This window comes from Panthera tigris, chromosome E2 (genome assembly GCF_018350195.1).
Source record: "Panthera tigris isolate Pti1 chromosome E2, P.tigris_Pti1_mat1.1, whole genome shotgun sequence".
Taxonomy (NCBI): Eukaryota; Metazoa; Chordata; class Mammalia; order Carnivora; family Felidae; genus Panthera; species Panthera tigris.
Genome location: NC_056674.1, coordinates 33,517,701 through 33,578,648, shown reverse-complemented (window position 1 = coordinate 33,578,648; position 60,948 = coordinate 33,517,701). Strand labels below are relative to the sequence as shown.

Genomic DNA, 60,948 nt, shown 5'->3' with positions numbered 1-60,948 from the left:
GTAATGACCACTGTTTATTAAGCCCTAGCTGGGAGCCGGGAGCCTATCATTTAATCCCACATAGAGACCGAATCTCCTTTCCATGGGGAAATCGAGGCTCAGTAAGGTTGAGCAGCTTGCCCAGGTCATTCCACCTGTGACAAAGGAGGCTGTGAACCCAGACTGCCTGACAGCAAAGCCCATGCTCTGGGCACGGGCTGGCTTCATAAATCCCCTTTTCACACCAGGCACCCACAGGCAAGCATGGTCCTGATTCAGGGCCACATGACTCACTTTCTCTTTGATTGAACATCAAGTAGCAACTCCCTCCACAAAGAGCCCCGGGGGACTAACCGTTGGCACTAATTACAAGTCACTCAAGGCCTCTCTCCTGCCTAATAAACACCGCAGACTTCCAAACTGCAGGACTGGCCATCACCCTGCACAGACAGACATGAAGTACTTCATCTGGAACCAGTTCTTGGATGGCCTCCCTCTTGTGGGGAAATGGCTGGGCAATTGTCTCCAATTCCCTAGTGACTTTGTTGGTTTCAAGTTGCCAAGGGCAGATTTTGTAGGGGCGGATCCCAGCCTGACCTGGGGAGGAACTTCCAAAGACTCAGAGCCAAGTCACAACAGGGAGCTCTCAGGGGTACTGGGTGTCCTGTCAGTGGCACAGTGGCAGGGAGCAAGCCAAGTTCTCTGTGGGGAAGCACATCCAGGACATAGCTACTCAGGTGTGTGTGGTCGACAGCACTGGGGAATTTGTGAATTGTTTCTAGTGCTCAGTGAACACCTTCAGTGAACATACATATGCGCAGTGTTTTAAAATCTCTAATTTTGTTCTTCATGTATTTATTGAAACTATGTGTGTCCAACCTAAATACATGAGCATCATATTGTTCTTTTATGGCCTTTTTGTAAAATTAATATATTTTTACCAAGGTTTAGTCTGTGATGCATAGAAAGTAAAAACTACTCCTTCACCACAGGGGTTTGAGAACCCCATGTAGGATTCAAACAGGTGAGAAGTTGTTTTCCAATTCCCTTTAGTCACTTTTCAAGCCTAAAATCTGGTGAGGATCTGAGGTTGGGCAGAGAAACCATGGAGCATGAGAAATTCTGGATTGACAGGGCACCTGGCTGGCTCAGTCCCTAGAGCATGTGACTCTTGATCTCAGGTAGGAGGTTTGAGCCCCGTCTTGGGCTTAGAGATTACTTATAATTAAAGAAATAAATTCTGGATTGAGAAGTTTCTGTGCCATCAACGCTTGACATGATAACAGACGGACCCGATGAGTCCTCATGCCTTTATATCCTCTGGCTCTTCCATTTTACAGAAAGTTAAGCTCGGTGATGTAACCTGACTTGCCTTAAGGCACTCAGTTTATTAGGGACTAACATTTGTGGACAGAACCCAGGTTTCTGCACTTCCAGTCCAATCCGCTACCCCAGCCCTCCTGGGCACGCAAAGGAAAACAGAAGCGAGAAAAAATTTAACAACTTTTATTATAATTCACGTATTTTATAGGAAAAAAAAAGGAATGTAGCAAACGGATCAGGTTTGTACCAAAAACAAAACAAAAAATAGCAAAAAAACCCCAAAAACCAAAAAACCCTGCAGGTTTGTACACGTTGCTCTATTTACATCGGGGACGGGCTCTCCGGGACATTAGGCGCAGCAGCTGCACTTGTCCGATGCCCCTTTGCAGATGCAGCCCTGGGCACACTTGGCACAGCCCACGGGGCAGCAGGAGCAGCAGCCTGTGAAAGGGAAGAAGCCGGCAGAGATGAGCGCTGGGCACAAAGGATGAGTGATTCCGGTCCTCCCCTATGGGGCCCATCGTGGAGGCAGCACCTTTCCCGAGGAAGGGGCATCAACTATCCTGTTTTAACTCCCCTTGGAGTATGGGCTAGGGGTGGCGGTGGGTAGGGGGTGGACGAGAAAAGAAGGCACTCACTCTTCTTGCAGGAGGTGCATCTGCAGGCTTTGCATTTGCAGGAGCCGGCGCACGAGCAGGAGCCACCTGCAAGGAGAAAGGCAGCGGTGAGAACGGAACCGTCCCTGGGGAGGACTCGAACGCGGGAATGGGTGCTGGCAGCCCGGGGATTGAGTCTCAGTTCCACAACCTGCCCGTGGGGACCCGGACAGGCCATGAAGTCCGACCCCTCGTCGGTAGGAGCGGGGCTCGACTAGCCTAGAGAGAGGTACACCGAGAGGCTCTGGGGAGGGGCAGTTAGCACCCCGAAAGTGAGTGATCAAGAAGAGAAGGGGACGTCAGAGATTGCTTCTCTGGCTCTACAACCGACGCGCGGCCCCGAACCCGAGCTTACCGGTGGCGCAGGAGCAGTCGGGATCCATGGCGAGAAGAAGCGGTAGCTGGAGTCCGGAGACGGTTGCAGAGAGGTGGCTGGCCGCTCAGAAGAGGCGTGGTGGAGCGCAGCGCGGCGGGCCGCCTTTATAGCGGGAAGGAGCCGGGGCGAGTGCAAAAGCCCGCCCCGTGCGGCCGCCGCCTGCACACGCCCCGCGCTGAATCACCGGCGGCCGCGCGGCGCACGGGGCTGTGCGCACGGCCGCCGGCCCCGGTTCCCAGAAACCGCCTCCGTACGCCGCGGGCCACCACGTGCGGGAGGGCCGGGTGCAGAGCCGGGACACCGCGTCCCGGGCCGCTGGGCCCTGCGCCCGGCACCCTGCCCCCTGGCCTGTGCTTGAACTCGAGATATTTGGGGGGCGGGGGAAAGCTGGGGTAGAGGGGTGCGGAGCGGGTCTTGGGGCCCCCTCCTGGACAGAAAAATCTGTTGGAAGACCAGATTACAAAAACCTCTTTGTACCTGTCAAGACTTAATAATCGTGTCACAGCATGGTAAGCCCATGGGATGGTTATGGACAACCTATCTAGGCAATGTATATAGAGTGCTTTATTGTGTGCTACGGAGTGTAGTGAGCTAGTGAGCGTGTTCTGTGCGGGCTCTCATTTAACCCCATTAACAACTGCTAAAAAGAAAACTACTGACCCCAAATGGTGTCCCTTAGGCCACGTCACCAAACGGGGGCTAAATACCTAACCTAAACTGCAGTTTTAACCTTCCGCAGAAGTGTAAGTCTTAAGGGTCAATGAGGACTTTTCTGATCAGCGCCAATGAGGCAATCTGTCACAGGGGCCCTCTCTATTTCCCAAAGGAGGATGAACTAATCCACCCTGCCCTTCCACCTAAGGAAGGTGACCTTGCCTAAAACAATCCTTTCTTTTCCTTTGCTCATGACTTTCTTGCCCCGCTTTCTTTCCTATAAAAACTTTCCATTTTGTACAACTCCTCCGAACTCCCCCTTACTTGCAAGATGGGATACTGATTCATGAATCACTTAATAAAGCCAATTAGATCTTCAAATTAACCCAGTTGAATTTTGTTTTTTAACAACCCTACGAGGTAAGTAGGATAGGGAAAGATAGGATAAAATGGGCAGAGAGACGGAAAGATTAGGACCTGAAGTCACTGGGTGGGGAAAAAAACTTATTTTGGAACAATGCTGAAGTGTCTGACCGCAGCAAACCCTTCGGGCGAAAGGTTCCTCCTAAGAATGTAGCAGACACAGGGGTGCCTGGGTGGCTCAGTCAGTGAAGTGTCCGACTTCAGCTCAGGTCATGATCTTGCTGTTCAGAGTTCAAGCCCTGTATTGGGCTCTGTGCTGACATCTCAGACCTTGGAGCCTGTTTCAAATTCTGTGTCTCCCTCTCTCTCTCTCTGCCCCCTCCCCCACTCATGGTCTCTCTCTCTCTCTCTCTCTCTCTCTCTCTCAAAAATAAATAAACATCAAAAAAATCTTTTTTTAAGGAATGTAACAGACACCACCTACTCCCCCTCAGGTTTCCCAGGAATTTGACAAAAGATCTGACTAAAAATGAGTAGGCCGTAAAACCTATGACCCACAAGGAACAGTATGACCATAGACCACCCCTCATACCATGGAATTGAGCCAATCAGGAATGGACAACACAGCACCTAGAGCTATCAAACCAATAAAGGTAGAACCTGAGAAGGAACAAGAGGGAAGTGGGGGGCAACCAGAACCTTACAAAACAAGGACCCTTACCTATAGTCATGGGTATTCACCCTCAAATGCCTCCTCTCTGTAAAGAGAGCTTTCCTGCTATTTTTCCTTTCTGATCTTATACTCTAATACATTTTGCTGCTCATTTTGTGTGTGTGTTTTTAAAATTTTTTAAATGTTTATTTATTTTTGAGACAGAGGGAGACAGAGCGTGAGCAGGGGAGGGGAAGAAAGAGAGAGGGAGACACAGAATCCCAAGCAGGCTCCGAGCTGTCGGCACAGAACCCAATGCGGGGCTTGAACCCATGAACCGCAAGATCAGGACCTGAGCCGAAGTCAGACGCTTAACTGACTGAGCCACCCAGGCGTCCCTTTTGCTGCTCATTTTGTGTGCATCTCTTCATACTTCAGAGTGGGGAGACAATGAACCCCAGGTATTGAGGTAAAAAGTTCTGCAACATAAGGACTATCTCTTGGTCCTATTTTATTTTTTAATGTTTATTTTTGAGAGACAGAGAGAGAGAGAGCAAGCAGGAGAGGGATTGGGGTGCGGGGGTGGGGAACAAAATCCAAAGCAGGCTCTGCGCTGACAGCAGCAAGCCTGACGTGGGGCTCGAACTCACGAACTGCGAGATCACGACCTGAGCAAAGTTGACCACTCGGCTGACTGAGCCACCCAGGCGCCCCAACCCCCTTAGTCTTATGTTAAAGAGGAGGAAATGGTGGCCCAGAGAGGTTAAGTAACTTGCCCAATGTCACAGAGCTAGTGCATAGCACAGCCTAGTGATTCGAATCAAAACATCCAGCAGCTGCTAAGGGTAGATCATTGAAAGGTAGACATCAACAAGGGAAAGTAAGGATCAAGAAACTACAAGCCTGGTGCTCAGGAAACTCATAGTCATGGGAGCGGCCCCGTGAGTGCATAGGGAAAAGTGACACCAGGGTCATGGCTAGGACGGAGGTTCATTCAGGGCCAGGGGGAACAGAGAAGAAGAAAGTCAGTCCAGTCTGGGAGGAGGTAGGTAAGGAAGGCCGGAAGGTCTTTGCCAGGCAGGGGAGGGGAAGGAGTTGTACTCCAGCCTGCAGAAGAAGCAGCCAGTTGGAAAGTTAGCATTGCCCTGGAGCATTTGGAAGGGAAAACCCCACAAGAAATTTCTTCCCCAGTGTGCTTTGAGGAGAAGAATGGAGGTGGCGGCCAAATTCCTCTCTGAGGAGGCACACCCAGCTCCCTTGCTCAAGTGTGTCTGGCTTCTGGGTAACGGACCTTAGATCATCATCCTGGGAATGCCCAGAGTGTGTCATCAGAGGAGTCAGCAACCTCTGGTCGCTGGAAGGTTCCTGGCAACTTAGGGTATGCTGGTTGCTGCAGCCGGGAGTTCAGTGAGGAGGCGGGCAAGGACAGGCTGTTCTCATAGCATTTACTCTAAGGTCCTGTGGAAACATCACTTCCTCTGGGGAACCCGTCCTGAACCCCATGCTCAGTCAGGATGCCTGTGGAACGTACTGGTAAACATCCTGTCCTCTTCCTTCCTGGCACTTTCCATGTCTGTAATATGCAGGACCTTGTGTGACTGTTGGATTGATATCTGTGTCCCTCCCCATTCCAGCCCGCCACTGAAAACAAGAACGGTCATTGCTCCCCAAAATGTGGCTCTGGCCCCAGGCACAGGGCCAAGTTTGCAGTAGGTGCTTAATCAATATTTGTCAGATGAATTAAAGGCGGTAATCCCTTGAATGTCCCCTCCCTCCCCAGCCCCCACCTTGCATTAGGACCGATTACAAAATGAAAGTAAAAAAACTTTTCCACCGCCCTGGGACCTGTGTGCTCACTCAGATGAAAACACCAAACAGGGCAGGAGAGTTGAGCCATCAGAGGGACTAAATTCTAACAGTCATTCCACTCACTTGCTGATTGACCTTCAGGCAGTTATGTGCCAGGGCCCCTCCGAGCCTCAGTTTACTCATCCTGTCAAATGGTCCAATTGTGCTAGAATTTGAAGGGCACATGCAAACTTTCTCTGATTTCAGAGCCAAGGTCTCAGAAATCTGTGTCCGGCAGCCCTGTGGACTAGAGCATTGAAGGTCTGCTCTTGGAGCAGTGGACAGACTTTGTTGTTGTTGTCATTTACATATACATGCACATTATAGGCAAAATTCCTGGTTTCTAATCAGGTGGTCACCGGCCCACTCAGGGGAAACAATCCAACACTATGAAGAGACAATAGGGCTTGTTTTTGCCCCCAGGGTCTTGAATCTAGCCTTGGGTCTGAGCCACCCCTGTTGGCAGTAAAATTTGCCTCCAGGCCTTAGCTGTCTGCCCTGAATCATTCTGATTCTGTGAGGGGAGGGATGACCAATCAGCGAAGGTGAGGGGGGCCTGGCCCTAGTCTTGCTCAGCGACACGCCCCGGGAAAGCCTCACTGTGCTTGGGACACACTAGAGAGGGAAGCCAAGAAGCATTAGATGAGGAAAAATACCCCCCCACACACACCAGCTACTCGGATTTCGTCATCAGTGTGAGCCAGTGATGTGGCCCCGGCCTGCATTAATAGAAGTATGCCATCTAGAATGAACGAGGTGAGCTTTTACTCTCCTAACTGCCGAGGGGGATGTTTATGGTTCTGCTGCACAGCCATCCATTCATCCTTCCCTTGTGGAGGTACTTTTAGTATTCCTTTGTACAATCTCCCCTCTCTCCTTTTAGTCCCTATGATTTGGATGGTGTAGACTCCATCTCTGGGATCCCAAGCCATTCCACCTCCCTGGCCACAGTGATTGGCTCTGGATCACCCAGCCATGAACCAAAAAGAATCACCAAAACTTTTGCTGGGGAAATGCTGGGGAAATGGAAGTCACTCTTTCTGTCTACACTTGAACCTGAGAGGACGTGAAGCTGAATTTCTAAAGCTTTTTGTCTCCATGAGAAGGGCCTGAAAATAAAATCATGACAAAGGAAATGGAGACTGGAACATCACTGGAACACCTGAATCCAGCCATTCCTGAAGCCATTGTGAGTCAATCATTTCCTTTTTAGTTAGATCATTCTGGATAGAGTCCTGACTGGCACTGTTGGTCAGACCACCCTGTGAGTCGTGTTATTGTTGGGCTTCCACTGTCCAGAAGACAGTTGATCACAATGGTCCTAAGACTTCAAACCCTGTCATGTGAACAACAATTGAGAGGCGTGGACAGGTTCATTCTGGAAGAAAAGCGTTACCTTCAAATATTTGGACAGTGGTTGCTCTGATTATCTATAGCTATGCCACAAATGGCCCCAAACTTAGCAGCTTAAACAACCACCATTTTATTGTCTCTCTTGGTTTTGTGCGTCAGGAATTCCAACAGCGTTCGTTTGGGTGATTCTGTTCTTTCGTGTATTACTGGCTGAGGTCACTTGGTGGCATTCAGTTGGTGAATGGGCTGGTCTGGAAGACCTAAGACAGCTTCACTCACATCATCTGGCACCCTGGAACTATTGACCAGAGCTCCCACAGGTGGCCTCTTCAGCATGGCAGCCTCAGGGCAATTAGGCTCCTTCCGTTCAGTTCAGGGCTCCAAAGGCACAAGGACCGAGGACCGAGACACAGGAACAGGAGCTGTGAGTCTCTTAAACCCTGGGCCCTGAAACTAGCACAGATCGGTTTCGCCCCATTCTGTCGGTCAGGCAGTCATAGGTCCAGATTCACGGGCAAAGGAGGAAGGCCCCATGTCTTGATGGGAGGAGTCAGTGATTCACGTGCATCTCTAATCTGCTGAAGTCGTTGTGGGGGAAAATATGAAGCACATGCTGTGCCCCAGGCCAGGTGTTAAAGACATCCTGAGTTTATTTCATTTAGGCCTCAGCGTAGCTCAAGAAGGCAGATGCTGTTATTGTCTCCATTTTATAGATGAGGCCCTGGAGTTACGCAGCCTGTTCAGGGTCACACAGCTGTAAACAGCAGCACTGGGATTTGAACCTAGACTTTCTGACTCCACACCCACGTGTTTATGCCACGCTGAAAAGAAGACATTAGACTTGTACTCTGTGGTCCTGAGGGCAGAACCTGGCCAAGGGTGGGGCTGCAGGGATAAAGGTTCTGCTCTAGATGGCAAAGACCTTCCTTGCAATGAGAGCTGACCATGACCAAAAGGGACCAACTTGGAAGATAGTTTCCTGTCACCACAGCAATAGAAATAGAGGCTGGTGATTCCAGCGTTAGATAGGGGGATAGAAAGAGGTTAGGGCCCTTCCTCCCAGGAGATCCTGTAATTCCATGGTGCCTGTCCCAGGTGCCATCTCTGTGATCTTAGCTCTTCCTTCTCTTTCCACTGACCCTGCCTTCCTTTTGGTGGTGTATTAGTTTTCTATTACTGCATAACAAACTCAGCAGCTAAGACAACACATGTGTCACCTCGTAGTTTCTGTGGGTCAGGAATGCAGGCAAGGCTTAGCTAGGCCCTCAGGCTCAGGGTCTCTCACGGGCAGCAAGCAGGGTGTCAGCCAGGGCCACAGTCATCTCAAGAGTGAACTGGGACAGGATCCGCTTCCAAGCTCCCTCATGGCGTTGTTGGCAGGATTTGGGCCCTTGGGGGCTATTGTGCCAAGGCCTTGGTTCCTTACTGTTGGCCTTTCCTGGGTCCTGGCCACGTGGGCTTCTCCATAGAGCATCTCACAACAGGACAGTGAGCAAAGCAAAAGGGCAAGAGAGAGTGCCAACAGCAAAGTGTGATCAGATGGAAGTCACAGCCACTTTTACACCGAGTGGCATCCCATCGCTTTTGCAACGTTGTATTTGTGAGAAGTCACTAGGTCCAGGCCACACTCAAGGGGAGGGGTCATTATTACAATGACGGATACTTGTGATAAAGCAGCTAATACTTCCACGCTCTAGATCCTGTGCCTGGTGCTCGGTGCTTTACATGTGCGAACTCACTTGATTCTTCTGACAGCCCCAGAAGACAGGGACTGTTACCACCCACAGTTTCCAGAGGGAGAAACAGGCTCAGAGAGGTTAAGTAACATTGCTGAGAGCCAGTGGCTAGGAAAGGGCCGAACCAGGCCATCTATCTCCAGAGCCTGTGCACTTAGGCCCCTCTACACGCAGCCTCTCCCAGCAGCTAGTGCTGTGTGTGGTTTTTTTGTTTAATCTTTGACTCCCCACTAGGCTGTGGGCTGTCTGCTGTGCCCACTGTCCTCGCTCTGGCACTTGGCGCAGTGCCCAGCTCATGGTGGGTGCTTAATAATGCAGAGGAATGGGGAAAATTGAGTCCTGCCAGCAGCCAGGAAGGAGCCTCCTTGCAGGGTGAGGCCTGCCTTGTGGAGAGGCAGCTTTGAAAGCCTGCATTCAGGGAGGTGCTAAACACCTTCTGGTACCACTCCCTTCTGGCTAATCTGGCCTCAACTTCCCTTTTCTGTCCCCAAAGCACTTCTGCCCTAGGATCAGGGCATCCCACACCCTTCTCCAAACATACATGACACTCCACGCTCCAGGTTTTTGCTCCCTCCTACTGTCCCCAAAAGCCCATTTTTAAAAAAATGTTTATTTATTTATTTTGAGAAAGAGAGAGAGAGCACAGAAGGGGAGGGGCAGAAAAAGAGAGAGAGAGAGAAAGAATATGAAGCAGGCTCTGTGCTGTCAGCACAGAGCCCAACATGGGGTTTGATTCTGCAGACTGTGAGATCATGACCTGAGTCAAAATCAAGAGTAACTAACTGAGCCACCCAGGCGCCTCCAGGCGCCCTCCAACTCGAAGAGCCCATTTCAAATGCCTCCTCCTCTAAGGAGTGTTTCCCTGATCTGCAACCTAGTGGAGTCACTCCCTTCTTAAACCCACCAGAGCTTTGGTTCGTATCTCCTCACCCTCCCTGGGCTTTACCTTCCCAAACTCTAAAATGAGGAGAACCCGGGTGCCACAGTCTGTAAGTTTCTTCCAGCTCTAGAGCATTCAGGATTCTACTCCAGAGTCTTGCGATGGCTTTACCCTCCTGAGTTCTTGAAGGGCTGAGACCATTCCTTTTTATCCATCCTCGGTGTCCACCACAGAGCATGGTGATTTCTAGGCATTCATAGATATTTTTGTGATGAAATGGTTTGGGGGGCCAAGTTGAGATGGCAGTTCAGGGGAGATGTATATCTCCTACGTTGGCTCAAAATTCCATGGAACGACGGAAAAGATCACTCATTAAAAGCTGAATGATGGAAAACTGTAAAGAATACCACCAGACGGTAGCATACTCCCTGATTTGTTTTTTAATGTTTATTTATTTATTTATTTACTTATTTAGAGAAAACAAGTGGGGGAGGGGCAGAGAGAGAGAGAGTCCGAAGTACGTTCCACTCTCATCATGGAGCCCAATGTGGGGCTCGATTTCACAACCGTGAGATCGTAACCTGAGCCAAAATCAAGAGTTGGATGCTTAACTGACCGAGCCCCCCAGGTGCCCCTCCCTGATTTCAAACTGTATTACAAAGCTATAGTAATCACAATAGTATGGTATTGGCAAAGAAACAGTCATATAGATGAAGGGAACAAGATAGAAAGCCCAGAAATAAACTCACACATGTATGGCCAATTAATTTACAGCAAAGGAGCCAAGAATAAGCAATGGGGAAAGGACAGTCTCTTCAATAAATGATGTTGGGAAAACTGGACAGCCACATGCAAAAGAATGAAACCAGACTGCTACCTTATACCATACACAAAAAATAACTTCAAATACATTAAAGATTTGAATGTAACAGCTTAAGCCATAAGACTCCTAGAAGAAAACATGAACGGAAAGCTCCTTGATGTCAGTCTTGGTGATGACTTTTTTTTTTGGATTTGACACCGAAAGCAAAAGCAACAAAAGCAAAAGTAAACAAATGGGATCCACTAAACTAAAAAGCTTTTGGACAGCAAAGGAAACCATCAACAAAATGGAAAGGCAACCTACTAAATAGGAAAAAATGTCTGCAAATCATATATCTGATAAGGAGTTAATATTCAAAATATGTAAAGAACTCATATAACCCAATAGCCAAGAACCAAACAGTCTGATTAAAAAATGGCTAGGGGATCTGAATAGATATTTTTTCAGAGAGGACATACCGGTACATGAAAAAATGCTCAACCTCCCTAATCATCAAGGAAAATGCACACCAAAACTGCAATGAAACATCACCTGACACCTGTCAGAATGGCTATTAACTAAAAGAAAAGAAATAGCGAGAGTTGGTAAGGATGTAAATTGGTACAGCTACAATGGAAAGCAGTATGGAGTTTCCTCAAAAAAAAAATTAAAAATAAAACTACCATGGGGTGCCGAGGTGGCTCAGTCGGTTAAGCGTCTGACTCTTGGTATCGGCTCAGGTCATGATCTCACACTTCATGGGTTTCAGCCCCGAGCTGGGCTCTGCGCTGACAGCACGGAGCCTGCCTGGGATTCTCTCTCATCCTCTCTCTCTGTCTCTCAAAATAAATACACTTAAAAACATAATAAAAAAAATAAAACTACCATATAATCTAGTAATTCCGCTTCCGGGTTTTTATCAGAAGAAAATGAAGACACTAACTCGAAAAGATCTATACACCCCCATGTTCATTGCATTGTTTATAAGAGCCAAAAAGTGGAAACAACCCAAATGTCTGCTGATAGACTGAATGGATAAACAAAGTGTGGTATATACATACAACAGAAAATTTATTCGGCCTTAACAAGGAGTGAAATTCTGACAAATCTTACAACGTGGATGGGCTTTCAAGGTATTATGCTAGATGAAATAAGTCACGAAAGGACAAATAAATACTGTTTGAATCCACTTATATGAGACACCTAGAGTGGTCAAATTCATAGAGAAAGTAGAATGGCAATTTCTAGGAGCTGGAAAGAGGGAAGAATGGAGAGTTATTGTTTAATGGGGACAGAATTTAGTTTGGGAAGGATGGAAAAGCTCTGGAGATGGATGGTGGTGATAGAGGCACAACCATGTGAATAGATCTAATACCAGTAAGCTATACACTTAAAAATTGTTAAAATGGTAGGTTTTACCACAATAAAACACCTTAAGATGGACAAAATATTTGAGTAGACATGTCAGCAAAGGAGATATACGAATGGCTTTTAGGCACATGAAAAGATGCTCAGCATCATTAGTATTTGGGAAATGCAAATTGAAACCACAATAAGGTACCATTTTACACTTACCAGAATGGCTCTAATAAAAAATACAGACATTTGGGGCACCTGAGTGGCTTAGTCGGTTGAGTGTCCCACTCTTGATTTCAGCTCAGGTCATGATCTCAAGGTTATTAGATAAAGTCCCCGTCAGGCTCTACACTGGACGTGGAGCCTACTTAAGATTCTGTCTCCCTCTCTCTCTCTCTGCCCCTCCCCAGCTTGCTCTCTCTCTCTCTCTCTCTCTCTCTCTCAAAAAAAAAAAAAAAATACAGGCATTTAAGAGTGCTGGTGGAGATGTGGAAAATGTGCTACTCCCACACATTGCTAGTGGAAATGTAAAATGTAGCCACTTTGGAAAGCAATTTGGCAATTTCCTCAAAAAGTAAACACAGAGTTCCCATAAGACCCAGCAATTCCACTCCCAAATATCTAACCAAGAGAAATAAAAATGTATGTTCACACAGAGACTCGTGCACAAATGTTCACAGCTGTTTATGAACACAGCTATTATTTGAAATAGCCAAAAAGTGGAAACAACTCAACCATCCATCAACTGGTGAATGGATAAATACAATGGGGTAAATCCATACAATGAAACACCATTCAGGAGTGCCTGGGTAGCTCAGTCAGTTAAGTGTGACCTGACTTTGGCTCAGGTCATGATCTCACCATTTCATGAGTTCGAGCGCCACATCGTGCTCTGCACTGACAGTGCAGAGCCTGCTTCGGATTCTCTGTCTCCCTCTCTGTCCCTCTCCTACTCTCTCTCTCTCTCTCTCTCTCTCTCTCTCTCTCTCACTCTCTCTCAAAAAGAAATAAATAAACTTTTTTTTTTTATAAAAGGAACACTATTCAGCAATAAAACAATAAATTACTAAGACATGCAACTACATGGAATGACTCCCAAAGACATTATGCTATTCCATTTGTATGAAACGTCTGGAAAGGCGAACTCATACAGAGAGAAAGCAGGTTATTGGTTGCCTAGGGTTGGTGGTGGGAGCAGGGATTAACTGCAAATGGGCACGGTAGAACTTCTGGATGATTAAAATATTTTGAAACTATACTGTGGTGATTGTGGCACAACTCTAAAAACTTGCTAATATAATTGAATTGTACACTTACAATGAGTGAATTTTACAGCATGTAAACTATATCTCGAAAAGTGGGTTAAAAAAAACAAGAGAAAAGAATTTTACCAGAAGGCCAAAAGCTTTGAGAACTTTCAGAAAAATAAAAAAGCAGATCGAAAACAAAGGATTAGTGGCCAAAATATATAAAGAGCTTCTACAAATCAACAAGAACACTACAAGCAAATGAATAGACAAATGGACAAAGGACATGAATCAGTAGTTCATAGAAAATGACAACCACTGGCCAATAAAGCATTGGAAAGGTGCTCAACCTTACTTAGATTTAAAATCTAAGATGTCATTTTTCACCCGTCAAGTTGACAAAAAAAATTCAAGGTTAATACTCAGGGTTGATGAGGGAATGGGGCATTGAAAACTCTCAGACACTGTTGGTGGAGTGCAAATAGGAACAATCCCAGCAAGAATGTTTGACAAGATCTATTAAAAGGGCTCTTTCTTGTGCTCCAGCAATTTGACACATCAGCTTACAGCTCAGAGAAACTCACTGACACATATACAAGAAGGAGCCATGCTCTGCTTATTGGAAAAAGCCACCTAAATATCCATCCATTAGTCCATTAAGAAAATTTAAAAATAAACTATGATACAATCATATCCATGGTATACTCTATAGTAGTTATTAGCTGTCTATGTCTTAACGTGGATATATCTCCAAGGCAAAGTGTTGAATTAAAAAAAAAAAAAAAACTTGTGGTATTCACTAGCACACCTAAAAATTAGCCAAACAGAAGTGAATGCAGTCTCTTTGGAAAAGGTTAATATGAATAAAGCTAAAGATTCCCTTTATTGGGAAAATCCCATGCTCCACAGAATATATACAGAATATATATATATATATATATACACACACACACACACACACATATATATAGTGCTTATATATATATATATAGTGCTTATATATATATATAGTGCTTTATATATATATATATAGTACTATATATATATTTAATTGTATGGATTATATATATATATATATATATATATATATATATATATATATATATAGTTTTTTACTTAATCATAAGTTGTGGTGGTTTTTCCAGAGCCTTCCAGAGCCTTAACATAATTCTTTTTTTTATGTTTATTTATTTATTTGAGACACAGAAAGAAAAAGAAAGCAGGGGGAGTGGCAGAGAGAGAGGAGACAGAGAATCCCAGCAGGCTTCATGCTGTCAGTGCAGAACCTGACATGGAACTTGATCTCATGAACTGAGTGAGCATGACCTGAACCGAAATCAAAAGTTTGACGCCCAACTGACTGAGCCAGCCAGGGGCCCCTTACATGATTCTTTTTATTAGGCGGTCATTATGACCATTTTTATGCTTCCCTACTAAAGGGTATTTAACTCGTTTTGAGGCTTCTGCTAATACAATGATGGTATGGTGAACATCCTGGGTTGAAGATATACACATTTTATGTTTGAGTAGCTACTGTTAAAATGCCGTCCAAAGTGGCTGTACCAATTTACATTCCCTCCAGCAGGGGATGGGGGTTCATAACCATTCCCCTACCCCCTCACTCTTAATACAAAATAGCAGTCTTTTACCCTTTTGCCAAACCGGTGGGCAAAATGTTACTTTAATTTGCATTTCCTTGATAGATATGAGATAGAATATTATTTCATTTGTTCTTTGGCCTTTCAAGTTTATTTTCCTAAGAATTGCTAATTTATATCCTTGGAAATTTTAAAATCATGTTGTCCATTTCTTATTGATTTGTATTAACTCTTTATATATTATAGATACTGGTCTCCTCCCCTCCCCATCACACACACACACACACACACACACACACACACACACACTGTATTTGTCAGCTCAGAATGCCATGACAAAATAGACTGGGTGGATTTAACAACAGAAATTTATTGTCTTGCAGTTTTGGAGGCTGGAAGTCCCAGATCAGGATGCAGCTAGGGTTCATTTCCCATGAGAGCTCTCTCCCTGGTTTGTAGGCAGACACCATCTTGCAAGAGAGCTCTCTAGTGTCTCATCTGGGGACACTAATCCTAATCCCATCATATCAAGGCCCCTCGCTCTCGTGATCTCATTCGACCTTAATTACCTCCTCACAGGCCCTGTCTCCAAACAATCATATCAGGGATTCAGACTTCAGTGTATGAATTTGAGCAGATACAATATAGTCTATAGCACACATATATAGCAACTACTTTCTATTGCCGTGTAGCTTTGGTTATTTTATTTTTAGTTGTGATAAAAGGCACAGAACATAAAATTTACCATCTTAACCACCTTTATTTTATTTTATTTTTTAAAGTTTGCTTGTTTGTTTATTTTTAGTAACCTCTACACCTAACGTGGGGCTTCAATTCATGAACCTGAGACCAAGAGTCACATGCTCTTCCAACCCAGTTTTAAATGTACAGTTCAGTAACGTTAAGTACATTTAGATCATCGTGCAACCAACCTCCAGAACTCTTTTCATCTTGCAATACTGGAATCCGTACCCTCTAAACAACTTCCCATCCTCTTCTCCTCACCCCCTGGTAAACACCATTCTACTTTCTATCTCAATGAATTTGACAACTCTAGGTACCTCATATAACTGGAATCATACGGTTTTTTCTTTTTTTTTGTGACTGGCCTACGACTCCACGTTGTAGCATAAATCAGAATTTCTTTCCTTTGAATGGTTGAATAATATCCCACCGTAAGTAAACACTATGTTTTGTTTACCCATTCATCTGGCAGTGGATACCTACCTTGCTTTTACCTTTTGGCTATTGTGAATAATGCTGCTGTGAACACGGGTCTACAAATATCTCTTTGAGGCCCTGTTTTTAATTCTTTTGGGTATATCCCCAAAGGTGGAATTGCTGGGTTATATGGTAATTCCATTTTTAATTTTTGGAAGAGCTGCCGTACTGTTTCCACAGTGGCTGCACCATTTTACATTTCTGCCTGTAGCGTACAAGGTTCCAGTTTCTCCACATCCTTGCCAACACTTATTTCGGTTTTGTAGTCATCTGCTATGGTCTGAATGTTTGTGTTTCTTGGGGTCTTTGGGAGGTGATTAATGGAGCTCTCACGAATGGGACTAGTGCCCTTATAAAAGAGACCCCACAGAGCTCCCTAGTCCCTTCTGCCATGTGAGGATACAATGAGAAGTCTTTGACCCAGAAGAGGGCCTTCATTGGACCATGCTGGCACTCTGATCTCAGACTTCTAGGCTCCAGAACTGTGAGAAATAAATTTCGGTTGTTAATGGCTACTCAGTAATATTTTGTTCTAGTAGCTTCAACAGACAAAAACATCATCCCGAGTATGAGGTGATTCAGATTTGTTTTGATGCTCTTTGTAACACAAGGCAAGCCAGAAGCAAGAAAACAAGCATGGTTAGTTGCAAGGGACTGATTTTAGTCAGTTAGCCTGGGTTCAAATCCTGACTCTACCACCTTCTAGCTATGTGATCTGTTAAAAACAAGACAACACGTCCAAAATGGGGTCACTTGTGCTAAACCCCATGTCACCAAACAGAGACTCAATTATAGTTTTGGTTCTCCTAGAAATGGCATCTTAAACCAGTTAATCAGGAACTGCCTGATCCGCACTAGTTAGGTAATATGCCTGATAGACTCCTCCCATCTCCTAAAGGAAAGTAACTTTGCAATAATCAACCTGGGTTTATTTTCTTCCTTTTTTCTCTCCTTTCTCTTCTTCCTTCCTTCCTTCCTTCCTTCCTTCCTTCCTTCCTTCCTTCCTTCTTTCCTTTTCCGATTATAACTTCATTGTTCCTGCTCCCTTCTGCCTATAAAAGTCTTTCAATTTTGTGCAGCGCCTTGGAGTTCCTTTCTATCTGCCAGATTTGTATCAAATGTTTGCTTAAATAAACACATATACCTCAGTTTATTTTTTAACCGGCCTCATGCGAATTACTCTCAGCCCTATTGCCTCCTCAGTAAAATGGGTATAATAATCACACCATTCTTCTAGAGTTTAAGGATCAAGTAAGATCATGTACTTAAAAGGGCTTAGCACAAGGTAATCTCAAATGTTCGATCTTTTAGGTCTTATTTAAAAGAATCATCTCCACCCCAGAGGAATAAACACTGTCCTATTTTCCCCTTCTAATTCTTTTATAGCTTTGTTTTTGCACTTACGTATTTAAGTCAATTGAAAAAATTTTTTTCACATGATATGCAAAAGGGTAGCCAATTGTTCACTGACTAGTGTTGCCTTTGGCCACTGACCCAATCATCTCTTACTCGAAGCTACACGGGGCCCGTTTTTGGACTCTCCTCTCTGTCCAACGGATCTATTCCTGAGCTGACACCACTTCCTAGACCTTTAGAACAAGTAATGCTAGCGGGTGAGGGCAAGCCCTGTCCGTTGTTCCTTTTCAAAACTGGCTTTTCTTGCACACTGTTTTTCTAAACTCAGCCTATTAGATCTTAAAAATAAACCCTGGTGGGCTTTTGAATGAACTATCCTGAAAAACTAACTTGGAGGAAAACTGATGTGTTTACAGGATTGTGTCCTCTCATTGGGAAACTTCTGTCTCCCAGAATTCTGTTTCTCCCTTCTTAGCCAACCCAGGTAAATCTGAGTGTTCTCTTTCACCAAGGACTGGATCATAACCACAATGGATAAAAGCTCTTATTACCCTACTTGCCTTTGGAGAAAAAGGGGCTGGAGACAAACGGCCAGATGAAGTGATTTGAAAGGAGCTGAACAATCTGTTTTGGGGAGACAGGCTATTCAGGGTGGTGACCTTGGAAACGCAGCTGACGGTTTGCCAAGACAGGCCCCTGGGCCTCCTGGACTCTCTCCTCTGATGGCTCCGACAATGGGCAGCTTTGCAGGAGCAACTAGAAAATTCCAGAAATCACAGGGCTTTGGGACTGGGGCCTGGTTTTAACTATCTCCCCCACCAACCCCATTATACAGATGAACAAAGGGAGGTTGAGAGGGGGAAGTAAGAGACAAACATATGGGTCCAGTCTCCCCTCGGTCCCCAGAACTGAGCTTGACTTAGCAGGAGGCTTGAGTGCCACCTGAAGGTGGGGGAGAACGTATTCCGCCCCCAGAGCTCCATCCCAGCCCCAAGAGAACAGTGTCCATGTCTCAGGATTTCAGTTTTCAATCGGGCAGTTCCCTCCCATTAGGCTCCCCCTTCCCCACACCTCCTTCCCCTTTAAGAAGAGACCAGTCCTTGGCTTATGCCATTCATAGGGTTTATTGTCACTTGCCAGCAGCTGGCAGAGGAAAGGGACACACAGCCAAGCCTCACCACAGAAGAGGTGGCCCTGGACCACCCAGCTCTCCCACTTGGTTCACACGGGGTGCGGGTCCTCACTGGCAGCAGCTACACTTCTCGGCCTCAGCCTCGGTGCCCTCTTCACCTTTGCACACACAGTCCTTGGCGCATTTCTCACACTCCGCCGGGCAGCAGGAGCAGCAGCCTGCAGATCAAATGGGGGATGCCCAGTGTGATGGCCTCTCCCTGCATCTGTCTCCACCAAAAGGGAAAGGGGAAGGGAGGGGTGCTAGGGGCCTAGGCGCTGCCCCCTTCCTAGTCTCACACTGCAGTTTGACTCAGCACCTATGGCATGTCAGTTGCATGCTGGGCTACCACTGGGGAGGAGTACCCAGTAGACAGCCCACAGCCCCTTGGGTGGGTGCAGGGGAGTCCCACGGATGGGGTGGGGGTTAGTGCTGGACCTTTAGGGGAAAACATCACAGGGTAAACAATGGCCTTGAAAAGGGACTTGAAGGATGAACTTGGAGGAACAGAGATGGTAGGGGCTCCAGGAGACGGTGGAAGGTTCTATGGCTAGTCTTACACACTCCCACCTCCTCCTCCCCAAGCATATTACACTGCTTCCAGGGAGACTTGGGGGAGGTCAAACTGAGGAGATCCTCGAAGGCCTGAGAGGGGCCAAGGGACCCAAACTCCAGAGCTAGCCCCCAGCTTCACCACTCCCTTCTCCAGGTACTTGAGGTTTTGAGGTGAGGGTTTGGACCAGGGTAGAAGGTCTCCATCATAGCTGTCCATCAGAATCTGGGAATATAGAAAAACATCTTGCCACAGGCATGCTGAACCAGTCACTGGGGGCAGGGCCCGAGCAACCGTATGTTAAGGCCTCCCCAGGTGGTTCTGTCCCAGTAAGAGTCAAAAGCAATGTCACAGGGGATCTAGGGGTCTCTCCATCTTGCCTAGGGAGATGCTGACTTCAGGGAGCAGGGGGCAGGGGCGGGGGGAGGGGTCCCCATACTCACTCTTCTTGCAGGAGGTGCATTTGCATCCCTCACACTTGCAGGAGCCGTTGCAGGTACAGGAACCACCTAGAAGGGCGGACGCCGCAGGAAGGGTTAAGGTGCTAAAAGTGGGGTGCGGCCAGGCATAAAGGAGGAGGTGGGGTGCCAAATCTCAGGGCCCTGTGGGATATAGCCATGTCTACTCTTCAACGACGTTAAAAATGGCAAACATGGAGGGTCCCGTCCCCCCAAGGTCCTTCAGCCCAGGCGTCGGGCATCCGTTTCCTTGCAAGTCAGGGGCGCGCTGTGTGCAGGATGGGGGCGGGGGCTCACCAGTAGGGCAAGGGCAGGTCTCGGGGTCCATGTCCACAGGAGCTGCCGCTGGAGGAGGTGAACTGGCTTCTCCCGGCAACTGGACGCACTAGTGGCAGCAGGTGGCGAGGCTTTTATAGCCCCAGGCGGGGGCGCGCATGCACAGCCGGCTCGCACACGGCGCCCCCTCTCTCCATCTGGGCACACAGGCTTAGGCGGAGGCGCGCATTGCGGCAGCCGTCCCCCCTCCCCCGCCCTGTGCCTGGCCGGGCGCTCCCCCTACCCCACCCCACCCCACCCCACCCAGCAGCCGCGTGCGTGCACTACCGGGTGCGCGCGGCGCTCCTGAACTCCCGGCCGGGGCCGCTTTCCGCCGCGTGGCCGGGGGGGGGTGGGGAACACTTCCCGTTCGTCCGTGTGCGTGCCGCCGTGTGCACCGCTGGGGACGGGTCCGCCGCTGCAGCCGGCCAGGACAGAGAGTGCGCACTTCTCTCCTCAAACGGCGGCATGGCATGTTTCCCGGCCCTTCCCTGCCTCTCTTCTTATTCTAGGATTCTGGGGCGCCAGGTTAGTCAAAATGGGGTGCTGAGCACCCTGCTGCGCTGGGACCCCATTCCCTCATCTCTTATCAAATAGGAAAATAATCCTAACACCAGTGGAAGGGCCTTGCAAATTGGTTTTGGGAGGGGCTGGATGCCCAACCTACTGAGCCCCTGGGAAGCCTAAAGGACAGCGCTGGGGTGACTGATGGGAGGGGTGGGGGGAAGAGGGGGTGGCACTAGGTGGCTGCATCCCAGCTTCACAGGGAAGCAGCTTTCGTTTTATCTCTTCCTTCTGTGGAGTCCCTTGTGCCGGTGGCAGGCTGAAAAAGTGGTCCCCAAAAGATATCCATGTCAAATCCCAGAACCTGTGAGTGTTACCTTATTTGGAAAAAGGGGCTCTGTAGATGTCATTGAATTAAGGATCTTGAGATGTGATCATCCTGGATTGGGCCCTAAATCCAATGACAAGTGTTCTTATAAGACACACGGAGAATAGGCAGATGAGGAGACAGTGTGACCAACCACAGGAGACAGAGATTGTAGTGATGTGGCCCGCAGCCACCACAAGCCAGACCCAGAACAGTTCACATCCTTCCTGTGAGCCTCACCGTCCTTGCTCAGCAAATGAAGACACTCAATCCCCAGGACACAGAGGAGCAAAGGAAAGCACTAGACAACTGGTCAAAGGCTATAGAAGGAGAAGAAACGATGCTCATGGTGGCATTTCAGACAGTCAGTCACATGGTGACCCCCATGGAGAGGCCTCACTCTACCTGCTTGTGGTGCAAACACCTTTCGCAAAGTTGCATCAGGTTTCATAGGGACAAGGCTTATCTAGAGACAGAGTTTAAAAAAGAGAGAATAATAGAAAGGAAGGAAGGAAAGAAAGAAAAAAAAGAAAAGAGAAGAAGGAAGGAAGGAGGAAGGAACAAAAGTTATCTCAGGATCACTGCAGTTAAGTGTTTGAAAGGTGGAGGCTGGAGGGGAGCACCTGTGGCCTGCCCAAAAGTGGAGGTTCCTCTGCAAGCCCTCCAAAGAGCTCTTATCACTTCTCCCACCCTAGCTTCCACTTCTTTAAAAAAAATTTTTTTTAATGTTTATTTATTTTTGAAAGACAGAGCATGAATGGGGGAGGAGCAGAAAGAGAGAGAGAGAGAGAGAGAGAGAGAGAGAGAGAATCCAAAGCAGACTCCAGGCTCCGAGCTGTCAGCACAGAGCCCAACGTGGGGCTCGAACCCACAAACCTTGAGATCATGACCTGAGCCGAAGCTGGATGCCCAACCTACTGAGCCCCTCTACTTCTTTTAAGGAGACACCCCCTTAGCACCTGCATCCCTCCCCCTTTAGAGGTGATCCCTTGGCTGCCCCCCAAGGAAGGCAAGTCTGGTGAGCCTTCAGACTGGTTTTGCTGAGGGGGGAGACTGAGACTCAGAGACTGAGCACTGCTCCAAATGTCACCCCGAGCAGAGTGAGCCTCTGTTCTAAATCAGAGCTGGACAAGCATTTTCAAAAGTCGGTTGGAAACCCACCCCCCTCCAAGATATGAGCTGCCCCAGAGGCCCCCACGTGGCCTCATCTGAGGAGTTGAGCTAGCTGGTTTCCCTGGCTTTGCAGGTCTCGCATGTGTTGGTCTGTGAGTGGAAGCTTCAGTAATGGTGGAACAGGAGAAAACCAGAAGAGGAGAACCAAGAGTCCCAGGAGACGCTATCATGTGAAACCTCAAGGTATTATGTGAAGTCCAGGTTGGTTCTCAACATGGGCTTCATGCAATTTCAGGTCACGGAGTGTCACCAACCCTAGCATTACGGTTTACCCTGCTTGTTTGTTTTCATGTTGCCTAAGGGTACTCTGGCCCCTGCGGCTGGAATTGCCTATAGTCCTCAAGGCTTCAATATCTAGGACTTTCAGTGCAAGCGAATTATCCATGCCAACACATTCAGCCAGAGCTGCCCCCGCCCTTTCCCCTCAGGCCTCTCAGACTTCCTTGGGATTGAGGTTTCAGATGTGGGAGAGCAGTCTACCCCCCCCACCTCCCTGGGATGGTGATTTTGTGTGTGAACTCGGCCGGGCTAAGGGATGCCCAGAGAGCTGTAAAACATTATTTCTGAGTGTGTCTGTGAGAATGTTTCCCGAAGAGATTAGCATTTGAATTGGTAGACTGAATAAAGAAGATCGCCCTCACCAGAGTGGGTGGGCATCATTGGGTCTGTTCCGGGCACCAATAGGACGAGAGGGCAAATTTGCTCTTTGCCTGAGCGGAGACATCCATCTTCTCCCGCCCTCAGACATTGGTGTTCCTGGGTCTCAGGCTTCCAGACTGAGGCCGAATTATACCACAATTTTCCTGGTTTTCCAGTTTTCAGAGGACAGATTGTGGGACTTCTCAGCTTCCATAATTGTGTGAGCCAATTCTTATAATAAATATGTGAACATAAGTGCTTATTATATACATAATATATATATATCATATCAAGATCCACCAGGCGCCTGGGTGGCTCAGTTGGTTAAGCCTCTGACTCTTGGTTTCGGCTCAGGTCATGATCTCATGGCGGGCTCCTCACTGTCATCTTGGGATTCTCTCTCTCCCTCTCTCTGTGGCCCTCACCTGCTTGCCTGCTCTCTCAAAATAGACCAACTTAAAAAGATTTTTAAAAAAGGCAGATCCATGTATATGTGGTTGTGTTCTGTATCTATACACGTGTATGTGTATATGCACGTATGTACTGACTCGTGTACCCAGCACATCCAAGGGTTGCCAGGATATGGAAGGGTCTGAAAACCACAACATCCTTCTGAAACACATTACCTAGCCCCGATTCTTCACATGGCTGGCCCTCCTCCCTCAGTTCTCAGCTTCTCTGAGCTCCAAAGAACATTTTGGATACGTGTGTCCCTCCAGCGAGTCCCCCTCATGCCCACCTTTATTCCCCTCTGTCCTCTCATTAATTCTCACAGCCTAAAATGATTTGTCTGTGCTCCTGCCCGTGCTGCGCCTCCCCCCGGGGTATCCACAGGGCTCCCTCTTTTCTTTCTTTGCTTCTAAGTCTCTGCTCAAATCTTACTGTCTCCAGGAAGCCCACCGTGATCACCCTACTTAAAATTGCAACACATACCCCAAACCGCCAGGACTCCTGATCCCTCATACCTTGCTCTATCTTTTCTTTTTTCACAGCATTTAACACCGTCTGACAAACAAAAATAATTGACTTGCTTGTGAAGTTTATGCACAGCCGACTGTGCATAAACCTCTACCTCTGCTAGAATGTACCATCTACCTCTGCTAGAATGTAAGCAACACAAGCCTATAAGGGATCATTGCTTTTGTTCACTGACAGGTCCGAAGTGCCTAGAACAGTGTCCTGTATATGGGAGACATTCAAGACACATTTACTGAATGAATAAATGAATGAATGGCTCTCAAGTCAAGCTGGCTGGCTTCACAGTCTGCCCCTGCCATCTACTAGCAATGTGGTAAGTTATTAACATGTTACTTAATATTTCTGTGCCTTGGGTTGCTCAAGGGCTCCCATTTATGATCCCTAAATGGGGATAATAGTAATTCCTACCTCATAGGTTTGTCTGAGGCTTAGATTGGATGACACTTGGAAGACTTTCTGGGCAGGGCCCTAACCTTGCTGGCTCTTCCCATTTAAGAGTGAGTGTGAGCCTGGGGAGGTCGGGTGAGGATGCTGCAGGGAGCCTGGGATCCCTATGTCTCCTTCAGGACACCCAGCTCCATTGTCCGCCTCAGCTCTGTGCTCCCTGAGTTGCTGCTGCCTCCATCAGACACAGGATTCCAGGTGTCAGCCAGAACCAGCTAAATCCCAGCCATTCGTCCTCCTGTTGGGCCCCCACACCCAACCCCAGGGCTTCCTGGGAGAAGGGAGTGCACGAAGACGGTTTTCTTTCCAATTAGACTGGGGCCAGGAGGCGAGAACAGGTAGGCTGAGGGGTGGAGATCAGGCAGGGTGATCCACTAATGGGCAGAAAATCCCCATTTGATCTCAGAAAAAGGCGAGGAGTCCAGCAGTTCCCACCCCTGGCTGAAATGGATCCTGGCAAGCATTAGACTCTTGCATTGCCCTCAAAGGGTCTCCTAATTGACTATCCTGGGACTGAACAATTGACCAGGAGTTCGGGAGCCTGGGGAGACGGTGGTATACCGAGAGAGTTTGCAAATACGCTAATCTGCAAATAAAGTCGTTTCTTGGGGAGATCTGGCTTTATTAGTAGAAGGAATGTTAAGCGAGCAGTTTTATCCACAGGGGCAGCTGAAACAGAAGGGGCCCTGGTCACAGAGAGGGTAAGGAGTCAGGGGAGGGGTGGGGGAAGGAGCCTCAGCAGGCCATAGAACAACTTACCTAGAAATGTAATAACCCTCTGTCTCCATGGTTACCTTCTGTTTATGGCAAGTGATTCAGTCTCTCCTCCTTAGTAGTGACACAAGATGTCCTTTTAACATAAATTTAAGTGTAATAATAGACCAGGTGATAGGTGGTTATGCCCAAAATCGTGTAGGTGGCTCTCGAAGGACAGAAGTCAGGGAAATGTTGCCCTATACCAGGCTGGTCCCCTGAGTGCTCACGTCCAACTTGGCTGCTGGTTCTGTCTCCCCTGCCCTCCTGCGCCCTTCCTAGCCAGGCATTGGCTGCTTTTGTGTGGGTTTTAAAGGCCACGAGGAGATTCTGTTCTCTCTGATCACACGGGTGGGATGGGAAGCGTTGGGAGGCGGAGGCAGGGAAAGGCAGCCTCCAAGCTTCCAGGTTTCAGAAGGTGGCCAGGTTGACCCCAGCAACTGTGCCAATACCCTGATTCCTGGGGTTTACTCCTACCTCTAAGAGTTTTCCCCAAGGGGCTCCTCAGTAGAATAGGAACAGAGGTGGTCTGCCGTCCCCTCTCAGTGAGGGCCCTAGGGAAGGAGGCATTAAACCCTGAGGGAGTCGGGGCTCAAGCTGAGCTGAGCTGGGCATTGGTGGGTTGGAGTTCAAGGGCCACCGATTGTGGAAGTTCTTGTGCGTGTTGGGGGCAGAAGCTCTGTGGCTCGGGGCGGAAGATGGGTTATGACGAGGGAAGGGTCCGTTATAGCTGGGGCAGGAGAAAGCCCTCCCAAACTGCAGGAGACACTCTGGGGGTCTGCTGGGCAACCACAGCAGGGCGACAGGGGTCCTGCACTGCTCACAAAACCCACACCACCCTGACATTACTGCCAGAATCTTCTTCCTACATGCAGTGAGTGAAGACTGAAGTCCTTCAGAGTGACTGGCTTTGGTGTCAGACAGACCTGATTCTGAATCTCCTGTTTCCCTCAGCGATTCATTGGGGTTAATCATGCTCCTTACCGCTTGGGTTACAGTGAACGTTCAGTGAGATTCTTCATGCAGATTGCTTAACATGTCATAGGCGCTCAACAAACAGTGCTCAATGAACACTTCTGTGTTCAGCAATCTTCTGGGAGCTGGAACTAGTAAATGATGGACTCCAGTTCCCCTTGGCCTACTTTTCCATGCAGAGTCTGGCCCTCACCTACACTGGCAACTAAATGTAATCCACGCTATTCCCAAAATATCCCCCTAAGCTTTCCTGCTTTCATGCTTCTGTGCATACTGTTACCCCTTCTTGAAATGTCCTGCCCACAATTTTTTCCTGCTTAAAATCCTACATATCCTTCGAGGCCCTGCTTTAATGCTGCCTCCTTCGGGAAGTCTTCAGTCCTGCCTGCAGCCAGACATAACCACCCTTCTGGGAACTTCTATGGGGTTTTGCCTAGATATTTTCTCCCCTGTAGGAGAGGAGAGTGGGTAGTCCTACAGTCTCCCTGACAGACTCAGAGGTCCCTAAAGGCAGAGGCTGACAGAGGAGTTTCATTCCTCTCCTCCCTTCTGTGCTTAGCAAGCTCCCTGCACACCTGAAATGTCTTTGAAGGCTGAGTGAATGAATCAGCGTGAGAACTGACCTTGGGGTCACCCCTTTTTATGAGACCCCTTGAAGGCCAGGTCATGAAGAGTCAGGTTAGATTCTATATGTACTAATGAAGTTGCCCTGTGGCCCCCACCATCCTGCTTTGTGAAATGAGTGTTGCGATGGTGAATTCTCTCCTTCCATGTCACAAACATTTATTGAGCACTGCCTTGATCCAGACATTGCGCTAGGAATGGCAGGTACAAAGGAGAGCAGGACAATGACAACACCCATCTTTTCTGGGAACCCACTGTCTGGGCAAGGAAGCATTTAATAAGAAATCTACACTTAGTAAGCCAAGTGCTGTCAGGAGAGAGCATAGCAAGTTGAGGCCCCTGCCTTTCTGCATAAACCAATCTCCCCTCCTCTCTCTCTCCCTTCCTTATTAGACCCCCTCCACCACCACCTGCTGCCACGGCTGGGGACAGGCAGCATCGCCTTTTTCCAGAAACAGCCCCAGAGCAGCTTGATCTAGCGTTCAAGTTCTGTGCCACATCTCACCTTCCTTCAGTATTTCTCTCCTGTTGGGCAGTTTTGCCCCCAGGAGACATTTGGCAATGTCTGAAAACATTTTAGTTGTCACAACGTGTCGGTGATGGTGGCGGTGGGGTGGGTTGTGATGCTACTGGAGTCTAATGAGGTAGAGGCCAGGGATGCTCCTAAGCCTCCTGCAAAGCACGGACAGGCTCCCCAAACAATCTCACGTGTCGCTAGTGCTGAGGTGGAGACACCTGCTGTTTATCCTATAACAACTCCAGGGTGATTTGTAGGAACTCAGACATATAGGGAAGGGAGCCAGGGGAATCAGAACACCCGCTTTCCAACCCCGGCCTCATCACCAGCTGGCGTCTTTGGACCTCTGATTCGTCCTCTGTCAAATGTGGAGAGCCATGCCTAGCCCTGCCTCCTTGACTAAGGTATCTGGGGACTGAAATACGAGAAAGTAAGTGAGAGCACTTGCCACGGGGAGGCTGAGGGTGAGGCTGGACGTGGAGAGGGAGGGAAGCCTCCATTTAGTGAATGCATATTGAACTGGAGTCACATGGCCCAAATTTTCCACCACTGTTTCAAGTACTCTGCCTTTTCCTTGCTTCTAAAAATAAATCGTACAATTCAGGCCATCTGTACCTCAGATTAAAAAACATCTGGGTCTGGCTCCCCCCTCCCGCTTCTTCCTTCTTTGTTTAGTGTAGATATTTTGAAAAAATAAAAAAAAATACATATACAGTCCTTTCAAATATAAAAATAGAAGCCTGCAATATACACTGATTTATAAATTACTTTTTTTCCTTGCTTCTCGGTAGATTACGAACATCTGTCCATGAAATTAGTTTCATTTCTACCATTTTATTTTAGTAGGTTTATTCCACAATTTCTTTAAGCGGTCCCCTCCTTTGACACACTTTTCTCATTTCCAGATCTTCACTATCAACCCGTGATGTGATAAACATCTTGGTAGCTTTTGTGTGTGTAGATTCATGACTTTTTTCCTGAGTATACAACATTCCTTAAACTAGAATTGCTGGCTCAAAGGATACATTTTTTTCCCCTTTTCAAACAGTATTTGTTTATTTAAAAAAAATGCTACTTCAGTAAATTTAGAAAAATTCAGAGAAATAGAAAGAAGGAAAAGGAAAAATTATCTTTTATCTGTATTTGAACACAACCACTGCTAACATTGTAGCATATTTCATTTCCATATTTCGTATATTGTGTGGCTTCTTTTTTATTTTATTTATTTATTATTTATTTATTTTTTTAATGTTGATTTCTTTTGAGAGAGAGAGAGAGAGCACGAGCCAGTGAGGGGGTGGGGGAGTGGTGCAAAGAAAAAGGGAGGCAGAGAGAGAATCCCAAGCAGGCTCCATTGCTGCCAGCCCAGAGCCGGATGTGGGGCTGGATTCCACCAACTGTGAGATCATGACCTAAGCCAAAATCAAGAATTGAATGCCTTGGGGCGCCTGGGTGGCTCAGTCGGTTGAGCATCCAACTTCGGCTCAGGTCATGATCTCACGGTTCGTGAGTTCAAGCCCCACGTTGGGCTGTGTGCTGACAGCTCAGAGCCTGGAGCCTGCTTCCAATTCTGTGGCCCCCTTTCTCTCTGCCCCACCCCTGCTTGTGCTCTGTCTCTGTCTGTCAAAAATGAATAAACATAAAAAAAAATTAAAAAAAAGAGAATTGAATGCCTAAACTGACTTAGCCACCCAGGTGCCCCTGTGTGGCTTCTTTTTAAAAGAAAAAAAAAATTACTGTGTAACTCATTTGGAGCCTAATATTTACTTAAGATTTTACCATAATTATTTCCTGTGTTTTTGCACTTTTATTGGCTGTATCATATCCTGTTGTTATGTGTGAGGGCCGTTGCTTACTTGAATGATTTCGTAGACTTGAGGCCATTTCCAGTTTTTCACAATTGTGGATAGTACTACAATGAAACTTCTTGTGTGAGTGATGCTTTTTTATTTAAAAAAATTTTTTTTTAACGTTTTTATTTATTTTTGAGACAGAGAGAGACAGAGCATGAACGGGGAGGGGCAGAGAGAGAGGGAGACACAGAACCGGAAGCAGGCTCCAGGCTCTGAGCCATCAGCCCAGAGCCCGATGCGGGGCTCGAACTCACAGACTGCAAGATCGTGACCCGAGCTGAAGTCGGCGCTTAACCAACTGAGCCACCCAGGCGCCCCGAGTGATGCTTTTTTAAAAAAATATTTATTTATTTTTGAGAGAGAGAGAGAGAGAGAGAGAGAGAGAGAGAGAGAGAGACCCTGTGCTCACAGCAGCAAGCCTGATTTAGGGCTCAAACTCTTGAACTGTGAGATCATGACCTGAATTGAAACTGGAGGCTTAACCAACTGAGCCACCCAGGCGCCCCTGAATGATGCTTTTTTATTTTCACTTGAATTTGTGGCAAATTCTTTAGACAGGTTTCCAGAAATGAAGTTACTGGGACAAATGAGGATTTCATGGTTCTTAGACGTACATTGTCCTGGGAATCTGGGTGGCTTACACATTGCCTTTTAATGGGCCCTTGGAAAGTTTTGCCTCATTTATCCTCTTTGCAGCCGTGTCTAGGGTTCTAAGCCCTTTCTGGGATCTCTTGGGCCTCAAACCCAGCCAGACTGAGGCGGGAATTAGGACTTCAACTCTTGCACAGTGCCCAGGGCTCAGGGCGCACTCCTCCGCACCTGCCTCTGGACCTCGAGCGCCCCCTGCAGTCCACGGGAGGAACTTCCTTCCCCATCCTGTGACCTGCATTTCATTGCTTCCCCACCGAGACTTCCTCTGGTTTCCATCGAAGTTGGAGAATGTCCTGAGCAGGTGCAGACTCTGTCACAGTCTCTCAGGGGTCTCCGTTGTCCCTTCGGTAGTACAAGCACACAATGTGTAATGTGCCAGCCTCCTGACACAGTACCTTCCTGCTCTCAGCAGCTCTTCCTTGACAAAACTCTTCTTTATCTTGATGTAAAATCTGTTCCCTTGGTGTTTCCTCACGTTGCTCAAGTTTTACTGCTCATGGCCACCTGTAACTAGTCTGCTCACTTTTCCCTTCGGCATATCCCCCCCACCCCCACCCCGCTTATCTTACTTACTCTGTGGTCTTCAAGCGTCTCTCTCAACTAGTCCTGGCTGAGTTTGGGAAGAGATCCTTAACTTCTTTGAGTCTCAGTTTTCTCACCTGTATAATGGAGATAAGAATCCCTATCCTGCAGGGTTGTTGTAAAGATAAAAAATTAATACCGCTAAAAAGCCTAGCCTGGAATTTTGGCTCAAGATGGTAGACTGAGCACATGCATTTACCTGTTCTTCCTCCTGAGAATCTACTGAAAGAAACTCAAGAAAGACAAAGGAGGAAAAACTTAATAAAAGAAGTGAGAATTGGTGTGGGGGAGGATGGCTTGGACAGCACATCAATGGATGAGAGGTTACAACATTTTTCTGGAATACTGGAATGGGTCGAATCACACTGATGGGTAAATGGGAAGAGAAGAAGCCACAGCTCAGATCAAAAAAGTAGAGACTTTGGGGGTTCTGTCTTATTTTGTTTTGGTTTGGTTGGGGGAGTCAGGATGAGAGAACAGAAGAGGAAGTGGTCACAGAAACCAGGATGGGGAGTGATAGAAGACGGAACTGTAGAAGAGCCTCGTGATTGTCATATTGGCCTCCTTCACAACATCGCCAGTTCCCCCCAGGCTGAGGCTGCGAGATGTCTCAGAAGAAATGGAGTAACCAGTCTTGGAGGGGCCAGGGCTCGCAGAAAAGGGTCAGAGGAGGGCCCTTTTGGTTTTGACACTGAGGGGTGGGCCACACCTGCCTACTAGGTCCCCACCTGGGCATGCTAAAACCAAGCCTGCCAGTTAGCAAGCCTCACTGACACCCGCAGAGCCTGCTTGTAGCTCAAAGAAGCAGAAATAGTTCCAGAAAGAGGAGACTTGATGACAAAAATTAAAAAAGCATTTAGTGCACCAGAGAGATTCAGGAAATGACTTCATTTGAACAAACAAACAAGATATTGTGATAAGTGTTCAGAGAAGAAGTTCTTCTATATTAAAATGTGATTGACCAAATTCTCAAAAGATTAATAAAAGGATTGCAAAAAGGCTGAGAAATTTCTCAAAAGCTTCCGATGAAAAATAAAGGGTAGGTCATGTTAGTTTTCATAGCAGCAACACCAAATGTGAGAAGACAGTGGAACAATGCTTTCTAAAGTGCTAAAAAAAAAATGATATCGAACTTCAGATTGGATATCCAGCCAGACTACCAGTCAGGCATGAGAGAAAAATAAAGGTGTTTCCTGACGTTTAGGGAGGAAACACCTCTTCTTAATTCATCCTTTCGGTAAAAAATTGCTTGAGGATATACTCCAGCAAAATAGAAAGGAGCCCAAGAGGATGGTGGGGGATCCAAGAAACAATAGATCTAACCTAGGAGAACAATGAAAAGACATCCCAGAATGATAGTACTGCAGAATATCAGGAAAGAAGGCAATGCATATTAGATTGGTCAATGAATAGCAAGAGGAAAAAGGCAATTAGAAATGCAAGAAAAAAACCCCAAAAGCCTGATGGTCTCTGATGACCACCGTGACATAGGCTGGTGGAGTTGACGGCTGCTTCCAGCCTGTAATGGGCCCTGGTTTCGGGCCCTTGGCGGCATGAATGAACACCCCCCTCAGGGCTTGAGTCCCCCCACACCCCGCCCCACTCTGCTGAGGGTGCTGGTGTGGATGAGAGTGGACTGAGCCTCCCCTTCCCCGGTGCCAGCCTCCAGTGACTTCAGCCTTCAACACTGTCCATCTACAAAGTTGTTTGTCTACCTCCACTTGCTCTCAGTTGCCTGGCTTTGGAGTCTGTATATCTGGATTCAAATCTCCATTCTATAAACTAGTTGTATAGCCTTGGGCAAGTCACTTAACCTCGTGAGCCTGGTTTCTTCATCTGGGGAAAATGGAGTTGATAACGGTATTGACCTCACGAGGTCATGTTGTGACAATTAAATGGAAACAGTGCAGGGGAGATGTTGGGCCCAGTGCCCGGCAAGAAGTAAGTGCTCGGTATTTTAATCTGTTATTAGACCACTTTATTCTTTTAAGTAATAGATACCATGCACGTGCCTTGGATTCTTAACCAAGATCTCCTCAGGGATCCAGAGATGACTCAGGGGGCCTGTGAATTCTCTAAGCTCATATGTAAAATTGAGTGAGGGTTTTAGTGTGTGCATTTTTAGGGAGAGGGAGGCTCATTGTTACCAGTGTTTCCTATAGCTGTTTATGGTCCCTGCTCTGCACGGTCTCTGGCAGGTGCTAGGCTCAGGGACAGCTCTGCCATGAAAGAGACATATGTGGAGTTCCCTCTTGGTCTCCCATTGTGCTTCAGCCATTGATTCTTGTTTTGTCACAATGTTTTTTTTGTGGTTTAATCTTATTTTTCCTTCTACTTACTGTTCTCTCTTAAGTGGAAAAAAGGACTTGGCAGAGAATTTACTATATAAGGGGAAACACCATGTTTCCCCAGCTATGTAGTACACTGCCGTGTGTGTGTGTGTGTGTGTGTGTGATGCAGTGTGTCACATGTGCTTGTACAGGCAGGGAATATCCCTGGAATACAAGTAAGTGGTTACAGTCACTGTCTTGAGGAGGAGGGACTGGGAGGTAAAGGTGGAAGGAGACTTATACCCTTTGTATCTTTTGTATTTTGTACCTTGTGTATGTAGATTTGTTTAAAAATAAGTAATTTTTTTTTAAATCCAGGATTCCTCCATACAACCCACCCTCTTGCAGGGCTGTTGAAGGGATTAAATGAGAACGTGTGTGTAAAATGCTCAGCACAGTGGCTGATGCATTGTAAGTGCTGCATAATGACATAATGGCAGCACTTAGAATCATTAAGCTTAGTTGGACTTGGGCCAGGGCAGCGAAAGCTCTGATGTCTGTGTCAGCAATCTGGGGGGGAATAGCAAAGACCTCAGATTCTCTTCACATTGACTTCCGTGAAATACAAGAACTTCAGGGAACAGCATCAGTTTCTCCTGGCCTATGTCTACCCTGTCACCCACTCCCAAAGTGAGCCCAAATAACCAAACCAGGGAGCTAACTCCCTCAGTACCTTGGCCTTGGGGGTTTTCTTTAGATCTGCACAGACATCCTACCCTAGGAGTTCATGGACGATTCAGTGCTAAAGTTCCTTAAATATCACTATGCACACAGTGAGGCATTCTGGGCCAATATTGTGCCGGAGAGCCTGCCTAAGATTGAGTTAGTTCCAAAGCGGAAGTTTTGTCGCACAAGTTTTGTTGGGTGGGGGATCCCAGGAAGCACTGGTAGGAAAATGGAGAAGTGAGGCGGGGAAGGAAGGAAGGCAATATGGCGTATGTCAAGGAGCAGGTCACCACCGTGGGCTCCTGGAGCGCTCTGCTGCTGGGGACTTCTGGAGCATGGTCTAGAACCTGTCACAGATTTGTCCCACTGGGAGGATAAAGGTGCTGTGGGTATTCCTCCACCAACTCCTCTTTGTCATTAGCTAAGGGCTGTCCCCAGGGGCGATGATTTCCCAGTACTCCTGGCCTGCTCTGTGCAGGCATCTTGCAAGCTCGTGCAGCAGGAGAGAGCCCCCTGAGGCAGAGTTGCAGGTTTGGGTAATTAGCTGCCATCTGCAGAAGGGATGCGGGCCGGCGCCTACCATGTCTGCAACAGAGTCAGTCCTTCTCCGTCCTGCTGGGTTAGGGTAAAACAGTGCTCTGAGCCATCAGACAACCATGAGCGGAAACTTTATTGCTGCAAGCACTTTACATGAATGTCACCAACACCACATCTGAGCAAATATATAAAAAGCATAACCTATGGTACAAGAATTCTAACTTCTCGACTAATGCTCTGTACAGATGCTTCCCAGGCCTTGCCTCCAGCACAACGGATGCATTTCAGGGGCAGCAGCTGCACTTGTCTGAGCCCCCTTTGCAGATGCAGCCCCGGGCACACTTGGCACAGCCCGGGGGGCAGCAAGGACAGCAGCCTGAAAAGGTCACAGGACAGACAGGTGAGTTTGGGGGCCACGCCCCCGTCTTCCCACTTCCTCTCCCACCACTTAGAGAAAGCAGAGCATGCCACAGGCTTCTATCCACATTAGCAGAAGACCTTCCTACCTGGGGCAGGAAGCTGTGGGATGTTAGAGCCAGAGGGGTCCTCAGGAGTCATCAAGAATATGCCACATGCCCAGAGAGGGGAAGGGGTTTGCTCAAGGTCATTGGTCAGTGGCAGATCAAGACTAAAACTCAGAGCTCATGACTCCAGGCCAGTGCTCCACCCTGTTCACCACTGGCCACAACAGGACCTCCCCGCAGCCCTCTTCCTACGCAACCCCATGGAGGCCCCCATCCCCAGGTGGGCTGCAAGCTTTAGGAGCTTTGCCCCAGGTCTCTGCTCAGCTTTCATTTCAGATCACTCCCGCATGGGTCAAAGGCCTCCAGAACCTGCTTAATACCACCATGGCTGGCTGGAGGGTTGAGAAAGGAGGGAACAGACTTTCCTAGCTTCTGGCCAGCGGTGCCCCCCGGTCAGCATAACTCACTTTTTCGACACGTTTTACAGTTGCAAGTTGTGCATTTGCAATTGTCTCCACAGATGCAAATTCCTCCTAGAAGAGAAGACAGAGCCACAAGCGTAAGGACTGAGATCGAACAAGGACACAAGGTGTGCTGCAGATCGTCCCGGTGGCGAGGTTAGTGGTCTGTCCTTGGGGAGGGGCTGAGCAAGAGGATAGAAGATGCTGTTGAGCATCACACAAGTGGCCAGGGCCCCTTAGTGGTTCCCAGTCACAGACCATGGATGGAAACTGGGGTGGCTGTGTCCAGCCCTTCAACCGGGGCACTTGCTAAATTGCAGATTCATGGGTCCGACCCTTGAGATATTCTGATTCGTGAGTCTGGGTGGAGAAAAGGGAATCGTATTTTTTTTAATGTTTATTTAGTTTTGAGAGGGGGAGGGGCAGAGAGAGAGGGGGACAGAGGATCCGAGGCGGGCCCTGGGCTGTCAGCAGAGAACCTGGATGCGGGGCTTGAACTCACGAACCGTGAGATCGTGACCTGACCCAAAGTTGGGCACTTAGCTGATTGAGCCACACAGGGGCCCCGGGAATCATATTTTAAGAAGCAACCCAGTCTGATGTACAGTCAGGGTTGAGAACCACTAGACTAGGCCAAGTCCACCAAGCCCCAGGTCCCCCAGGGGCTGTCGGAGCCTTGTATACCCTCCTCACCTTTGCAAGGCATCAGGCAAGATGGCAACCCTGAATGGCCAGAAGAAAGAACCAGGGACATAAATAACCTCAAAAGAGAGCTGCAGCCATAGCTTGTTTTCATACAAAAACCATCTACACTTAAAAAAAAAAATCATCCCCCCTATCATTTGAGTGTCAAAATGCTGGAAGCTTCTGTCTCTTTGGCAAGTTTTGGGTATAGACGTAGTCCTGTATAGGACCAGAGAGGCTTGTGAGGATTCTTGATAAAAGACCAGGATGTCTCCAAACTCTGACCTCTCTCCTCCTGTGCTACGTGCTTATGTGAAATTAAGGAGTTTCAGAGACTCGGGAGCCCACGTATGCTTCTAATAACTCCCCTGACGTCTGCAAATGCCTTATGATTTTAACACTTTCATCGCAACTGTGGGAGGTGGGCAGCTGGGGCTGAGTGACCCTGGTTTTTGGATGAGGAAACTGAGTGTTGGAAATACTAAGTGTCAGGAGTGAATGGCAGCAGTGGACCAAAAGCAGATTGCCAGATTCTGAGCCACAGCACTTCCTCAACTCTGGTGGCTGCCCCTGGGGGCCTGACACTAAGTGCCCCCTGATCCAGGGTCTCAATTCTAGCAAATCAGACTGGTAGGCCACAGAGTGGGAGCCGTCCCAGAGGTCACCAGTCCGAGACAAACCCCACTGGCGGCTCCTAATTGGAGGGAGAGAAATATTCATCAGAGCCCTGTGGGTGCCCTGTCGGAAGCTGGTGCAAGGTCCCAGGACCCCAGAGTGGGCATGCTTACTCACCTGACATGCAGGTGCATTCGCCGGGGTCCATGGTCCAGGTGTTCCAGAGGCTCCAGTGCTATCACAGCTGGGGAAGAGAAGCTGAGCCAGCAGCCGCTGGAGGCTCCCTATTTATAGCTGTGTAGGTGTGCACTTGGGCGCACCCCACCTGTCCCTGGGGCCAGACGCCCTGCACACGGCCCGGCCAGACGCTGCGGGCTGGGGGTTGGAGGGAGCGGGCAGAAGGAGGGCAGAGGAGAGGGAGGGCAGTACAGTCACACAGGTGGCTTCTCAGAAGGGATGCAGGTGGCTCATCCACCCATCTGCGTATGTGCCAAGGTGTCAAGGAGCCGGGCTCAGGCTCCAGTGGTACTTGTAGTGCTCAGATTGGCAGCTGTACCCATCTGCTCTCCAAGTGCTATGCAGCCTGCCATTTCTGCTCCCTTCTTCACAGGGCCTGGCTCGGGGCCTCATTCCGTCTCCCTTGGTCCTAAAAGCCCTTACCATGGGCAGAAGGGGGCTTCTAGCCAGGGTCTTGGGCTTTAGAAAGTCCCACTGGGGCCTTTTTTGGCATATCCTCCAGACTCCCTGGGTGAGAAGGCCAAAGGTCAGGGGCACGTGCCCAACCGAAGTACTCAACCTCTTCTAGACCATACACATAACACTCTGGATTCTGGAATCTTGTCTCATCCCAAGCCGGCTTGCTTCCGAGGGTTTGCTCAGACCTCTGCCCCAGGCTCCCAAGGGCAGATGGGCAGCTGGTGTGTGTCACTCTAGGCCTGAAGGGTGGCCGGAGGTAGCTGTTTGCTGGGGGTGCAAACAGAGTTTGGATGTGTGGGCTGGGAGCCCACTGGTGGGCGTGAGGCCTCTCGGAGTGAGGGAAGAGGCTAGGGATGGGAAAAGAAGGGAGGTGGGCCTTGGGGCCATGGGCAGCTCTCTAGGTGCCTTCCAGTGCGAGGATTTGAGAATTAAACATTTGAAGCTGGTCCTTCAGGTGGCTATGAAGCTCTCTGTAAGGTAGGGGGAGGGAATGTATTTTATTTGCCAATTTGATTTATAACTTTTAGATATTTTAGCCAGTGGCGTGTGAACCTCCATTTGTGCTCTTGCTCTGCCCCCCTAAACATTAGGAAGGGCCTGGAACCAGCCTCCTGTGGGCTTGCTTGCTTCTCTTCATTCTCCACACTGCTTCGGAGATAGAACCCCCAAAATAGCACTGGCCCTGTTATTCTCTTGCTATTCTCTTGTTATTCTCAAAACCTTCAGCGGTTCCCACCATCTGCTGAAGGAAACCCGAACATCTTAGTCTTGCATTCCAAGGTCAACTTACCTTTCTCAGGTCATTGCCCACTCCTCCCTTCTACCTGCCTCACCAAAACCTAAGGACTCCAGGCTCCCCATACTTGCCCCGAACTTTTCCACATCCGGCCTTTGCTCCTGTCAGGTGTTCATCTCTCCCTGCTGCCTCGAGTCCAAATAAATCCTCCTCATTTACCGAAGCATGAGCTCAAACGCCATTTCTTGAGTAGTAGAAGCAAGGGGGGCTCTGTGGGAGAACGAGCCCCCCATCTTCACCATAACCGCATTCTCTGATATAGGCAGCAGATTGCTCTTCAGTCTTGTGTAAAGTGATCCCTGATGATGCAGCTTCAGGCTGCCCCCCAAAAGCTGCCACCTTCACCCCCTCTCCACGTAGAAATTCTGGAGCTGCCACTGATGACACACGCTCCAGGAAGCTGCTTCTGATCTCCCCCTTTCTCAACTGGAAGAAGTCTTTACTTCTGTGACCCCTCAGTGATGCGTTTGTATGTTTCTCATGACGTTTACTACTTTGTACTCTGCTGTGTGAGCATGTCTATGGCTCTTGTGCCCCGTGCCCCAATCTCAGGGCTCTCAAAGGCAAGATTTGTGTCTGATGCCTCGCTCTTCCTCAGCGTTCTGCACAACGTTTAGGAGATGAATGAATACAGGAAGGAGATGAATGGTCGGAGGACTGAAGACATGAATGAGAGAGTGAGTGGACACATAAGTGGACAAATGAACCAGTGAGTGAATGACAAGTGGACGTATAAATGCATGAGGATCCTGCCTGTGGGTACTGAGGACCTCTGCTGAAAAATACGGTTACCAGTCAGAAAGGCAAAAAAAGATGGGGCCTGGCCATAACCAGTGGAGGCAGATCCTCCTTTTTGTAAGTTGCCGGGGTCTCCGTTACTTATCCATAAGGACCAGCGAGGCCTCAGTCTGACCCGTGGAACCACGGGTTTGAGCTGAGAAGTTCTAGTGAGGAGAAAGGGATTCAGCCCCGTGGTCATCAGCAGGACACGGGGAGGGTAGGCAGGGGCGATATTGTAGTGATCCAGAAATGGCCTTTGCCTGGAAGGAGTTCACAGCCTTCTAGGGGATCCAGGCATGTTCATCCATTCACCTCCTTCTAAAGGCTGGCACTGTGCGGGGCACTGGGGAGCCAAGGGTGAGTAAAACCAGAGCTTACAGTTGTGAAGGTCAGGAGGACATCTCAGCCCGGGAAACCCCTGACTGGGCAGGGCTGCTGTCAGGGTTTGGAGGCTGGCTTCATCTTCCTTCCAAGTCCATCTCTTGGCAGGGTCAGCTCCCCCGCTTCACCTCTTATGTGTGTGCCCTGTAGCAGATACTAACGCCTTAGAAGGTCTAGCCCAACCCGTGAGCCCAGAGCGAGGAAGGGATTGTCCTTTACCCTCATCTAAGCCATCTCTCCTCCCTCTTTCCTGTCTGAGCCAGGACTGGCTTCTTCCTCGGATGATTGACACTGTGATTTGCTGAAGGCCCCGTCTGAATGATAATCTCAAAATTCTATCCCATAGCATGAAGGTATTTCCCAGGTGCTGGGCTGTGCAGATTGAAACAACATGTGTGGCATGGGGCAGTCGAGTCCATGCTGAGCTGTGCCCCAGGCTGTCCCGTTCCTGTTCCGCCGTCCTTCTTCCAAGTGCCTGGAGAAGCACATCCACAGGCCCCTTTTGCCCTTTTGCCTGTCTTCTGGGTCTCAGCTCCAGATCTTTGCATGGAGCACGAAGACAAGAATACACACACCACCCCCAAGAACATGCAATGGCTCTAGGCACAGCTTAAATCCACCCTTAGAAAATTAATATTTCAAAAATGTGTTAATTCATCTTCAAAGAAGTGATCCTTAGCTTTCCGGCGGGATTCAAGGAGCCCTGTGAAAATCTGATGAAAGTTCTGGATCCTCTACCCAGGGAAAAAAATGCACAAAACACATTTCCCTCCCACAAGTTCAGAGGTTTTGTGGGGCTCTTAAATCCCATTGGTTAATGAACTCCCCTACCCCACCCCCACTGCCCCCTCAAACGAGGGGTCTTGATGTAAGAACTTCTCTGCAGAAAAGCAGTCCTGACGATGGCAGCTCTTCTCTCGTCACATAGCAGTTGTAGGTCCTTCGAGCCTGAGTCCTAAATATCTCCATCTCCAGCTATGGCCTCTCCTCCGTGCTTATGTCCAGTGGCTTTCTCAAAACAATGAAACAGGTTGTTCCAAAGGAGCAGCCAATACCCCTCTCTTACAAAATGACAGGGTTCTCTATCTTCTCCCTTCTCATGAAGGAAAAAGCTAAACACATGTTCCTGAGCCCAGTGTTTTTTGCCAGAAATAAGTTTCTGGGACTCATGGTTTAGGAATGGAGGTTCAGCCATTTGATGATATCAGAGAAGAGTCCTGCGCCATGACTCCACACCCTGGCCCGTGTTTTGCTTTTGGGAATCACCATCCTTTCTCCTACAGGGACCCTCTAGACGTATGAGCCCCACCCCCTGGAGCAGCCTGGAGCCATCGGTTCTATTATGCTGGTTTATATACTGACCTCTCTCTCTAGACTGCATGCTTCTCAAAAACGAAGTCAGTCCGTATTAATCTCGGCATCCCCGTGGCCAGGCACACTGAGCGCTGGCACACAGTGAGTACTCAATAAATATTTATGGGCTGACGATGAATAAATGGCTCAATTAACAGAGTTACACTGAGGCTGTCTTCTCCGGCTCTTGTTGAGGAGATTGAGAGGAACGAGATGCTCACCAAGAGCAGTCAACAGCTTGAGATCTGGGGTCATGCTGCTTTGCTCCTAATCCAGGTTCTGCCCCTTCTTTGCTGCATGATGTGGGGCAAGTTGCTTGACTGCTCTGAGCCTCAATATTCTCATTAGCAAAGCCTGGCTAATGAAAATGATAACCCTACGGCACTGTCCTCATGATCGTTAAGTGAGAGAATGCATTTTAAGCACTTATTATTGTAGTAGTGTCATTACCATTACCTGGGCCTATTACAACTTGGCAGATTGGTTTAGCCACCCACCTATTTGTATGTTTGAGGATCATAGACTATTCTTTTTTTTTTTTTTTTAATAGACTTCAGCCTGTCTTGGGGTCCTGAACTGGATGCATTCAAACTTCTCAAATACTGTGGCTAAAAGTCTCTGGGTTTTAGTTCCTTGCTTACAAAACTTTTTTTTTTTTTTAACATATATTTATTTTTGAGAGACAGAGAGAGACAGAGTAGGAGTGGAGGAGGGGCAGAGAGAGAGGGAGACACAGAATCCAAAGCAGGCTCCAGGCTCCAGGCTCCAAGCTGGAGCACAGAGCCCATCACGGGGCTCGAACTCACAGACTGTAAGATCATGACCTGAACCAAAGTCGGCCGCTTAACTGACTGAGCCACCCAGGTGCCCTTTTAGTTCCCTGCTTTTAAACTCAGCCTAATTCCTTTTGGGTCCCAGGGCCTGGGGACGGTGGAGCCCTTTCTTTCTGACTCCCCTCGATGTAGTTCTCATCTGTTTGGAGGCAGAGCTGAACTTCCATCTACAGAGCCCTCTTATGGAGTATTTCTGGCCTTATCTGGAAGACTAGGCATGAGAGGTTGGTGGATACCATCTGGGCTGGCAGGGACCCTATGAGGCACCAGCTTGAATCCTGGATGGCCAGCCCTGCAAGAACCCTCAGAAATTGTGGGTCAGCTTCTTGTTGTTCGGATGGGGAAACAGGGTCAACCCCCAGTCACTGAACTTAGGTTGATGGCAGGGGAGGACTTGAACTTGACTCCTCACTTAGTTACCAGTACCTATGTTTTAGGTTTGAGGCATTCCTGACTGAACTCGTCAGCAGTTTGGAGCCTTGTCACCTTATAAACTATTTACTAATTAACTTTATTATTAAAAAGTTCAAACCTACTAAAAAGTACAAAGAAGAGTATTACAGCCACCATCGTATCGACCACCCAAAATTAACAGATGTCAACACGATCATATTTGCTTCAGCTCTTTTATTTATAAGAAATAAAAAAGTTAACAGGCTTATGGCTTTAAACACCATCTATGTGCTTATGACTCCCAGTTTACATCTCCAACCCCGGCCTCTCTTTTGAACTTCAGCCCCATATTTCCGGCTGCTACTCAGCATCTCCATATGGATGTCAAACAGCATCTCAGACTCCATCCCCAACCGCCTCTCCCCACCTCACCTCCAACCAGATTCCCCTATGGTCTCCGTCTCAGTCTCGCCTGCCTTGACCGCCGCCGCCGGGTTTGGGCCACCATCACCTCCCGGGAAGATTCGGCTCCTTTCCTAACTGGGCCCCCTTGCACCTGCTCTTGCCCTAGACCCTTATACTATGTTTTCTTTATTACAAAAATCCTGCAAGGAACATCCCCCTTCATGTCATGTACATAAATATACAAAACTCACTCATCCCTAGAAGGAGGGTAGCTAGGTGGTAGGGGGGACAATCGCTCTCCCAAGATCTTCTACTAATCTGCACTCCCTTGAGCAATTTCTGAGAGTTCTTATTTCCCCACTTCCTCCTCCAATACTTCTTCTATTCAGACTTTGAAATGTTTGCCCTTCTGATAAGTGTGAAGAAGTGTAATGGTACCTCATTGAGGTATAATTTGCATGCCCCTGCCTCCCAGTGTCACTGTCCATTCACAACCACAGCCTAGTTGTCCTCGCACCAGTTGTGGGTTTCTTGATAGCCTTTCACACTCTAGCAAGAGAGAGCATGATGAATATTATGGGCAGCAGTCCTTCACACATGTTTCCCATTCTGACTCTTCCATCCGCTTTCTATGGAAGCTCCCTTATCTCTGTGAACCTCAACTATAAAATGGGGGTCCCTGGGTCTACTCATAGAGTTATGGTGAGGATTAAGAGAAAATGAAGAAGATCAAGCATTTAACATGCAAGTGCTCGAGCAATGGTAGATATTATTAAGATTTTATGTTTGTGGTGGCGTGCTATGTTTATAGACGGCTTGATGCGGAGTCAGATATACCTGGAGTTTGGCCTCGATGCTTTAGCAAGGCATGTCACCTCTCCGAACATCAGCTTGTCATTTTTAGAAGGGAAATGATAAGTGGAAGGAGCAGGACAGGAGATGCTAGGATAGAAAGCTCGCGGGAGCAGTAGGAAGCCGTGAAGAACACGAAGGGTGAACATCATTGTCACAAATCTGCCCACAGCCCGGCCTGGAAAAGCATGGTGCAGAGGGGTGACAGAGCCCCAAACCCTGGCGAGTTGGGCTTTGGAGTGGGAGGCTGGTTGAGAGGAGCAGGGCCAGCACCCCCTTCCTCATGCGCTATGACTCCTCCCCTGCTGGGCTAACGAGATGCTTCCCTGTCTGTGATCCGAGTTCTGAAGATCTTATCATCAGGAAGAGCTTGTACAGATTTTGATAAACTGTAAGGTTCTTCACGTTTCCTTTAAATATATGTCTCTAGACATTTGTTCCATCAGATAAGCTAAGGTAACAATGCATGTGTGTGTGTGTGTGTGAGAGAGAGAGAGAGAGAGAGAGAGAGAGAGAGAGAGACTGAGAAAGCTATACATGCCAGGGAGTCTGGGCTGTTCTGTCTCAGGATAGCTCCAAGAAAGCCTCTTCACTCCAACCAAAATGTATACACACAGAATTTTGTTTTCCAGGCCCCCCCTTCCATTCACGGAGCTCAGGTAAAGAACCCACAACCGGTGCGTAACCAGCCTCCCAGGAGGTGGGTCTCAGCTCTGTGGATTGTAAAAATCAGGCCAAGGCTAATTAGGAGCCACCTTGCTCGATGCCCAATCATCTATGTGCTCGGCAGACTTCACAGACTCTCCAGGGCTTGTGGCTGCTAGTTAATTACACAGGACTCCAGCTCCAGGACTGTAATTCAGTACCCACTGGGCAAGTGAAACCCTCCGCTTTGCACACGGCCCTAGAGGAAGGATGAGTAAGGTCAAAGCCAACAATTACCCACACTCATTGCCCCCAGGAGCAAAGTGGCTGGCCCAGGTTGGCTGGCAGCCCAGATTAGGGCTTTGGGGATGGGACGAGAGGCTCACATCTGTCCATTTGTCCTTCCTAAGTCCTTTTTCTTCCTACTTTCCTTTCCTTCCTTTCTCCCCCCTTCCCTCCTTCCCTCCTCCCTCCCTCCGTCTCTCCTTTCCTCCCTTTCTTCCTCCCTCCCTCTCTTCCTCCCTTCCCTCCTCCCTTCCTTCCATCAATCCTTCAGCAAACATTCAGGCCCTGCTGTGTACTAGGCTTCAGGTTAACACTCTGGATGAGGTCAGTGAGCCAGACACACGGACTGGTCATCAGGAGCTTGCTTTCCAGCACGGGCAATACATATTTCAATAGCCGTCAGAAAAAAGGAAAGCAAGCGGGATTTCTCTAAAGGCACGCAAGTGCAGGGTGGTGCTTGAATGACCCCGAGAGTGAGTAGCTCCTTAAATTTTGTGCCCTAGCTGCCTGGTCTTGGCCCTTCATTTCTCCCAGTCTAGGTAGACTCTGGGTTCCTCACGGAGTGTTGGGGTCTTCACGCCGCTCAGGCTCACACCCCCGGGGATTCAGGGAGGTGTATTGCAGGGGCTGCTGCAGAGGGGATGTCAGGCCTCACCCCTCCTCTCTTCTATTTAAATGGGGCAGCCACTCTTTTTAAAATCTGTTTTGTCCTATGCATCCCACCCACCTCCTCTCACGTAATGATTTTATCTGGGGTGGGGGTGGTATCGCAGCTAGAACCCGTAGGAAAACCATTGAACACCAGCTTCACCTTCAGGGTTAGTGGACTTGCCCAAGGGAACAGCGGCACTTGGAGATTTCTCAGTTGGAACTCTGGGCCAATGCTCTTCCTTGTTTTTTGCTCTCTCTCTTTTTTGAGTTATTATTTTTATTCTGAACGATCTCAAAAACAGAGAATAGAAAATTAAACGTAGAAACTTCCAGCATGACCAAATATTAACATTAAGTCCTATTATTCATTTCAATGACCTAAAGGAGAAAAGCAGAGTGGAAACCCTTCACGTAAACGTCCCTTATCTCCTGCCTACCCCACCACCAAACCCAGGAACTGATTTCTCAAAGTGTCGACCATGCCCACGCATGTTTTTCTACTTTTACTACATATATATGTATCTATAAAAAAATTATATGGTCTTGTTTTACAAGTTTGTAAACCTCCTATAAAATGGCATCATTCTCCATGTAGCCTTTTACAACTTTTTTTTTTTTTTTGCTTTTTTGGCTTAGCATTTTTAAATTTATGATTTTAACTGCCATATAGCATTCTATTTATTATAAGACGATCTCACCGTTCTATCCTTTTTCTTATTGGCGAGCACTTAGATGTTTCCCCTTTATCGTTATTGCGAACGCTGCTGTAATGGATTGCCACATATGCATGGTTCCTTGTGTGACATGTCCCAGAGTTTCTCTGGGAACAGACTTGCTGAGCGGAAGGTCACAGGCTGACTCTACTTTACTAGATAGTCCCACATTGCTTACCAAAAGTTCATACTCCCGTGTGATCAATGTCCTCAAGGGACCATCTGCCCACGTCCTTGTTAACACTTGATATTGTCAGACTTAAGTTTCATCAGTCTGGCATTTTCTTGGTTACTGGTTTACATTCCCCTCATTAGTACTGAGGCTGAGTGTACCATTGTAAAGATTTTTGGCTGCTTGGGTCTACTCTGTGGTCCAGTGTTCTTGCTAACGTGCTGCGTTCTACGATTGCTCAGTGGGCATCGCACTAACCAATCCGACTTTGGGACCAGTTTGTATCACTTTCATAGTCACACGGCCTGTCTCTGTCTTTCCACATTACTGATTTAAAAAAAAAAATTTTTTTTTTACATTTATTTATTTTTGAGAGACAGAGCAACAGAGCACAAGTGGGGAGGGGCAGAGAGAGAGGGAGATGCAGAATCCGAAGCAGGCTCCAGGCTCCGAGCTGTCAGCACAGAGCCCGACACGGGGCTCAAACTCACGGACTGTGAGATCATGACCTGAGCCGAAGTTGGACGCTCAACCAACTAAGCCACCCAGGCGCCCCACACCTTACTGGTTTTTAATAATTTCCCTGTTCAGAGGACTCAAAGTGATCTTGGGGGATGAGGAAGATGAACACCCTGATACGTCCCCAGGAAGGCCACTCAGGGTCAGTGGGGAGTGGAGGGACAGCCTGGAGCTGTGTCCGAAGTCTTCATGTTCTCTGCCAGCAGTTGCTCAGGCCACGGGGGATTGGTCAAGTTGGCAAAACTCATCCTAGGCTTCTGTGCTTTATACCCTTTGTTGAAAAACTCTTCCTTCCAGTTGAAATTTATTTATAGTAAGGAGTTCTGGATTTGCCCTCTAACACCTCTCAGGAATACCTGAAGAAGGACAGAAGCAGAACTCCTGGAATGAACGTAATTCTAGAATGCCAGGGCTATAAGGGCAATAATGTGGTCTAAACCCTCTCTCAATCCCAAACCCATTTACAGATAGGGAGCCTGAGGCTCCGAGAGGGGAAGGGCCTTGCCTATCATCCCACCCATGGTGCGGATCAGCTGGGTGAGGTGATGCATCGAGGAATAAAACCTCCTGGCCTTTGTAACTCCCATGTGACTATCAAGTGTGGCCATTCGCAGAACCACCCGCTCAGATGAAGCAACCGCTTAGGGCCCCACACGGTGCCACATGCCTCACTTAGGGGTACAAAGAAGGTTTTATGGTGTAATTGGGGAGCTGAGATTCCCAGAGAGATCATTGGCGGGCATCACAGAACCATGTGCTTAGGTGGTGAAATAAACAAGGGTGTCTGTCCCCCCCTCCCTCTCTCCTCTTGCTCTCCATTCCTTCCCTTTTGTGTCCTTCCTCCTCCACCTCTTCCTCTTCCTCTTCCTCCTCCTCCTCCTCCTCCTCCTCCTCCTCCTCCTCCTCCTCTCTCCTCCTCTTGTCTCATTCCCCTCTGTGCACACATCTTACTTTTTCTCTCGTATCTTCTCTCTCCAGGGCAACCAAGTCTTCTTAATTCACTCACTGGTGTCACTCACTCACTAATTCACTTCTCTGCCAGGGCCTCAGTTCCCCCCGAAACACTGAGGAGGTGTCCATAGCTAGATAACTGCTCAGGGCCCTCCCAGTTCTGTTCTGGGTGCTGGTAAAGAGAGAGCTGTTGGGAAGGTGCTTGACTCTATGATTTCTAGAGGGGCAGTCCCCTCAGCTGAAGTCCCAGAAAGGCAGTTTGTATTTAAAAGCATTGGGATTAGGACGCCTGAGTGGCCCAGTCAGTAAAGCATCCGACTTCGGCCCAGGTCATGATCTCATGGTTTGTGGGTTCGAGCCCCGAGTCGGGCTCTGTGCTGACAGCTCAGAGCCTGGAGCCTGCTTCAGTTTCTGTGTCTTCCTCTCTCTCTGCTCCTCCCCTGGTCACACTCTGTCTCTCAAAAATAAATAAATGTTAAAAGTTTTTAAAAAATAAATAAAAGCATTGGGATCAAAGTCACTTTTTTGAGAAAATTGTTCATTGTCTGCAGGCACTTTTTGGCCAGGCTTTTCCTCCAAAGATGTGGGAGGGAATATAGCAGCTCAGGACCTGTAGCCCCTGCGACGAGCTCTGCCAACAGTGGGCTTGCCAGACCTCCAACGCCAAAATCTCAGCGGGGGTGGTGTCCGTGGACTTCTGTTTGAACAGGTCCCTCAGCTAGATGGACCAATCCTCTGACCCTACAGCCCCTTCCCACCTGCCAGGGTTCCACTAATAACTTGGAACTATGGTGCCCTAGTTATTTAACTTGTGGATTACTTCAGGATAAATGCATGGTCCTCTGAAAATAATCAGATCATCCCCAATTAATGTTACAGAGAAAAAAAACAAAGACAAGAGTTGAAGGGTTGTATGGAAGGAGGATCATTAGTCTCCACAGTCATTTCCTGCGTGGTAGAGGGCTGATGACAGAACTTGTTACCCCCTCAGTCAGTGCCTGTGGGGTTACTGACCTACTGTCTTCACACAGCTCAGGTCTGGGAAGCCGAGCATGAGAACCAGGAGGGGTGGTCACGACAACTCAGCCGGGTATGAAAGCCTGGGTGTGCTAGAATTCCTGGACCAGACACAGGTCTGTGTGAGTCTTAGATGAACATTGATTTATGCTTTGATTCCATCCATCTCACTCTCTCTTTCTCTCTGGCTGGGGCAGGCCATTTGACCTCTGTTTCCCTGCCAGTAAAATGGGGATAATAACATACCCTTCTAAGGCTGCCTCTTACAAATAATTGCCCAGTTTTTGCAGGGCACTTTGAAGAAAATTGCTGTGAAGATGTTCTGCTGGCCTTGGAATTTTCCTTGGTGCAAATATCAAACAGACAAGGATGGCCAATGTTCTGATTCTGGCACTCTCAGCCGAACCATTTTCCCCAATTCAGTTGGGAAGAGAAGAAGATGGGGGGAGGGGCTGTGATCACAGCCTGGGCCTGCCTGGAATATTAAAGACACAACCCTGCCTTTGATGCTTGCCTGCAACGCTTGTTAATTTTAAAAGGAAGCGAGCAGAGGCGGGAAGTTTCTGCCTGGCAGAAGAAAACAGGCCGAGGCCAAAGAGGATTAGTGTCAACTCAATTTGGATCTAGTGTGGCTTTGAAGTCCTTGGCCTGGTGCTGGACAGAGTTGAAGGACAACTCCTAGATGTCAGCTGGGTGGGAGGCAGAGGGCTGGGGAAAGTGGAGACCTGTGGCCCCTCAGTTCCCAGCTCAGCCAGGAGCAGACAGCCTTCTTCTCAATTTGGGAAATATGTTGGAGTCAACAATCTCTTAGGCTGGTGAATTTTTGGGGAAGCTCCAAATAGGGGTCTCAAACTTAAGTGCCTGCAGGGGCTAGGCAGTTAACTCCTAAGAGCAAAGTAAGCTCATTGTATGCCATAGGGAGTGGTGGGGACTGTGGCAAACACAATAAGTTTCAATCAAATATTGGGATTTGCAAATTAGGGTCAAATTTTGTTAGCTCTCTTATAGGAGATTTTATAGGAGAAATTTATTGCATTTTATAGAAGTTGAAAATTTGAATTGTGTGTGAACTATTCCAATTTTTTTATTTTTGTAAATATTTATTTTGAGAGAGAGAGAGGGAGCGAGTGAGGGGTGGGGGAGGGGCCGAGAGAGAGGGAGACAGAGAATCCCAAGCAAACTCTGTACAATTAGTGCAGAGCCCGACTTGGGGCTCGAACTCACAAGCTGTGAGATCATGACCTGAGTCGAAATCAAGAGTTGTGCAGTTAACTGACTGAGCCATCCACGCACCCAGAACTATTCCAATTTTTAAACATTGGCCAAAGTTGTTTATTATTTTAAAACACCCCCATAGGCCAGAGAAGCCCACGGGGCCCTGTTTTGTGACCTCTGTCTTGGAATTCTAAAACTTTCGGGGTGAAAAATCACTTAAAATTCATGGAGGCCTTCCTTTGGTTACTATTTTTTAGAGACTTCAGACCAGTCCTTGGTTGAGGGCATCAGAATCATCCAGTAAGAGCTCTTCAAAAACACAAATTTTGGGGGATTCTGGTTCAGTAAGCGCGGAGTGGGAGCTGGGGAGGGTCTCATATTTTTTGTAAAATTTTTTTAATGTTTATTTATTTTTGAGAGAGAAAGAGAGTGAGTGGGAGCGGGGCAGAGAGAGAGGGAGACACAGAATCCAAATCAGCTCCAAGCTCTGAACCGTCAGCACAGACCCCAACGTGGGGCTCAAACGCACACACCGTGAGATCATGACCTGAGCCGAAGTCGGACGCTTAACCGACTGAGCCACCCAGGCACCCCATATTTTTTTTAACTCCTCAGATGATTCTGATGTGCAGAATCAGAAGTGGTTGGGGAAATGGTGACCTCATCAGTTCCTCTGAATAATTTTTAATCTTTTTTGAGTCATAAACCCTTTTGAGAAACTAAAGAAACTTAACACTTTCCATAAGAAAAACAAAAGATACAGAAAAAATGTTGCCTACAATATCAGGGGGTCTGAGAACTCTCCCACCCACAGCCACCAAGATAAGAACATTACTTGATGCTGGCTGGAATCCCATCTACAAGAGTCATAAAAATGGCTTCCAGGGTCTCACCTGTACTCTTTCAGTGACAGGAAGCTCATTACCTTAGGCAGTAGTCTATTCCCTTTTGGGGAGCATTATTAGTAAAGTTTTATGGGTTTTTTTTCTTTAGGGTTTTTTTGTTTGTTTTTGTGATGAGCAAAAATCTCCTGCCTTTTTCCACTTCTCCAGCCCCCAGCGACCCTCAAGTGCCACGTTTGTCCTCTGGCCAATCTCTCTTGTTTTCCTGGGATATGGAGGGGAGAGATGCTGCAGGAGGCCGGGAGAAGCTGGGGGATGGCCAACGATGAGGAGCTGTTCCCTCTTGGGATCTGAGATGCTGGGAACGGATTCTTGACCAGAAGCTGGCGATACCTGTTCACGCCACCTCATCCCTTTACCACCCCCCCCCCCGCCACGGAGGACCCCTCCATTCATCCAATATGAGATGCCAAACCTATTCAGCCTCACCATCCTCACCCTGTAAATTTCCCTGTGGCCGACCCCCTTTCAGTGGCTGACTCCCAGCCTGGAAGGTTAACCTTTTTAACACGAGTTAGGTACAGCTTGGAGATACCAGATACACCAAACGAATGACCGTTTGAATCTGTTTTGCCCAGCACTCTTGCTTTGGCCAGGATCTGCTGGGCACCTGGGGGAGAGGCATGCAATATGGCATCTTATAATATTGGATATCTGCAATATTCATGCTGTCATTTATTCATTCGACATCACTAAACACTGACCACATGGTTGTAAATGGGCCTCCAACCCAGCCTCTGACCTGTCCCCTAGCAATCGGATGCTTCCTTAAACCTGTTTTTATTCTTGACTCATCCTGTGTCTTGGGTAGAAGACATCATAAGGTCCTTTGCATAAAGTAGGATGAGGGAGGTGGCTTGTCTTTGCCTTAAACTCTTGAACTTCAAGGGAGGCTCTCCTTTTCGTGATTGTTGAGATTGGTGTCCATCATCCCCCCTCTCTGCATCCACTTTGGAACTTGCTGATTTGATTGAAGCCAAGCCTCCTTTTCTGCATCTGGAAGAAGCCTCACTTTGTACTGTCATTTTCGGGTCTTCTTTGGTTGCTTTAGTCATCCGTCCTTGCCTGACACATGTATCCAGGTATAAATACTTTTAAAACCCCCCTGAAGTGTTCTCGCTCACTTTTTATCCCAGGGCTTCTGGAAAAGGGAGCACATGTGCCTGCCCCTGGCAGGATGACTGGCTACTTATCATTGGATGGACATCCACTGGGCCTGCCAGGGTCCCATTCATGCATTCATGCACACGTTCATGCCAGAAACATTTACCAAGTTCCCAAGGTTTGTCTGGTTCTGGGCTGCATGCTGCAGAGGCAGCAGTCAATAACACTGAGTTTTTGTTGCCCTCCAGGAGTTTGTATTTTAATAGGGGAGACAGAAGACAAGCAAGTAAGCACAGTCATGAATAAATACAAGTTGTGATGCGGCCTGGGAGATAGCTATAGATACATTAAGGGGAACCCAATTCAGATAGAGGAAGCCACCCTTCAACTGAGAGTTGTGGGGGAAGAGTGTTCCAGGCAGACAGAACAGCATATGTAAGGGTCCTGTGGCTGGAAAGAGTTTGGCTTTTACAAGAAACCCAGAGAAGGCCAGTGCAGCCAGAGGTAGTAACTAAGGTGGAAGAGGCAGTACAAGAGCTTTGATTCAATTGCCAAGAGGGCTCAGCGGGTTTCATGAATGAGTGAAGGAAGCCAGGTCGGAGACAAGAGGGGGCACTGGGGTCTGTGGCAAATTGGTGAACATGTGCCCTGTGCAAAGGAGGTAGCTGCTGCCCAGCTCCAGCTAGCCTTAGACCTAGTGGAGATGGAATCTGTGGGTCCAGTGTTTCCAGACCTTTTGATGTTTCAAGAGAATCCTCAAATTTCAATTTTGCTATAAAAATCTTCTGTTAAAAAAAAAACAAAACCCTAAGACAATCACAACACATGTTTGAGGGCCGCATGTGGCCTGCCTGGGCTGCCTCAACTCCTGAGCTGGGTAAATGCACAGTAGAGAATTAAAGAATTGTAGAGCAGTGAGGGTCCCCTCACCCATATAGGTAAACCGAGGCCCAAAGTACCCTCAGCTTCCAGCTCTTCCTCTATTGGGTAGTTTCCTGAGAACGGGAACAACCTTTCAGGCTGATTTCCTCTTTGGGCCCCGGGCAAGGACTTAACTTTGGGGCTCAGTTTCCTAACTTGCAAACAGGAACATCTAGGCCCAGTGTGGCGGCTGCCTGGGGCCATAGTGTGTGGGGTAATTAGGGTTTGAAAACCACTTTGAAGCTTCTAAGAGGAAGTACCCAGCAAAGTTCAGAAGGGGATTTCAAAGGGCTTGTTCCTTCAAGTGCCATAGACGTGTGTGTCCCAACCTCTCCTCATCTCCAGGGGGCTTTACCCAGGCGGGAAGCGAGTAGGTGGCTGCCCTTTGCTGTGGGACTCCAGAAAGCCCGTCGGTACATCCACGTCTCCCTTCCAACCTATCTTTTCCTTCCCCAATATTTTCCCCTCTTCTTCTTTGCCAAAATATTCCACAAGCCCCTTCCAGGTGCCAGTCACAGTGAGTCACAGTGCCAGCTCTAGGAATGCATCCTGGTGGCTCTAGCAGCCAGCAATGAAAACAGGGTGTCCGAAACTACAGACAGAACCTGCAGAGAGAGGGTCGTAGGAGCAAATAACCCACTCAGGGGTTCGGACCCCTGCACATTCTACATAAGTGAATGTTTCAGCTGAAACCTGAATGTTGAGCAGGAGTCAGCCAGAGTGGAGAGGAGAGGGTGGGAGAGAGTCTAGGTCGAAAGGGCTTCCACCATCAGGGGCTGGGGGAGGGATAAGGGAACCCTGAGCATTCACACACTGAGAGATGCTCACTGGCACGGTCTTGGAGCTGTCGGGGAGCAAGAGCTCCTGTCCCCTCAAGGGTCCTTGTAGCTGGACTAAGAATCAAATCGACTTGGGACAGATGAATAGGAGGAAATTAAATTTAATGACGTACAGATGGGGAATCCATACACACATGGGAATTCCCAAAACGGTCAGGCAAAATGAGGTACGTTTGTCATCCTGAACTGAAGAGATGTGGGTAGGGGCCTGGGACTTCAGGGCAAAGGAGTGCGCTTCAAAGGGCGATAAGAAGAAAAGCAGATGTTCGGTTATTAGATGTTGCCCCTGCCATACAGATGGGTGACTCAGATAAAATTTATCTCTGGTAGTAACCCTTGGTCTGGAAAACACCCCCAATTTAGATTTTTCTGGGTAGTTAAAGGAGGGGCAAAAGTTTCTATTGAGCCCATAGGGTCTTGATTGCCTTCAGCTCGAAATAATCTTCATGCCAACGTGGCCCATCTTGGGATGGCCTGCCCTCGTGCCCCTGCCCCCGCCGACACCCCACAGTCCAAGGTTGAGTGGTAGATTGGAGACAAGGAGGTGGACAGAGGCCTGCTCACATGGGGCCTTAGCAGCGAGGGCGAGGATTTACTTTTTTATTTCTTTTACTTTTTAATTGTTTACCTTGAAGGTAATAGCATAATAAGAAGTTTCTGAATTTCAACTCAAAATGAAGTATTAGGATTTGATTGCATTTTTTTTTTTTTTTTTTTTTTAGAACTCAGTGGTTATTTCCTTGGGTTGATCTCCTCTAAGAAAAAGCCTGGCAAATGAATCCCTTCTCATTCTGTTCTTCTGTGATCTCCAAATCCCCTTTCTGCACATTTTTTGTGTCCCAAGACACCAGCACCTTCCTTGAACAATAGGTACTATTGTAAATCCATAATTGTAGGGAGAACACTAGCCCCGAGAGGTCATCTGCTAAGGTGATCCAGCCAGAAAGGGGTAGAGTGGGGAATCTGAACATCAGTCCATTTGCTTCCAAAGCTGGGGCTCTGTCTACAAGAAGGGCGTGATCAAGATAATGACTGACAACCTGGCCATGTTCCCCCTCAGCCAGGTCCTGAGGTAGAAAAAGCCCCTATCTGTGGATATCTTGCAAGTGATGGAGGGAAAAAAAAAAAAAAAATCCCACCTCTAACATCAATCTCTGCATGGAGGAGGTTCAAGGGAAAGCTTAGAGGGCAGAAGCTGTGTTCTGCCTGTGTTTGAATACTAATGAGGCAGGGACGCCAGTGGCTAATTAACGAGGGCCTGACCTCCAGGGTTCCTAGGATGCCAGCTTTTGTTCAAGTCTTTTTTCCTTCAGAGAACACTGAGCTGGCTCCTGGACCGGATGCACCACAAAAGGGCCTTTCAGGACTTCCTTTGAATGAAGTGTTCTGTTCCCACCACAGCTTTTCAAAGACTGGGGGAGAAAACAGAAACTCAGAGAGACTAAGAAGTTCTGTTCTTTGAGGATGGGCAGGGGGCACGCTGCAAACTCTGAGATCAGGCCTTCATGGGCCAGGCACCAGGGGCTGGCTGGTCAGAGAGCCCGGGGCTGCCCAACCCTGAGCTGAGTCACGTTCCCAGCTCCCATGGTAAATTATCGCCCTTGGTTTACAGCTAGTAAACACAAAAGGAGACTGGAGTCCCTGGGATGGCTGTGGTCTAGATGCACCAGGAGATACAGATCCTCTTCTTTTCAGTCCCCAGAGGGGTCCAAAGAGGGCTCAGCCTGGGATTAATGCCATGGGTATCTCTGTGGGAGGGTTAGGTCTGTGGTAGAAAATTTAAATCATTCATATACTTGCAGGGAGGGATGACAGAATAATACAAATGGCATTTAGAGAAAATGATAAGATACCATCTATGCTTGTCATAATAGAAATGCAAATTGGAACTACAACCAGATATCATTAAAAAAAAAAAAAATCTATCTGATTGGCAGAGATCCAAAAATGTGAAGCGTGCGGTGTGCGGAGGCAGTGGAGAACCAGATGTGCGCATCCTGCGGGCCAACCACGACAGCATCCAAAATGCAGGGGCGCCTGGGTGGCTCAGTCGGTTGGGCGGCCGACTTCGGCTCAGGTCATGATCTTGCAGTCCGTAAGTTCGAGCCCCGCATCAGGCTCTGTGCGGACAGCTCGGAGCCCCGAGCCTGTTTCAGATTCTGTGTCTCCTTCTCTCTGACCCTCACCCATTCATGCTCTGTCTCTCTCTGTCTCAAACATAAATAAAAACGTTAAAAAAAAAATTTCAAAATGTGAAAGCATACGTGCTTCCAGGAAGCACCTCCACTTGTAGGAGATTATCCTATGTATTTATTTACACACTGTGCACAAAGAGTGGGTGCAATTCATTGTAATTTTGCTTATAAAAGATTGGAAAAGGACTAAACTGTCCATGACAATGGGGATTGGTTCAAAGAATCATGACACAGCAGTGCAATGAAATTCTAGGCAGCCCTTAAAAATATGTCTTCATATAGAGGGATCATGAAGATACATAGTGTTATCTGAGGAAAGGCAAGGTACAGAATGGTGTGCACATCAAGACACGAGATGCCACCATTTGTGGGGAGAAAGCAAGGAGAGGCTACCTAGACAGTCCACGTTCGCGTACGGACAGAATACAGCTGCAAGGAGACGCAAGAAACATGTAATGGTGGTGGTTACCTCTGCGAGGGGTGCTGGGGAGCTGAGGAGGCAGACTTATGCTGGAATAGGCATTTATAGCATTTGAATTGCTTTTACCAAAGGGGAGTCTGGCTGGCTCTGTTGGTAGAACATACATGGCCTCTTGATCCCAGGGTTGTAAGTTTGAGCCCCACGTTAGGTGTAGAGATTACTTAAACAACAACAACGGAAAGAACTAGGCTGAATTACTTTTACCATATCACTTTTTCAAAAGGAAAGGAAGGAAGGAGGGAGGGAGGGAGGGAGGGAAGGAAGGAAGAAAGGGAGCAGGGGGACAGAGGGAAGGGCAGAGGGACGGAGGGAGAGAAGAGGGAGAGGGAGGGAGGAAGGAAAGAAGAAAACGAGGGAAGTATAGATGGGCAAAAAGAAAAAATACTCAATGGCAATCCCGCCACACTAATAAGCACTGATAAGATTTCGGCTTATATCTTTCTATTGTTTTTGAATTAATTTCACAGTTAAGGAAAACTTACAAGATTAGTATAAAGAACTCTCATATATCTTTTACCCAGATGTGCATTTTGTCACATTTATCATTCTCTCTCTATGTACGTATATATATATATACATATTAATGTATATACATATATATATATGTTAATATATATGTATATATAATACATATATACGTATTAATATATATGTGTATTAACCATTTGAGAGTAAGTTGAGCCTTTACTGCTAAATATTTCATTATGTATTTCTGGAAAACAAAGATATTAATTTATACAGCCATATTATAATCAACAAAATCTGGAAATTTAATGTTGACACAGTACCATTATCTAGTCTGCACGTCTTAACTTAAATTTTGCCAATTGTCTCACCAACATCGTTGACTGCAATTTTTTCTTCTGCTCCAGGATCCGATCCAGGACCACACAGTTACATTTAGTCGCCATGGGTTTCTATTCTCCTTCTGTCTAAAATAGGTCCTCTGCCTCTTTTTCTTTCATGACCTTGACATTTTGGAGGGGTACAGGCCGGGCCACTCAAGGTTTGCCTGACACGTCCTTAGGAGTAGATTCGGGTTTGGCAGTTTGGGCAGCAACACCACGGAAGTGATCCCGGGTCCTCAGTGCATCCCGTTAGGAGGTCTGTGATGTCAGTGTGTTCCCTTATTGGTGTCACACGTAGGGTTTTAGAACATAGAAATTAAATTACATCCAACAAGCTACTCTGTAACCTTTCTCCTTCCCCAGCGATATGCTCTGATCATCTTTATTTAAAACTTTCAGCTTTATTTCTTTTTGAAGAGACAATACAGTTGGATGGTTCAAAATTCAAAGGAAGCACAAGGGTGTGCGGTGAAAAGTCTGTCTCCCTCCCCTGAGCCAGCCCTGCAGTTCTCTCTGAGGCAACAACTTTTCCCTGGTTTTTGTGTCTCCTTCTGCTGATACTTTATATAAGCATCTGGCGAGAGAGGCCAGTGTGTGGTGACCATCGATTGAGCAGCATGCGGGATGCCCCCATTCACATCATTGTTTTAGGAGGGTGGCCAGAGGCCTGCAGCTTCCCAGGACCTCTTAAGAGACTCCTTTTGATCCTTCTAGAAACAGTGAGGTTTCTCCTGGAGCCCAGCCTGGCTGATGAGTTCAACCTCCTCCCTCTTGGCTCCTCTGCCCCAGGAATTCCTGCCTTGCTGAGACATTGTCCCCCCATAATCCTCACCCCAAACCGCCCTGTCCTGCCTCACTGACTGCCATCTGTGGGAACGGGCCCTTTACATGCACTGTGTCATCTTCAAAGTGCTTTTGGCTTGTTAATTGGCCACAATTCACATTAGGCTGACTAAAGATCCCACACGTTCCCAACACAGGAGGGCTGATGTCACCGGCCTTGGGAACACCTTGTTGGCACCTCACCGCAGAGAGGCTGCTGGCTCTGAGTTATAGCTGATCCTGGGAGAGGATTCCTGGCTTCACCACTTTAATGCATCTCTGGGACCCTCAGTTTTTTGGGTCTGTGAAATGGGGTCGGTGATAGGGTCATCAGGAGGACTCAACATAGGAAGTGGCCGGTGTGGGATGGCTGGTCCATTACTGTTGGTTCCCTTTACTCTCAGATGTCCCGTCCTCTACAAGATATTTCTCGTCATCTTTCCTCCACCATCCAGAGCATTCGATTTGTTCCTCTTTTAACACTGATCAGTTCTTGGCCTTGTATTAGGGTAATTCTGCCCCTGCTGCAGCCGTGAACTCATTGAGCATGGGGCTTATGTCTAAGGCATCATTATACCTCTCTCAGTAGGAAGCCCGGGGCTGGCATGAAATTCTGTAAATGTTTGCATGCCCAAGAGGCAGCATCAGGACTGTACAAGAGCAAGGGCCCTAGAGCCCCACTCTGGGTGCAGCCCCGGTTCCATCACTAATTAGCTATGGGATCTTAGGCGAGTTACTTACCTCTTCATGCCCGGCAGTACTGACCTGTAAAACGGGACTAATTAATAATAGCACGTACATCATAAGGTTGTTCTGAGGATTAAGTAAGTTAATGTGCAAAGAACAGTAGCCGCCACATGGTAAGAGCTTTATAGCTGTCGGCTATTATTATACCAGCATCTAGCAAGGGACCTTTCTCCTGGTGTGGCCTCCATAAACGTTTGTGAAGCCGAACTGACGAGATCGTATCCCCACCCTGTCCTCACAAATACACACACTTGGCGGGTTTCTGAAATTCTACCATTCTTTTTAATTTTTTAATTTTTTAAATGTTTATTTTTGAGAGACAGAGAGACAGAGCATGGGCGGGGGAGGGGCAGAGAGAGAGGGAGACACTGAATCCGAAGCAGGCTCCAGGCTCTGAGCTGTCAGCACAGAGCCCGACGCGGGGCTCGAACTCACAGACCGTGAGATCACGACCTGAGCTGAAGCTGGATGCTTAACCGACTGAGCCATCCAGGCGCCCCTTATGTTTTAATTTTTAAAAAATTTAAAAAATATTTATTTTTGAGAGAGAGGGCGAGACAGAGTGTGGGGGGGGAGGGGCAGAGAGAGAGGGAGACACAGAAGAACAAGGATGCTCCCCAAAGCATATTGTTAAGTGCAAAAAGCAAAATATAAAGCCATGTGTCTAGTATGCCACCCTTTATGGAGTGAACAGAAGCTAGGGAGAAGGGTTCAGGAGGAGAGCACCTACCTGTGTAACTCCAGTCTTCAGAAGGAGAGTCAGAACCTGGTCTTAGGAGGGTCTCCAAGGAGGGGGTTGCATGGCAAGGACTGGGGCGGGAGGGGGACTTCCTTTTCGTTGCGTACTCTTTAAAAATACACTCTTCTGGGGGGCGCCTGGGTGGCTCAGTCGGTTAAGCGTCCGACTTCGGCTCAGGTCATGATCTCGCGGTCCGTGAGTTCGAGCCCCGCGTCGGGCTCTGTGCTGACTGCTCAGAGCCTGGAGCCTGTTTCAGATTCTGTGTCTCCCTCTCTCTCTGACCCTCCCCCGTTCATGCTCTGTCTCTCTCTGTCTCAGAAATGAATAAATGTTAAAAAAAAAAATTAAAAAAAAATACACTCTTCTGTACTGTGACAAAATACACATAACTTAAATGTTACCTTTTTAACCATTTTAAAATATCCAATTCGGTAGCATTAGGCACATTCACGGGGTCAACTGTCACCACCGTCTGTGTCCAGGACTTTTTCCTCACCCTGTTAAACAATAAGTCCCCACTCCGCCTCCTCCGCCCCCTCCCCCTGGAACCTCTGTCTCGATATATTTGCCTATTCGTGTATCCCATGTGAATGGAATCATACAATAGTTGTCCTTTTGTGTCTGCCTCATTTCACTTGGCTTAACACCTTCGAGTCTCCTCCACGTGGAAGCATGGATGCGGTACTTTTTATGGCTGAATACTACTCCACGATAGGAATTTTGCCGATTTATCCATTCGTCTACTGGTAGCTACTGGGACTGTTTGGCTGTTGTGAATAATGCTGTCTGAACACTGGCGTACAGGTAGCTGTTTGAGTGCCTGTTTTCAGCTCCTTTGGGTATAATCCCCAGAAGTGGAATTTCTGGAGCATATTGTGGTTCTCCTTTTAATTTTTTGAGGAATCATCATACGGCTTTCCACAGCGGCTGCACCCTGTTTTGCAGTCCCACCGACAGCGCACGAAGGTTCCGATTTCTCCACATCCTCGTGTTTGTGCTTTTGTATCTTTTAATTGGATACGATATCAAAGTATTACCTATTAAATAACAAAATCTTTCAAGAAGCCATTGTTCTAAAGAGGTTGGGGTGCACGAGTGGAAGCACAAGACAGCAATGATGTCACAGGCAGCAGCCTTGTATTCAGCAGGCACGTGCGCACTGAGAATCCACATCATCCAATTGGACTGTCGATTCTGCATTATAATGGCTGCATTGTCACACTCCCTCCTGGGGAAGGAGGAGGTCAGATGAAAGTGTTGGATCAGGCTCTCCTGACTTCCCTTCCTGCTGTATCTGCGGAGAGGATACTCAAATAGGTGTAAGAGGTGTGGACAGTGAGCCCCTCCAGGCACTTTCTCCCACCTCCCTTGCCTGCGGGCTTCCACTGGCTTAGGCCACGCAGGGGGCTGGAGGGTAGGAGGAGAGAGTGGTGACGCTCTTCATTGCTCAGCTTCCTCCTGGCTCTGCCACCTCTGTGAATGCAGCTCCAGCCAGGTGCTCCTGGGACACAGCTCTCTTCTCTGGGGAAGGTTAGGGGTGGTGTGTTAGTTTCCCAGCGTTGCCATAGCAATGCACCATAGACTGGTGGCTTAAATAGCAGATTTATTCTCTTACAGTTCTGGAGGCTAGAAGTCTGACACCAAGGTCTCTGTAGGACTGGTTCCTTCTGAGGGCCATGAGAGGGGTTCCCCTGGCTTCTGGGAGTGTGCTGGCCATCTTCCGTACTCCTTGGCTTATAGAAGCATCACCCTGATCTCTGCCTTCATCTCTTTACATGGCTTTCTCTGTGTGTGTGTGTGTCTGTATCCAAATTTCCCCCTTTTATAAGGACACCAGTCATATGGATTATGATACTATAACCACCTCTCTTAACTTATTATCTCTGCAAAGACCCTCTCCAAATAAGGTCACATTATGAGGCCCTGAGGGTTAGGTCTCCGACATACCTTTTTTTTTTTTTTTTTTGGTGGTGGTCGGGGGACACAATTCAGCCCATGACAGGTAGTCGTGGCTGCCTCCTTATCCCGTGTTGGTTTCCTAAGTCCTGCCCACACCTCTGTTAATAGTCTCTTGGTTAAGTTTCTCACAATCCTGGATGAGCATGACTCTGTGTCCCGTCAAGCCTTTGTACCTTGGCCAGTTTGCTTTTGTCTATTTTTCCAGACAATAGCCCTGATCTTTGTTTCCTGGTGTCCCTGCTGGACAATTCCACAAGTGAGGGAAAGGACTTCTGTGTGTGTGTGTGGTGGGGGGGTGGGGAGCGGGTAGGGCTCAAAATATATTACGTCTGCAGTCTCCTCAAGCAAGGAGTCACGGTAAAGTGTGCCCTGGTGGGTATGGGAACTAGGAATTCCATGCCCATCCCCAACACACACCCCCCAAGGAACTCTTGAAGGGTCCACCTGGGGGTGTTTGGCATAAAGAAGCCACGGAGGGAAGATGATACATCTTCAAATACCCCCAAGGTCATGTAGTCAATCTGTCTGTTTCTACAGAGAGACTGATACGTAGGTCAGTCTAATATAATGAGTAAGAGACTATTTATGTAAGTTTATATAAAAGATATATATGTATAACATATAAAAATATTTATGCACATAATGTCAGTGAGAGATTTCTGAGAATCGTGTTTAAAAGTAATGGCCTCCATGTGAGCTGTGAGCATCTCAATCATGGGAAGTATTCAAATAGGGGCTGGATGGTCAGAAGCTGGGGCTGGTGATCTCTCTGCCCTTTCCGACTGGGAAATGCCATGACTGTAGAATTGGGACTTGGAATTTCTTTAGCCGGCTCTGCCACCTGAAGATATGGTGCTCAGATTTGCAAGGCTGCACTGTGCTGTCAGCTCTAGGGATTCGTACCAACATAGAAAAACTCCAGCTTCTAGAGCAGGTGCCCCAGCCGTTGGCTTCCCACCAAAATAGGTAATTACAGAAGCTGAGTCAAGCTTCAGCCAGCGTCTGATGCTGCCCACACCC

General features: G+C 47.7%; 2 protein-coding genes and 2 long non-coding RNA genes across 4 annotated transcripts; 1 reads left to right on the top strand and 3 right to left on the bottom strand.

Moving 5' to 3' along the window:
- Nucleotides 1-1,524: 1,524 nt before the first annotated feature.
- LOC102960748 (metallothionein-1) lies at nt 1,525-2,442 on the bottom strand. The gene is made up of 3 exons (XM_007090188.3): nt 2,314-2,442; nt 1,941-2,006; nt 1,525-1,743 (listed from the first exon to the last, which is right to left on the bottom strand). Exons 1-3 carry the CDS (start codon nt 2,339-2,341, stop codon nt 1,652-1,654), a joined length of 186 nt encoding a protein of 61 aa, XP_007090250.1. The 5' UTR covers nt 2,342-2,442; the 3' UTR covers nt 1,525-1,651.
- Nucleotides 2,443-18,684: 16,242 nt separating this feature from the next.
- Nucleotides 18,685-19,904, bottom strand: LOC102960559. Its single transcript, XR_001511144.2, has 4 exons — nt 19,880-19,904; nt 19,568-19,633; nt 19,285-19,349; nt 18,685-18,750 (listed from the first exon to the last, which is right to left on the bottom strand). It is a non-coding gene; the product is annotated as an uncharacterized LOC102960559 (long non-coding RNA).
- A 3,853-nt stretch (nt 19,905-23,757) lies between these two features.
- On the top strand, nt 23,758-34,551 carry LOC102960369. The gene is made up of 3 exons (XR_446085.3): nt 23,758-23,871; nt 33,736-33,890; nt 34,475-34,551. It is a non-coding gene; the product is annotated as an uncharacterized LOC102960369 (long non-coding RNA).
- On the bottom strand, nt 33,707-35,922 carry LOC122234061 (metallothionein-4). Its single transcript, XM_042968842.1, has 3 exons — nt 35,892-35,922; nt 34,422-34,487; nt 33,707-33,866 (listed from the first exon to the last, which is right to left on the bottom strand). Exons 1-3 carry the CDS (start codon nt 35,920-35,922, stop codon nt 33,775-33,777), a joined length of 189 nt encoding a protein of 62 aa, XP_042824776.1. The 3' UTR covers nt 33,707-33,774.
- Between the last annotated feature and the right edge of the window lie 25,026 nt (nt 35,923-60,948).

Coding starts and splice junctions, on each gene's coding strand:
- LOC102960748 (XM_007090188.3), bottom strand. CDS start 2,341: ATGGATCCCGACTGCTCCTGCGCCACCG. Junction 2,007..2,313: donor CGACTGCTCCTGCGCCACCG/GTAAGCTCGGGT, acceptor TTCTCCTTGCAG/GTGGCTCCTGCTCGTGCGCC. Junction 1,744..1,940: donor ATGCACCTCCTGCAAGAAGA/GTGAGTGCCTTC, acceptor TCCCTTTCACAG/GCTGCTGCTCCTGCTGCCCC.
- LOC122234061 (XM_042968842.1), bottom strand. CDS start 35,922: ATGGACCCCGGCGAATGCACCTGCATGTCAG. Junction 34,488..35,891: donor CGAATGCACCTGCATGTCAG/GTGAGTAAGCAT, acceptor CTTCTCTTCTAG/GAGGAATTTGCATCTGTGGA. Junction 33,867..34,421: donor CTGTAAAACGTGTCGAAAAA/GTGAGTTATGCT, acceptor TGACCTTTTCAG/GCTGCTGTCCTTGCTGCCCC.